Source organism: Oncorhynchus gorbuscha, linkage group LG04 (genome assembly GCF_021184085.1).
Source record: "Oncorhynchus gorbuscha isolate QuinsamMale2020 ecotype Even-year linkage group LG04, OgorEven_v1.0, whole genome shotgun sequence".
In the NCBI taxonomy this organism is placed as follows: domain Eukaryota; kingdom Metazoa; phylum Chordata; class Actinopteri; order Salmoniformes; family Salmonidae; genus Oncorhynchus; species Oncorhynchus gorbuscha.
In genome coordinates this window covers 24,148,368-24,220,456 of record NC_060176.1, presented here as the reverse complement: position 1 = coordinate 24,220,456, position 72,089 = coordinate 24,148,368, and the positions used below count along the sequence as shown (strand labels likewise).

General features: G+C 43.4%; 1 protein-coding gene across 1 annotated transcript; it reads right to left on the bottom strand.

Moving 5' to 3' along the window:
- Positions 1 to 32,904: 32,904 nt before the first annotated feature.
- On the bottom strand, positions 32,905 to 62,546 carry LOC124033159 (V-set and transmembrane domain-containing protein 2B-like). The gene is made up of 5 exons (XM_046345117.1): positions 61,803 to 62,546; positions 60,888 to 61,075; positions 60,043 to 60,072; positions 59,008 to 59,407; positions 32,905 to 34,016 (listed from the first exon to the last, which is right to left on the bottom strand). Exons 1-5 carry the CDS (start codon positions 61,873 to 61,875, stop codon positions 33,928 to 33,930), a joined length of 780 nt encoding a protein of 259 aa, XP_046201073.1. The 5' UTR covers positions 61,876 to 62,546; the 3' UTR covers positions 32,905 to 33,927.
- Positions 62,547 to 72,089: the final 9,543 nt, after the last annotated feature.

Genomic DNA, 72,089 nt, shown 5'->3' with positions numbered 1-72,089 from the left:
GCTTTCCTCTGACACCGCCTATTATATAGGTCATGGATGGCAGGAAGCTTGGCCCCAGTGATGTACTGGGCCGTTCGCACTACTTACTATGCATTGTTCCCACCATTGTTCCTGTTCCCAAGAAAGCTAAGGTAACTGAGCTAAATGACTACCGCCCTGTAGCACTCACTTCCATCATCATGAAGTGCTTTGAGAGACTAGTCAAGGACCATATCACCTCCACCCTTCCTGACACCCTAGACCCACTCCAATTTGCTTACCGCCCCAACCGGTCCACAGGCGACGCAATCTCAATTACACGGCACATTGCCCTAACCCATCTGGACAAGAAGAATACCTATGTGAGAATGCTGTTTATCGACTATAGCTCAGCATTTAACATCATAGTACCCTCCAAACTCGTCATCAAGCTCGAGACCCTGGGTCTCTACCCAGCCCTGTGCAACTGGGTCCTGGACTTCCTGACGGGCCGCCCCAGGTGGTGAGGGTAGGTAACAACATCTCCACCCCGCTGATCCTCAACACTGGGGCCCCACAAGGGTGCGTTCTCAGCCCTCTCTTGTACTCCCTGTTCACCCACGACTGCGTGGCCATGCACGCCTCCAACTCAATCATCAGGTTTGCAAACGACACTAGAGTGGTAGGCTTGATTACCAACAACGACAAGACGGCCTACAGGGAGGTGAGTGTTATGCAGGTGAATGAGGACCCAAAAGCGACTTGGCGAAAACAGAGTCTTTATTCCAGTAAAGGAAATAGGCAATACTCCTAGACAAATCGGAGCAGAAAACAAAACATAAAAAACTAATTCCACTCGTAGTGACGAGGACAGACTGGAGACTTGACCATAAACTGTAGGTTGCCTCGGGAAGGCCCCGACCGTAGCAGACTCAGACACCTGCTCACACGCAGCATCTGAGGGAAACAAGACACGACAGGGCGAGACAAAGACACAGCACGGTGAACAATATACAAGGATCCGACAGGACAGAAACGGAAGACAAGGGGAGAAATAGGGACTCTAATCAGAGGGCAAGATACGGAACAGGTGTGAAAAGATTAGATGATTGATTAGGGGAATAGGAACAGCTGGGAGCAGGAACGGAACGATAGAGAGAAGAGAGAGAGGGAGGGAGAGAGAAAAAAGGGAACGAACCTAATAAGACCAGCAGGGGGAAAACGAACAGAAGGGAAAGCAAAATGACAAGACAATATAAGACAAAACATGACAGTGAGGGCCTTCGGAGTGTGGTGTCAGGAAAATAACCTCACACTCAACGTCAACAAAACAAAGGAGATGATCATGGACTTCAGGAAACAGCAGAGGGAGCACCCCCCTATCCACATCGACGGGACAGTAGTGGAGAAGGTATAAAGTTTTAGGTTCCTCAGCGTACACATCACGGACAAACTGAAATGGTCCACCCACACAGCCAGCATGGTTGAGAGAACAAGTTCTCATTTACAATTGCGACCTAGCCAAGATAAAGCAAAGCAGTGCGACACAAACAACAACACAGAGTTACACATGGAATAAACAAACGTACAGTCAATAACACAATAAAAAAGTCTATATAGAGTGTGTGCAAATGGCATAAGGAGGTAAGGCAATATATAGGCCATAGTAGCAAAGTAATTACAATTTAGCAAATTATCACTGGAGTGATAGATGTATAGATGATGATGTGCAAGTAGAAATACTGGTGTGCAAAAGAGAAAAACGGTAATAAAAACAATATGGGGCTGAGGTAGGTTGATGGATGGGCTATTTACAGATGGGCTGTGTACAGCAGGAGCGATCGGTAAACTGCTCAGATAGCTGATGCTTAAATTTCGTGAGGGAGATACAAGTCTCCAACTTCAGCAATTTTTGCAATTCGTTCCAGTCATTGGCAGCAGAGAACTGGAAGGAAGGGCGGCCAAATGGGGTGTTGGCTTTGGGGATGACCAGTGAGATATACCTGCTGGAGCTCGTGCTACGGGTGGGTGTTGTTAAGGTGACCAGTGAGCTGAGATAAGGCTGGGCTTTACCTAGCAAAGAATTATAGATGACCTGGAGCCAGTGGGTCTGGCGAACAAATATGAAGCGAGGGCCAGCCGACAAGAGCATACAGGTCGCAGTGGTTGGTGGTATACGGGGCTTTGGTGACAAATCAGATGGCACTGTGATAGACTGCATCCAGTTTGATGAGTATAGTGTTGGAGTCTATTTTGTAAATGACATCGCCGAAGTCGAGGATCAGTAGGATAGTCAGTTTTATGAGGGTATGTTTGGCAGAGTGGGTGAAGGAGGCTTTGTTGCGAAATAGGAAGCCGATTCTAGATTGAATTTTGGATTGGAGATGTTTAATATGAGTCTGGATGGAAAGTTTACAGTCTAGCCAGACACATATGTATTTGTAGTTGTCCACATATTCTAAGTCAGAACCCTCCAGGGTAGTGATGCTAGTCCAGCGGGCGGGTGCAGGCAGAGATCGGTTAAATAGCATGCATTTAGTTTTACAAGTGTTTAAGAGCAGTTGGAGGTCACGGAAGGAGTGTTGTATGACATTGAAGCTCGTTTGGAGGTTTGTTAACACAGTGTCCAATGAAGGGCCAGATGTATACAGAATGGTGTCGTCTGCGTAGAGGTGGATCAGAGAATCACCAGCAGCAAGAGCAACATCATTGATGTATACAGAAAAGAGAGTCGGCCCGAGAATTGAACCCTGTGGTACACCCATGGAGACTGTCAGAGGTCCAGACAACAGGCCCTCCGATTTGACACACTGAACTCTATCAGAGACGTAGTTGGTAAACCAGGCGAGGCAATAATTTGAGAAACCAAGGCTGTCGAGTCTGCCAATAAGAATGTTGTGATTGACAGAGTCGAAAGCCTTGGCCAGGTCGATGAATATGGCTGCACAGTAATGTGTCTTATCGATGGCGGTTATGATGTCATTTAGAACCTTGAGCATAGCTGAGGTGCACCCATGACCAGCTCTGAAACCAGATTGCATAACGGAGAAGGTATGGTGTGATTCGAAATGGTCAGTAATCTGTTTGTTAACTTGGCGTTCGAAGACTTTAGAAAGGCATGGCAGGATGGATATAGGTCTGTAACAATTTGGGTCTAGAGTGTCACCCCCTTTGAAGAGGGGGATGACCGCAGCGGCTTTCCAATCTTTGGGAATCTTGGACGATAAGGAAGAGAGGTTGAACAGACTGGTAATAGGGTTTGCAACAATAATTTTAGAAAGAGAGGGTCCAGATTGTCTAGCCCAGCTTATTTGTACAGGTCCAGGTTTTGCAGCTCTTTCAGAACATCTGCTATCTTCATTTGGGTGAAGGAGAAGCTGGGGAGGCTTGGGCAAGTTGCTGTGGGGGTGCAGAGCTGTTGGCTGGTGATGAGGTAGCCAGGAGGAAAGCCAGCCATAGGGAAATGCTTCTTGAAATTCTCGATTATCGTGGATTTATCGGTGGTGACAGTGTTTCCTAGCCTCAGTGCAGTGGGCAGGTGGGAGGAGGTGCTCTAATTCTCCATGGACTTTACAGTGTCCCAAAACTTTTTGGAGTTAGAGCTACAGGATGCAAATTTCTGTTTGAAAAAGCTAGCCTTTGCTTTCCTAACTGACTGCATGTATTAGTTTCTGACTTCTCTGAAAAGTTGCATATCGAGGGGACTATTCGATGCTAGTGCAGCCAGCCACAATATGTTTTTGTGCTGGTCGAGGGCAGTCAGGTCTGGAGTGAATCAAGGACTATATCTGTTCTTAGTTCTTAGTTTTTTGAAAGGGGCATACTTATTTAAGATGGTGAGGAAATAACTTTTAAAGAACGACTAGGCATCCTCTACTGACGGGATGAGGTCAATAACCTTCCAGGATACCCAGGCCAGGTTGATTAGAATGGCCTGCTTGCAGAAGTGTTTTAGGGAGGAGGCTTCTGATGTTAACATGCATGAAACCAAGGCTTTTACAGTTACAGAAGTCAACAAATGAGAGTGCCTATGGACACACAGGGCCTGGATTAACCTCTACATCACATTTAAGTAATTTAGATTTAAGTCATTTAGCAGACACTCTTATCCAGAGCGACTTACAAATTGGTGCGTTCACCTTATGACATCCAGTGGAGCAGCCACTTTACAATAGTGCATCTAAATCTTTTAGGGGGGGGGTGAAAAGGATTACTTTATCCTATCCTAGGTATTCCTTAAAGAGGTGGGGTTTCAGGTGTCTCCGGAAGGTGGTGATTGACTCCGCTGAGGAACAAAGGAGGAGTAGGATGAGGGTACAGCTAAAGGCTATCAAAACTGGTCATCTAGTACATTGGGGACAAAGAATAAAATGAGCAGATTACTTGGTGTGGTAGGATTGATTCAGGGCCTAATGTACAGACTGGGGTATTGTAGGGTGCAGGTACAGTGGAGGTAAACCTAGGCATTGAGTGACGATAAGAGAGATTGCGTCTCTGGACGCACTAGTTATGCTGGGTGAGGTCACCGCTTGTGTCACGTTCTGACCTTAGTTCCTTTTTTATGTCTTTATTTTAGTTGGTCAGGGCGTGAGTTGGGGTGGGCATTCTATGTTGTTTTTCTATGTTTTGTTTTGTTGTTATATTTCTATGTGTTTGGCCTAGTATGGTTCTCAATCAGAGGCAGGTGTCAGTCGTTGTCTCTGATTGGGAGCCATATTCAGGTAGCATGTTTTCTATTGTGTTTTGTGGGTGGTTGTATCCTGTGTTAGTGTTTTCAGCATACGGGACTGTTTCGGTTGTTTGTTTGTACTTTTGTTCGGTGTTCTATTGATTTATTAAATATATCATTATGGACACTTACCACGCTGCACATTGGTCTGATCCTTGCTACTATTCCTCCTCTGAATAAGAGCAATTCCGTAACAGCATGTGTGGGAGGTGGGACAAAAGAGGTACCTGAGGTATGTTGAGTGGGACTATGGGCTCCGCGGCAAACTAACACAATGATAACTATCGTAAACAACGGTATACAAGGCATATTGACATTAGAGAGTGAGACATAAAGTGAGGCCTCGATGGTGGGAGGACGTCATTGATGCACTTATTGATGAAGCTGATGACTGAGGTGGTGTATTCCTCACTGCCACTGGGTGAATCCCGGAACATATTCCAGTCTGTGCTAGCAAAACAGTCCTGTAGTGTAGCTACCACGTCATCTGACCACTTCAGTATTGAGCAAGTCACAGGTACTTCCTGCTTTAGTTTTTGCTTGTAAGCAGGAATCAGGAGGATTTAAATATGGTCAGACTTGCCAAATGGAGGGTGGGGGAGAGCTTTGTATCCACCTCTGTGTGTGGAGTAAATGTGGTCTAGGATTTTCTTCCCCTGGTTGCACATGTGACATGCTGGTAAAAATGTGGTAAAACTGTTTTAAGTTTACCTGCATTAAAGTCCCCGGCCAGTAGGAGCGACACTTCTGGGTGAGCATTTTCCTCTTTGCTTATGGCCTTATAGAGTTGTTTGAGAGCAGTCTTAGTGCCAGCTTCACTTTGTGGTGGTAAATAGACGGCTACGAACAATACAGATAAACTCTCTTGGTAGATAGTGTGGTCTACAGATTATCATAAGGTTAATTTAATAACCCTTGATCTCCAAGAATAGGACTTGGAAATATTGGAAATATAGATTAACCAAATTGGTTTACCTGAGCATAACCCCAGAACTAAGGACTAATTAGCCTACTCTGTTGTTCATGATTTTGTTGTTCTGGAGGACTGGTTGGGCTCATTGCTTTGAGTTGAAAAATAAATGTTGCTCTCAAAATGGCATGATTTGAGCACTACCGAAAAGTACTATTGGTCATTTTCCATGAAGAAAATAAAAGCCTAACTCGTGGTCTTCTTAAATTAAACTAGTTTTGACAATATAGAGCACAATACCGCGGGGGTGTTTAGAAGGAACTCAACATTTTATCCCATAGGCTGGGATCTGTACTATACAGCTTTTGCAAGAGCACATTTTCATTGTTTGTCCACTGGAGCGTATACATTATGCCGATTCTGTTCCAAAATGTTTCTTAAATGGAACTAAACGAGGAGGGACCTAACTGTATTTGTCCAATAGAAACTCTTGTTTTGCTGTTTGCTTCCGTTTGGTTCATAAACGGTGAACGGTTTCTGTAATAAATACACCCCATGGTCGCAAAAAACTTGTTTCTGATTGGTTTTTAGAATAATGCAATTGTACCTGAGAGGGAGTGCTAAACCACTTTTTTTCAGCAAGGCTGTGCACTAGTCATACGTATGAGGCGGCGTCGAGTACCTTAGATCAGCATAACCATGTTAAAAAAGTTTTTTGCACAATTTTGAATGAACAAGAGCTTTTCTACATCCGGTTACCAATGAAATGAAAAACGTTATTTTGATGAATATACTTATAAGCTACTATTTCATGCCTCAACAAAAATTTGGCCGTTCAGTCTATCGGTTAGGTTGCCAGAGACGCGACCCAGTCGTGAAATCTTTTTGTTCTATACGCGACCCAATCATTCGTCTACGCTCTTATCTCTTGCTTGCTAGCTAGCCAACTATGGCTAACAAAGTCAGGTTGAAACGTGCATCTAGAATAACAGCAGATTTGCTCCATTTGCATTTGTTTAAGCTGTTTTAGATGCATCCATAATAATGATGCACGATTTTGCCTGGCATTAAAATTTTGCTCTGTCATCAGGACACTGTTCAGAGAAGCTAGCCAACTACACAGCAAACAGACAGCAATGTTTGTACAAACCTCTATTGTTGTAAAGAAAATGTTAGGCTAGAAGCAAGGGGAAATAATGTCTATACGCTTTTTACAGTGGAGATCAAGTTGAGGATCTGGCTGGCTGGGCTGACAGTGGATATGCAGGGTTTGCTCAGATGGAACACAAAACAAGATACCCATTTTTGCATCATAGGCTTACCTGTGCTAAATGTTTTTTTGTATGGCTTAGAACGCGTCTCAACCAATCACAATGCTTGTTTTGACCAACAGGATGTTGTGGACATTGGAAATTAAAACCAAATAACAGGACAATGGAAAAGATTTTGAGACAGTTGGAAAAGATATCGGTACACCTTGAAATCATGAAGCAATATGCGTGTAGACATGCAGACCGTACTTGTTACAGAAAGCTAAACCAACAACCACACAAACTGAAATTGTATACATTGTAAACACAGGTCCAACAAGGAAAAACATAGCTAATCTTCCCCCAACGTCGGCCACCCCTTCACTTCAGACACTCTCTAGCTGTTGGAGGACTAAATTGAGTTGGGGTGGACATCGAGCTCAACATTTAAATGGACTGGAAAATAACGAAAAGTTTCGCAACGAAAGACACAGTTCTAGCTAGCTGACCACCGATTTTTATTGCAATTTATGTAAGTTAGGTTTTGAGAGTTTTTTAAAAGGTAACATGTATACACATTTTGTAGGACACACTGTATATCATAAATTTCAACAGTGCGACAGACCACACACATCATTCAATATACAACTTTTTACCTCTGAAATAACGGATTTGCTAATGTTGCTAGCTTCATTATTAAATGTTGATATAACTACGAAGTAAGCAAAAAGGAAATAAATTGTAAGTGCTCGATAATACAGATCACGAAAACAACTGAATGTTGTCAAGCTTTACCTTCAATCAAAATTGTCCTCTGACGGGGCGTTTTGCACAATCTGCAAAAAAATATTATTTAACTTTGAACCATGAACTTTTTGACACATATCACCGTAGGCTATGTTTAGTCTTACAACAGCTACATAGAGGCAGTATTTAGTCAAATGTTACAATGTCTGCATCAATATTAAACTAATTGTGACACTAATTTTCATTACAAATAACATCAAACAAATAAGATGGGTACACTTTCAGTTATTGTGAACTTTTCATCATCACCTTTCATTGCCTTAGCTCTGAAATGTAAATGTATATACATATTCAGCTTGTACAGTTTTCTTTAATACAGTTTTCTTTTCTTATCTACCAAGGTGAATGGTGTACCTTGGCAGACCTTGGCGAACACTGAGCGGCCCGGGTGACCCATAGTTGTCGCAGTGGACCACCCACATTGCTAGCACCAGAGCATGAAAATTCTCTGGTGCAGTTGTGTATCTACTGCGCCAGCCATGGGTTGCCCTTCACCAGACAGAGGCTGATGAAATACGCTGGCAAAATACGCAGGTATTTGGCGTTGTTGTGTCTCTGACTGATTAAATTATATGACAGGCTATTTTATCAAATCGATTGCCTAACGTTTTATTGATTACCTGATTGAATTAAACCATGCAACAGTTAACTCGTTAATAACCTGGGGCACCACAGAAGAGTTGAAATTAGCCCTTTTAAACGTATGGACACCAGTCCTCAGATCGTCGGGAACTAAATGTTAATTTTGTTAGGTTGTATTTGAAATAAGCCCTTTTAAACATATGGACACCAGTCCTCGCGTCATTGGGAACTAAGGTTGACTTCCGTCAACAGGCTTTTGTATTGGGGGAGAGAACGGCGTTTTTCTCAACCAATGTCTGTTCACTTAGATGTGGCCACTGAGTGAGCATAGTTTACTTATGAAATCAATTCTCTCATTTAGAAGCTAAAATTGCATTTCATCTTTTCACAAATAGTTTAATATTTAAACATTTAAATTGCACAACAATTCCATCTGAATCTAATAACTAGAATGTGTAGACTTTCCAAGATACAGTTTATGTCGTCCTATCATCACATCTGATCTGTCGTTATATTCTTTAAGTACTGACGGATACTTTCAACTGGTTGGATTACATAAATATTGTTCCATTCCCAACCTTTTGATGTTACTGTATTGCAAAGTCTCTCTCTGTGGTAACAACAGATTTTCACAAGTCATTTTTTGTAGAGGTTTTATATTCTATTGTAGGTTTCGGCACCCAGGGGAAAATCCCACCACTGGGGAAGAGGTGGAGAGAAATGTTCAGGAGGAGGCACAAGAACCTGAGCATGAGGAGGCTGGACACCCTAGATGGGGAGAGCTGAGTGTGCCACACGTCCGACGATGGATACCTTGTTTACTTCTTATGAGAAGCACTTGGAGGAGAGTGGATTGAGGGAGAATCCCAGACAAATCTATAACATAGCGACCTGAGCAGGCACAAAGTGCTGGCTCCCCGGGGCGCAAAACATGTGTACCAGCAGGCTCTGGGGACTGAGGAGCACATCACAGTGCTGGCCTGCTTCAACACTGCTGGGGAGGTCCCACCGTTTATTATCTACCCCAAGTTTTGCCTGGTGGCCACTACACACTGGGAGGCCCAATATGTGCAAGTAATTTATTTTTTACCGGAAGGCTAGCCAACTAGTCAACTATCTAGTAAACACTTTGGATACAAGGTAGGTTTCTCATTTCTGAACAAAATGAAACAGATATACTGTATCTTATAATTGAAGAAAATATTAAGATGGCCGATAACTGGGAACCGTATGCCGATAATATGGGACGTATTTTTGTTGCTAAGCTGATAGTAGTAGTATTTTGACTGAAATGTCAAACATGCCAATTGCTAAACCGTTAGCTAACATTTTTAAGACACCAATAATCACAAAACATTGATGGCATGATCACAAGATAACACGGTTGAAGGTAATATATGTCTTAAACGCTGTTGAATATGCCGATAATATGGGGTTCCACGCTAGCTAGCTAACTAGCTGATTTGTTTTTGCAGATAAATATTTTTTGTAGCATCTGATGACCTTATGTGGTGAGTGATGAACACAAATTTCTCCTGTCACTATGTTGCAGTCATGAAGCAAGTGGCGCTATCCTGTCAAATCCTGTTATCGGTTATCATATTGGCAGGTTTGCTAGCAGCAAACTATTTAGCTAGCTTCTAGCCTATTGCATTTGAAATGGAATGCTATCCCCTCGTAATGAACAGTGTTGAGTGTTCCTCTTCTAGCTATGCCAGGCAAAATTGGGCGTCATCAGCTCATTGTTCCGGACATATCCCTATGAATGTCAATAGAAAACAACTTAAACAAACGCAAATGCAGCTTCTTTGCTGTTATTCTGGCTGCAGAGGTCGTGACTGGGTTAGCCGTAGCTAGCTAGCAAGCAAGCGACAAGAACGTTGCCAGCGAGCATGGCAATGGAATATATAGAACGAACACCTGGGTCCCGTCCATAAATATCGAACTAATCAAACAAACAACTGGGTTGCATCTCTTTTTACAAGCATTTCGCTACACGCACAATGACATCTGCTAAATATATGTATGTGACCAATACAATTTGATTTGAGCAAGTAGGAGTTCTCTTTTAACGATGAAAGGGGCCTGAGAAAAATCAAATCCGGAAGTGCCTCATGTTTTGAAAGCTCTGCGTTCCAATGCGTCCCTATTGAGCAGTGAATGGGCTATCAACCAGATTACCTTTTCTATGTATTCCCCAAGGTGTCTACAGCACTGTGACGTAGATTTACGCCTTTATGTTGAAGAATACCCGTAAGCGGCTACATTGTGCAAGTGGTCACCTAATGGCTCTCAGAGTGATTCTCGCGTAAAATACAGAGGTAGCCATTTTTCCAATCGTTCCTACTGAAAAAACAATTGTCCCGGTGGATATATTATCGAATATATATTTGAAAAACACCTTGAGGATTGATTATAAACCACGTTTGCCATGTTTCTGTCAATATTATGGAGCTAATTTTAAATATTTTTTCGGCGTTGTCGTGATACGGTCAATTTCTCAGCCAAACGTGAAGAACAAACAGACTTATTTAGCCTACAAAAATTATATTTTTTGGAAAAAAGGAACATTGGCTACCTAACTGGGAGTCTCGTGAGTGAAAACATCCGAAGCTCATCAAAGGTAAACGATTTAATTTGATTGCTTTTCTGATTTTCGTGACCAAGTTACCTGCTGCTAGCTGGACATAATGCTATGCTAGGCTATCGATAAACTTACACAAATGCTTGTCTTGCTTTGGCTGTAAAGCATATTTTTAAAATCTGAGATGACAGGGTGATTAAGAAAAGGCTAAGCTGTGTCTCAATATATTTCACTTGTGATTTTCATGAATAGGAATATTGTCTAGTAATATTTATGTCCGTTGCGTTATGCTAATTAGTGTCAGTCGATGATTACCCTTCCGGATTCGGGATGGGGTGTCACTAAAGTTTTTAAGAATGTGAAATGTCAAAATAATGTTAGTGAATTTTTTCAGCTTTCACTTTTTTTCATCACATTCCCAGTGGGTCAGAAATGTACATACAGTACACTCAATTCGTATTTGGTAGCATTTCCTTTAAATGTTTTAACTTGGGTCAAACGTTTCGGGTAGCCTTCCACAAGCTTCCCACAATAAGTTGGGTGAATGACAGAGCTGGAGTCAGGTTTGTAGGCCTCTTTGCTCACACATGCTTTTTCAGTTCTGCCCACACATTTTCTAGAGGATTGAGGTCAGGGCTTTGTGATGGCCACTCCAATACCTTGACTTTGTTGTCCTTAAGCCATTTTGCCACAACTTCGGAAGTATGCTTGGGGTCATTGTCCATTTGGAAGACCCATTTGCAACCAAGCTTTAACATCCTGACTGATGTCTTGAGATGTTGCTTCAATATATATACATAATTTTCATCCCTCATGATGCCATCTATTTAATGAAGTGCACCAGCCCCTCCTGCAGCTAAGCACCCCCACAACATGATGCTGCCACCCCCGGGCTTTATGGCTGGGATGGTGTTCTTCGGGCATGCAAACCTCCCCATTTTTCCTCCAAACACAACGAGGGTCATTATGGCCAAACAGCTCTATTTTTGTTTCATCAGACCAGAGGACATTTCTAAAAAAAAGTATAATCTTTGTCCCCATGCACAGTTGCAGACCTTAGTCTGGCTTTTTTATGGCGGTTTTGGAGCAGTGGCTTCTTCCTTCCTGAGCAGTCTTTCAGGTTATGTCAATATAGGACTTGTTTTACTGTGGATATAGATACTGTTGTACCTGTTTCCTCCAGCATCTCCTGGGATTGATTTGCGCTTTTCGCACCGAAGTACATTAATCTCTAGGAGACAGAACGCGTCTCCTTCCTGAGCGGTATGACAGCTGCATGGTCCCACGGTGATCATACTTGCGTACCGTAATTGCTGGACTATAAGCCGCTACTTTATTCCCACGCTTTGATCCTCGCGGTATATACAATGACACGACTAATTTATGGATTTTTTCCGCTTTCAAGATTCATGCTGCCAAAAAACTGAGCGCCGTCACATAATGTGACCGAAAATCGAGGGAGCTCAAACTTCCCATCATTCTGATTACGGTAGTAATTTTGTCACCCTCATCATGGCAAAGACACGGAGAAATGCATATGATGCAGCTTTCAAGTTGAAGGCGATCAATCTGGCTGTTGGAAAAGGAAAGAGAGCTGCTGCACGGGAGCTTGGCCTTAATGAGTCGATGATAAGACGTTGGAAACAGCAGCGTGAGGAACTGACTCAGTGCAAAAAGACAACAAAGGCTTTCAGAGGGAAGAAAAGCAGATGGCCCAAAGTATTTGCAGCCACTCGACATCAGTGTAAATCGTGCATTTAAGGTGGCGCTCCTTGTTCAGTGAGATTCTTGGATGACAAGTGGGGAGAAATCCTTCACTAAAATGGGCTGCATGCGAAGAGCAACTTATGGTCAAGTCTGCCAGTGGGTCCTGACAGCGTGGAGCATTGTCAAAAAATCCACTATCATCAACCGGTTTCGAAAGGCTGGACTGCTGCGTGTTGAAGGGGCAGCATGAGGTCAGCGGGGTATTTGCCTCCGGATGAAAGTGACGAGAGCGACAATGAAAACGATCCAACATCGGATGAAGCAATTCTGAGGCTATTCATCTCCGACACCGAAGGAGATGACTTCAGTGGTTTCAGTGCACAGGAGGAGGAAGATAGTGGCTAAGTTCATTTGTTTCAATGTACCATTAGGCACCTGCGGCTTATAGACATGTGCGGCGTATTTATGTACAAAATACATATTTTTTAATAATTCAGTGGGTGCGGTTTATATTCAGGTGCACTTAATAGTCCAGCAATTACGGTACTATTGTTTGTACAGATGAATGTGGTACCTTCAGGTGTTTGGAAATTGCTCCCAAGGATGAACCAGACTTGTGGAGGTCTACAATTTATATTCTGGGGTCTTGGCTGATTTCTTTTGATTTCACCATGATGTCAAGCAAAGAGGCACTGAGTTTGAAGGTAGGCCTTGAAATACATCCACAGGTACACTTCCCAATTGACTCAAATGATGTCAATTAGTTGATCAGAAGCATCTAACGCCATTACATCATGACTTGTGTCATGCACAAAGTAGATGTCCTAACCGACTTACCAAAACTATAGTTTGTTAACAAGGAATTTTTGGAGTGGTTTAAAAACGTTTTTTAGTGACTCCAACCTAAGTGTATGTTAACTTCCGACTTTAACTGTTTATAATGTACATATATATTTTTGCATGTTTTTTAGGCATTACTACATGTCACATCAGTTTGCAAACAATGTAAAAAAAAGTTTAAGGCTGCATACAAATATGGTCTCTTTTTTGCTTTCTTGACTAAGGCAGCTCAAAAATGTAGGTGTTTCAGCCTAGCTCAGTGCTTTCTGTGGTGGAGTGGCGGCCAGCGGAAAATAAAGAGTATAATGGTTGGTAGTCTTTTCTAGTTCTGCCGTGATTGGCTCAGTGTTCTGTCACTCATGGGTACACTACGTCACTGCAAAATCTACAGGGAGAGTTAGAAAGTTCAAGCCCATTTGGGTGCTACCATAGATTTGAATTAGAAGTGCTCATCCAAGAAGGCTCAAAGTCATTGGCCACAGATAAACTGACGTCAAATCACATTACATCTACCGTAGCTTTGATTGGACTGACAATGTCAACATCATACTTTCAGAATCGTAGTTAAAAATTGCTAGACAAGCAGTCGTCATCATGAATCACGTCGACAATCTACAGGCAAATCCTTTTCAGTTCTTATCGTATGAAGATAAATTGTAGATAAAATTCCATTGGACATACACTTTACACAACATGTTGGAAATCGCAAATTCAGTGGCTAACTGCAAGCGTTGCAAAACAATCACTATTTCACTTCCCCTGCTATTCGGTGGACAGAGTATGTGGTCTAAGTCTGGGTTTAAGGGTCTCTTTTCGAAGCTTAAAAAGATCAACTTTCACATGCAACACCATGGGCCAGAAAACGTTGAATACTTTGGCCATGCTGACTTCTGCAGCATTCAAAACAACTGGAAACTCAGAACTGGGAAATCTCAGACTTCATTGAGTTCAAGACAACTGGGAAGTCTAAAAAACTAGCTCTGACTTGAAAAATACGTTTTGAAAGGTCATCCAACTCAGAGTTCCAAGTCGGCCTCTTTCTAGAGCTCCGACCTGAACGTCACTGACGTCATGATTCAGCCTTGTTTTTTTCAGAGCTCTCAAATCCAGAGAATGCCAGACTTGGAAGACAAAGTTTGATAACAATATTTGCTCACAAGAAGGACCACCCCGCCACCTTCCTGTTCAAGTGAGCACAGCACAATGGTGAGTCCAAAAGTGTCTTGTATGCTGCTGAGTAAATTACTGTATGTAATATGCCAGGGAGATATGTATACTGTAGTTAAGAAATGAATACTAGGTATATGTTTTGTATTAATCTGTTAGTAGCCCATGTGCCCCACCCTATTAATTTGCTACTTTTCCCCTCATAACTTAGCATACTGTTCTGACTTGTTGGTGCACATGTAGCCTATAGCCTGATTTAGAGAAATGTCATCATTGAATATTGTAAGAGCTTTCACTCTCTGCTTATATACCCCCTTTATTTATCCTACGGTTCTGACTTGGTGTACAGTGAGAATACTGTAAAAACAACCCATGTTCTGAATTCTGTCACTGTACATTTCAAAAGTGTTGAACAAATAGTTATATTGACTTGTCCATCTTAGCTCGTTCATTAATGTCTTAATTGAAATGGTAGATTGCTTCTTATCCGCACATCGTTCCCTCATGCCATAGTTTGTATATCTCAATTGTCAGCAGAAACCATATTTGTTTAAGCAAGTCAGCCATATCAGCAATGTTTTTTTAAATGCAGTAAATGAGGCTGAATGAACTGTGTCGCTGCCAGACAGGTGTAGCGTTGTAAGGATTCACTCCATGGTGCTGAAAAGAAAGCTCTGCTGTTGGGACAGCTTTATGTAGGCCCTAACAGTTTGTGGGCACCGTATGTCACCGTTATTGCGCAATTAATGTATTGTTTAGTGTTGTTTAGTGGCTTTGCCCCACCAGGATTTGCATGCTAAAGTCGGCACTAATCTGATTACAATATTTTTGCTTGTAACGGGTTACAGTTTTTTTGTAATCCATAACATGTAATCCATTACTCCCCAACGCTGCATGCATGTATACACTCACAGACACATTAACACAGACACATGCATGTCTAGACTCCGACACATGTACACAGGCATATGCATGTCTACTTAGACATACAGTACACTGTGCTGTCCCCAGTCCACCTGACTGTGCTGCTGCTCCAGTTTCAACTGTTCTGCCTTATTATTATTGGACCATGCTGGTCATTTATGAACATTTGAACATCTTGGCCATGTTCTGTTATAATCTCCACCCGGCACAGCCAGAAGAGGACTGGCCACCCCACATAGCCTGGTTCCTCTCTAGGTTTCTTCCTAGGTTTTGGCCTTTCTAGGGAGTTTTTCCTAGCCACCGTGCTTCTACACCTGCATTGCTTGCTGTTTGGGGTTTTAGGCTGGGTTTCTGTACAGCACTTTGAGATATCAGCTGATGTACGAAGGGCTATATAAATACATTTGATTTGATTTGATTTGAGTACACAGACACTGTCACGCCCTGACTGTAGAGATCCTTTTATTATCTATGTTTGTTTGGTCAGGGTGTGGCTCGGGTGGGAATATCTATGCTTTCTGGTTCTTTGTTTTTGTTCGGGTATGATTCTCAATCCGGGACAGTCTATCGTTGTCTCTGATTGGGAATCATACTTAGGCAGCCTTCTTTCCTTTTCTCATTTGTGGGTTGTCTTTGTTGGTGGCATGTATAGCCTTACAGAGCTTCACGTTCGTTTTTTGTTTATTGTTTTGTTGGCAACATTTAAAATCAAAGAATGTACGCTTACCACACTGCACCTTGGTCCGGTCATTTCCTTGACGACGATTGTGACAGAACAACCCACCACAAACGGACCAAGCGGCGTGGCCGGGAGGAGTGGATATGGGAAGACATTCTGGAAGGTAGGGGATCCTGGACGTGGGAGGAGATCCTGGCTGGAAAGGACCGCCTGCAGTGGAAGCAGCGAGGAAGGTGGAAGCAGCTAGTAAAGGGGCCCAGTGTTACACAGGGTCACGGCTGGTAAGGAAGACTGGGAGGCCACTCCCCCCCAAAATGTAGCTCCGCCAACCTCGCCGTGCTCACGGTAGGGAGCGTGGTACTGGTCAGGCACCGTGTTATGCTGTGAAGCGCATGGTGACTCCAGTGCGCGTTCACAGCCCGGTGCGCTCTGAGCCAGCTCTCCGCATGTGTCGTGCTAGAGTGGGCATCCAGCCAGGACGGATTGTGCCAGCACGGATTGTGCCAGCACAGCGCTCCTGGTCTCCGGTGCACCTCTTCGGCCCAGGTTATCCTTTTATTCTCTATGTTTGTTTGGTCAGGGTGTGACTCGGGTGGGAAAGTCTATGGTTTCTGGTTCTTTGTTTTTGGCCGGGTATGATTCTCAATCAGGGACAGCTGTCTATCGTTGTCTCTGATTGGGAATCATACTTAGGCATATTTTTTCCTTTTCTCATTTGTGGGTTGTTGTCTTTGTTGGTGGCATGTATAGCCTTACAGAGCTTCACGTTCGTTTAGTTGTTTATTGTTTTGTTGGCAACATTTTAAAATCAAAGAATGTACGCTTACCACACTGCACCTTGGTCCGGTCATGTCCTTGACGACGATTGTGACAGACACAATAATTGACAATAATGCATTATATTCCATTATTCCCCATGGATCCTTACAGTTCCACATGCCTACCTAACGCAGTGATGTGAATGCAGTTTGATCTTACCTGGAGAGAAGGGATGAATGCAGTAGCATCTACAGATCCCTTCTGTTGTGAGAAATGACGTGTTCCTGTTTGCTATGAAAATCTGGAGCACAGTAAGGTTAGGTTTGTTTTGTTCAAACAAATGTGGAAATTGTCAATTGTGAATGTCAAAGTGAGTGGACACTTTTATACAAAAAGTTGAGGGCAGAAACAAAGATTGATTATCAGATTAAAAACCTCTACAGGATCGGTGTCCCCCCCTCCACCACCCCCAGTTGAGCTAACGTAGGCTAATGTGATTAGCATGAGGTTTAAGGAACAATAAAACATTTCCCAGGACATAGACATATGTAATATGGCCAGAAAGTTTTAATTATTCTTAATCTAACTGCACTGTCCAATTTACAGTAGCTATTACAGGGAAATAATACCATGCTATTGTTTGAGGAGAGTGCACAATTATGAACTTGAAAATGTATTAATAAACCAATTAGGCACATTTGAGAAGTCTTAATACAACATTTTGAAGAGATATGCACTGGTTCATTGGATCAGTCTAAAACATTGCACTTGCACTGCTAGTGGCCAAAATCTAAATTGCGCCTGGGATGGAATAATACATTATACATAAACAAACACCACGTTTTTTTCTTTGTATTATCTTTTACCAAATCAAATATGTTATATTCTCCTACATTAATTTCACATTTCCACAAACTTCAATGTGTTTCCTTTCAAATATTATCAAGAATATGCATATCCTTACTTCAAGTCCTGAGCTACAGGCAGTTAGATTTGGGTATGTCATTATAGGCGAAAATTAAAAGAAAGTGGTTGGATCCTCATGAGATTGTTCGTTTTTTTTTACACAAAATGTCTTCCACTGTTGGTTGGATTTGAGAGCATGGTTTAAGGTTTTCCTAACAACATAAATGGATTTGTTACGTAGCTGTCATTGATTTGGTCTCCGTGTCAGTGGACCACTGAAAGATGATATTACCTTACCCTAGTGTGAATGTAGATAATAATATTTCTGTCACGCTAGGCATGGCCCGGTGACCACTCAATACCACAATAATGTTGCTGCTTCAGGGAAAATGATGTTCAGATCTGAGGAGTTCAGATCAATTACTTTTGTCCTGCGGGGCCTATTTGCTGATACAGTGCTCTGTATTGTTCAAGTAATGACGGTGACAATATTTTCCAATACACTGAGCGTACAAAACATAAGGAGCACCTTCCTAATATTGAGTACATAATGTCTCCACCATCATTTCCTATGACTGAAAACAGCTTCCGGACATCAGAACAGCCATCGCTAGCCTCGATTTGGATGAAAACGTCTACTTCAACAAGTCGGCAGCTCTGGATGTTCTGCTTACTCCGGACCAGGGAGTAATCCCTCGGACTCGAAAAAGAGAAAGTGTCGTCAAAACAGAGGCGGCATCCTGACGAGACCACGTCAGCGAACAAATTGACCCCATTGCCCTCTGTTCTGTTGGTGAGCGTGCAGTCATTGGATGAGCCCCGTTCGAGACTGTCCTGTCAACGGGACCTGGGAAACTGGAATATCCTGAGTTTCTCAGAGTCGTTGCTGAACGAAGACATGAATATACACTGAGTGTACAAAACATGAACAATTTCCTGAAATTGAGTTTACATGCCCTCAGAACGGTCTCAATTCAATGGGGCGTGGACTCTACAGGGTGTCGAAAGCATTCCACAGGGATGCTGGCCCATGTTGACTCCAATGTGTCCCACAGTTGTGTCAAGTTGGTTGGATGTCCTTTGGGTGGTGCAGCATTCTTGATACACATGTGAATCAGTTGCAGTTCTTGACACAAACTGGTGAGCCTGGCACCTACCACCATACCCCGTTCGAAGGCACATATATTTTTTGTCTTGCCCGTTCACCCCCTGAATGGCACACAATCCATGTCTCAATTTTCTCAAGGGTTAAAAATCATTCTTTAACCTGTCCCTTCATCTATACTGATTTGAGGTGGATTTAACAATTGACATCAATAAGGGGTCATAGCTTTTACCTGGATTCACCTGGTCAGTATGCCATGGGAAGAAAAGATGTTCCTAATGTTTTATGCACTCAGTGTAGATGGTACATTGGAACGAAGTATAATTTTACTTTGAGACAATGTTTTATTTCACTCTCCTTTGTTGAGTGATGTATCTACGGAATATGTCAGCTATTTAGGGCTTGATCTGATAATCTAATTGACCAATTAGAGATTTCCGTTTTTCTATTTCTCCCGGCCCAATGGAATTTCAAATGGCCATCATGCATTGCTCATTTGATTGAGATCCATTTTTATAACCTTAATTAATTCAGCGTTTTCCATGAGAGAAGGGAAAGGTTAGCTCACAGACAGTAAGGAAGAATGATATCTCCAAACAAAAGTTCTTAATGTTTGGTATACTCAGTGTATGTTAACAATGGCAACAGAACTGAACCAAAAGTTGACATTGTTGAAAACGTGTGTCAAGTGGCTGTTGAAAACGTGTGTCAAGGAAGTGAAGGAGAAATGTTGTTCAACACAAAATAGTGAAGGTTTCTGGGTTGTTGACAAACAATACATTATCCGAGACAGGCTGCTGAACAATCTTCAATGGCAAAAACCCCCTGCAACTCCTGGAGAGGGTGAATTGACTCTGTGTATGTTGAGGTCTCCGTTCAGCCTTGACTCTTATGTTAAACAATAGGCCGTTCCAATAGGCCTATACCGTTCCATTGAGTTAGAACGGAAATGACATGGAGAAAGGAGGTTAGTTCGACAGCCTACAGTATCCATACAGACTGAACCATATCAGCTCATATTACATTCTCTAGCACATGGAAAGACACAAATGACAGAGCAAAACAGGTCCCGCAGTCTTTACGCATGGGCACACACTCACTCACAATGCAGACTACCCGTGCTTCATTTCACTTCACTCTGTGTAGTCGGTCCGTATAACATTGATTAAATCACACAGCGCAGTGGGCACCCGTCACACACTCTTAACTCAACACTGGCTTCTGAACACTCCAGCTGGGCTTCTGAGCGCCTGATGTAGTCACGGATAAGTCTACGGATTATCATATTTCAGACAAACTAATGGCTTTGTAGAGTGAGCTTAGAGCTTAAGCTCCTCCGTAGAGCACTACAAAGCCATCACAAAGAGGGCCTATCTAAAAGTGTAAGAATACAAACCAGAGGTATTTATAATTTTCAGGGTTGCCGGGATCTCTGCATTTTTGCTTCGAGACCCTGTCTAAATCGTGGTGGTGGAAGCAAGAACAGAGGAGAAGGAAAGGCCTGCCATTAGGAATGACCTGCTCTCAATTACCCCCAGGCAAAAGGCTTGGATCTCAACCATTGCTCTTCTTAACAGGTATCAAAAATAATTGAGGTTTATTGAATCAACCCATTACTTTGTTCCAAATTCACTTTTCTAAATGCACTTTGGGGAGGAAATGAAAATGGTAGAGCACAAAGGCGAGGCTAAAACAAAATTGAAAGGCTCTTGTCTGCTCATTTGTTATGGAAGCCTCGCTGTGTCAAAATGAAATTAATACTTTTTACAGCACTTTTCTCTCCGCCTCTTCAGTCTCCCCTGAGTCGTGGACTCGTGGTCTCTCTAATTCCTGTGTCTGAGCGGGAGGTGTATGGCCAACCATAATGCTTTTGTTGTGCATCTCCACTCGCGTTGCTCCCAACCTAATTATCTAGATATGATTATACACATACAAACAGACCACAGAGAGACAGAAAGAGGTGTGTGTGTGTGGGTTATGATTCCTACAAACCATAATGGCTGTGTTAAATAATGCGAGAGGCGTTGTTGGGATGCTAAACACTAGGCAATAAATACGATCAAAAAAGCAATGCAATATGCCAAACACGGTAATGTCATTTTGAGTGCGCAGGCATTTGAAATAGACAGGAGAGAGGGGACGTTGTGATTGGTAGCTAGTGGGTGGGTGTGTTTGTGTATACATCGTATGGGCATACATTTAAAACTGGAGAAAGATCTTTAGTGAAAGACAGGGATTCTTATTGTGACATTGTAGCAGCGTAGACCATAACATTCCCAAAACCTTGAGTTTCAGCTCAAATAGAATAGTGTAATTACACTAATAATGCTTCCTCTGTCATTGTTATTATTTTATCACACGTCCTCTAGCCATCCATCAAACCTCCCACCTCTCACTCAGCCAAACCTTTTAAAATAAAAATGATGAGCTCTCAGATTAAATCTGGTGAGCTTCTTTGGTCACGGGCCACTTCTGGGTACACTGACAATGGGATTTGTTCTCCCTCGAGAGCTACAGGTGGAAATACCCAGCTCGTCTTCATGTTGCACCAATGCTACAATAGAGAGGGCTGCTTACAGGGCCTGCTAGTGAAAGGCTCAGATAAAGAGGGTTGATAATGAGAGCTAAAGGGATTATATTCCTGCAGAGGCCAGAGACTCCAGGCAGGCACAACAGGGTAATGACAGGAAATGGGATTACTATCTGAATAGCTACTCCCTCTCATCTCTCTCCTGATTCACAACTGCCCTGTGGTCATGACTAGGATTCAGTCACCACCACCAGCCTCCTTAGGCAGAATGCAGTACCTTCCCAAAACAATATGACAGAAGAGCATGAAGAGAAAAACAATACCTGAACATAAACTAGTTTCTTCATGTAAATGTGTCTTGTATTATCTAATGCGGTGAGGACCTACACTGAGGTCATGAACATCCCAAAAGCAAAGCGCCACCTATATTTTCTTGACCTTTAAGTGATGTAGGCAGGCCAATTTCAAATAGTGTCCACCTGTCAAGTTGGTCTCCTCTTGGTCCGTTGTCTCAGTAGGGTCCTTTTCTCAGAAGCAGTTTCCAGGTTGTACTTTATGTAAAGTGGACAGAAATTCAACTGGAAATAAGTGAAACGGGACCTCTGAATGGCTTCAGCAGAAAATAGCTGTAGGGGACAGTTTGGCGCAGGGATTTTTGGTGTTTTAGTTATGCAAATCGCCAGCTAATTTACTGCATCCTTTCTCCCATCAATCAGAGAGTGTGAGAGTGTGTGAGTGCATGTGTGTGAGTTTGTGTACATGTGTAGGTCTATTCATTGGAGTTAATGACATTTTTTATGGTGCATTTATGCAATACATTTTCTACTCTTGTATGTTGGTGTTGTGGATACATCTGTGTGTAGCTGTGATTGTGTGTCTTCTCAGTCCTATCCTTTTGGCAGTAACACTATCATATTGTGAAGGTCCACTTGAGTGTATGGATCCAGACAATGATATGGCTCTGTGAGGGAAGGGCATCTTTAACGATTGGACATTTCAGTCATCATAAAATCAATGAGTGTTATGGAGTACTCAGAGAGTTTCTTCCAGCAGTTCTGACAGTCTTGTGATTGGTGACCACTGCAAGGACTTAATTTGCACGTGTGATTGTATGGTTCATCCGCTGGCCCTCTCACTGTCATAATCACAGTAATGGGCAAGCTGATAGCTAATCGAAAAGGCTGTGGGCGACACCAGGCAGCACTGAATGCCTTTGTTGTTCCACTGGCAAGGCTCTAACAAGAAGAAAAAACAGAAGGAATTATCACTTAGCGTGACTCTTAGAGGCATCCCAATGACACAGCTCTGTTAGTGGAGCTAAAACGCCTCCATCATTAGAACTGTGGATGTAATGGACGAGGCAATCTCGCCAAATGGGCTTTTAAATTTCTCGCTGGTAGCATCAGGGAAACCGAGGTTAGCCAGTTTTCTCTCTCTCTCTCTCTCTCTCTCTCTCTCTCTCTCTCTCTCTCTCTCTCTCTCTCTCTCTCTCTCTCTGGGAGTAAAGGGGCTGGCCCAATTACACTGACTGTAGTGAGTGACACATGCCAGTGCTGCCCAGCATTGGCATTATTCTAAACTTTATGGCTGCCATGTGGGGGAAACAAATGGAGCATGAGTTGATGCCCGGGTAAATGGCCCTTTTGCATGACATGGTGCATCAAGTAAGAACAGATCGGGTCTGTTGTCCTTTTGAGTTCACTGTCCATTGATATCAGAGTAAGTCCGGGGAGGTCCCATTGTTTCTGACGTTCAGGTATTTGGTTCATGTATCCCCTGACATTGTCTGATCTGCTCGTTCATGAGATGAGAGTAGTAGAACATTGGGTTTACTCAGCACTACTTCTGTCTGAGAGATGAAACAAACTCAGTTTAGAGTCTAAACAGAATTAAAACATGATTTGTTGTAAGCCTTCAGCCAGCTTACGATTTTAATGAATGCATAAAAATGGAAATAAGTGAATGGCCTCTTAATTAAATACCTCATTAAAAGCTTAGGTGGTTTGGCATCAGGTTCCTTAGATAAGCAGCACTATTAGACTGGATGAAGAGGAGGAGACGGTGTGACGACTTTCTGAGATGAGGTGGAGGCAGGGCGTAAGGGCAAATGGGAGACGGTGAGGCTAACAGGCATAGTTAGAGTGAGACAGGGGGTTTAGCCAGTTGATAGGGGAGGAGCAGAGGGAAAGAAACAAGACGTAAGTGAGCTCTAATGAACCTTTAACAGGTCTGAGATTGGATTGCGCTCCACAATCCCAGTAGGATCTGGTTCTGTTGGGCTGTGTGGCTGAGTGCCGCCGGAAGCCAGTCTGCCATGCACATGCACACCCGGGCCAGTTAGTATGCAGAGCGACCTGTTGAAGTCATAAACGTGTGCTGCATGGTCCACAGCCCTCACACAGGCTCTCTGAAATTGACTGCTTCAATTGTTTTCTGTAATTAATATTATCCTCCCCAATCACATGACAAGGCATATAAGCAGTCTGGTGTGTGTTAGAATGGTTCCTCTCTTCTCCATCCCGAGCATTTCCAAACCATTTCACAGAATAGTGAGCTGAAACCAATGAAACGTGGAAAATGTTGATCAACTAGTTAAATTAAATGCAAATATTTTATTCAAACGTTATGATGGTTACATAAAACCAAAGAAGAGAAATAAACCAAAACTAGAACTCAGAGATATTTTCAGAAAGAAAAAAAAAACATTTTCATCTGTAAACTACTGTAAGAGAAAAGATTAACTACACAAGTTTACATTCAACAGGGAAAAGAAGGAGGAGAGCATCTTGACAGGATTGGACAAAGAAAACTTTGCTACCAGACATCCTTGTCCCCACGGACAGGGAGAGTGGGACTGTTAAGGATTCATGGTGGAACCTGTCCCATTTGTCTGATAATAATGACTCCAATGTCCTTCCGTGGCATGTCTTCCTCCTCCTTCTCCTCCTACTGCTCCTCCACCACCACCTCTTATCCTCCTCTTCTGCCTCTCGTCATCTTCCTCCTCATCCTTCTCCTCATCATTCTCTAAGCTTTCACCTAACCCTGACTATTTACATTGACCCTCCCCCCCATTTGCTGCTACTCACTATAATTATCTTTACATAGTCACGTTACCCTCACCTACATGTACAAATCACCTCGACTAACCTGTACCCCCGCACATTGACACGTTATTATTTTACTTTAGTTTATTTGATAAATATTTTCTTAACTCTTTCTTGAACTATGTTGTTGGTTAAGAGCTAATAAGTAAGCCTTTCACGGTAAGGTCTACAGCTGCTGTATTCAGCGCATGTGACAAATAATGTTTTATTTAATTTGAACCTGCTTGATGTGGCAATCACAATGGTTGTGTTTAGGAGAGGTTATTTTATAGCATTGGAGATAAAAATGACCCTCTTGATCATGTCTCCATTTTCAATGTCTTCGATAATGTGAATGGCAAACAGAATAGAACTGGCTGAAAAGCCTCTAGTCATCTTAGGATGTTTGCAAAACAACACTTAAAACCCAGTCAGACCATACGTCTCTCCAGAGAACTTGGACATGCAATCATTTTCATATAAACAGACAGCCTTCTTTATTATCTTGGACTGACTCAAAAGTTTTCATTTACTCATGTAATGCAGGTCTTCCAAGGTCTTCTAATAGCCCACTCTCAGAAAACCTATTGTTTCCTCAATAGACAGTTTACGGAAATTTGTGACTTTACCATCCCATCCTGTACTTTTATCCCACCACACAATAAAAATGGCTGTTATGTTTAGGAGCTGAGGAGTGTAAAGTATATCTGTAGCTATGCTGCGTCTGTCACTATCAATCACTCCACTGAGCTCCTTCATAGTGTTCCCTCTCTCGCCACTGTTCCGTAGCTCCGCAGGGATTTGCCTCATAAATCACCAATGTACTTTAGGTAAAACATCACTCAGCGAGAGATGGGAAGCTCTAAAAGCCCTCTAACGATTGGGTAATAACAGTAGATCCTCAACAACCAATTAAAGGTTTCATGTCGATCGTCATTAATATGTATCTATATTTTATTATCACTTAGCAAAATATGGCTTGAGGGTAAAATGGACAGCAAGCCAGGCAGTCTCTTTTTCTTCATAAAAGTGCTACTTTGTTTCATTCACAGCCGCTTCACTTTCGCCTTGAACTTGGGATCTGGGAGACAAGTGTTGTATTTGAAATAATTTAACACTCTACAGACCTGCCAGAACTGATGTGCTCGACTACATAAAGACAAAGCATTGCATAAACATAAATGCAGGGAAAGATATTGGTGCTGGAGATTGAGATTCGTGACCTCGCCTTCTTCAGTGGTGAGATTTGTCTTGGTTCGGTCATTTAATGTGGCAGGCATTTGGGCGGTGTGTATGTGTACCTGACGGTGTGCACATATTTGTGTGCTATTAAATGTGTTCTGGCATCCAGGGCTAGTGTGGGGGTTGAAATTGACATTTCATACAGAATGTACCTATCAACACTGGCAATCTCTAACAGCTAGGAATGCGTAGCGCAAAACAATTGTATTACGAATATTGCTGGCAAATCTACACATCTCTCAGAAAAAAGTTGAACGCATGCAAATCAACTAAAATAAATCTGTGTCAACTGTTGGGTTACAGCAATCTATAAATAGACCAACCCTTATGGCTCAGCCACCATTGTGAATCTGAGGTAGTGGCAGGAGAAATAGGGCTGCATGCACATTCGAGTTTAGCAGGAACATTTCTTGTGGTTTTCCCTCACAGGTTCAGGACCACGGACAGCTGCGGTGAGAATCCAGCGCTGCAGCAGCTCTCTCTCAACATATTCAGCACCACGGACAGTGATCATTGACACGCACTCCTGCAGCAGTTTCCAGAACACGTGAAGGACCATGGACAGTTCCTAATCACCCTCCTCAATCCACTCAGCAATCAAGAGGCTGCACAGTGGAGTCATCATTTTGGCAGGGATATAAGACTTTCCTAGGTTTTTTTAGTTCTGTTTTTCAAAATCTGAATTAGAGTACACATATGGTGTACCGAGTATATTTATAGTATGTATGTAATGCCCCATGCTTGCCTTCTAATGGAATTACAATTACTTTCAAAATGATTTTTTCTAAATTATAGCTATTGTTCAGGGATTTATTGTAGTTGGTTCTGGTTTAGATATTTCCACAGTAAAATCCAGCACAGATGTATGTAATTTGGGCAGTGAGCTGCAGAAGGTAAATCATCAAATAATGAAAATAATTCCACTGAGCAACTCATGATAAATAAAAGCCTACACACCATGCATCAGGCGTAAGCCCCCTGTCTCTTCCTAAGAAGGGCGTTTATAATCTCCACCAGCCCAATGCCATGTGTAATAACAAGTGCAAATGAGTTTTCCAGAAACCCTGCAGGTTTGGAATTAATTATACAATGTAGCTACCATGGTCCCAGTGTACTGCTGGTATGATTTATAAAGGTCTGGGGGCGGAGGAGGAGGAACTAAGAGATGGAGTTTTTTAGTAAAGAGAAAGCAATTTCCATGGCTTGCATTCAATAAGACAATTGCGTTAGATTTGTCTCAATAAATACCCACCTACACATAATCCACACAATCCACACATCCTACTCAATGTATGCATGTGAGTTTGGAGAGGGGGGAGGGTGGCACCATTGGACGATTAGTCACTTGTATAGTTCTTTTTCAGTGCAATATAATTGATGTTAAGGATATGAAAGTTATGACTAAATACACGATGTGCTAGCGTTTCAAATACATTTACATTTACATTTAAGTCATTTAGCAGACGCTCTTATCCAGAGCGACTTACAAATACAGCAGGCACAAGCTGAACAGACATTTTTTTTCCGAATGTAAACTATAAGCCGAATGATCTGGCCTATACTGTTCTTTTTTTTTCAGAGAGAACTGTTTCTGAACCATTTTGCTTTCTGTCCGTCTGTCCCTGTTTAACCTGCTGCAATCCAATCAGCTTGTGGAGATTTAGTCAAGGATCTGTCTTTCAATGTCACCAGCTCCCTGTTGGGCTGAGCTGCCAGATGTTCAGTGATATCAGTCTCTGTGCTTAAAAAAAAAAAACTTCCCTCCACCACCTCCTCTCAATCACTGCAAAACGTGTCTGTTTATCTGTCGTCCTCTATGTCCTCATGCAGCCTGGTCTAGACGTAACATATTAAATGTAAATCTGAGACATTCAAATTAGTATGATATGTTACGTTTGGTATGGTTACATAAGACAGATGGTTACATGAGGCAAAAACGAAAGTAGGGTGATTGGTCAGGTTGGATGGTTGAGCATGTAAAGTGAACGTCTAGCAACCTGAAGGTTGCGAGTTTGAATCTCATCACGAACAACTTTAGCATTTTAGCTACTTTGCAACTAAAGTATTTAGCATGTTAGATAACCCTTCCCCTAAACCGAAACTTTAATCTAACTCCTAAACTTAACTCCTAACCCTAACCCCTAGCCTAGCTAATGTTAGCCAGCTAGCTAACATTAGCCACCTAGATAAAATTCCTAACATATTGTTCATTTCGCAAATTCGTAACATTGAATATGAATTGTAATTCGCAACATATCATACAAAATGGGTGATGGATATCCACAACTTCGTACATACCATACAAAACGTAACATATCACACTAAATGAAGTGTCTCAGATTTACATACAGAATAATAGGAAATGTTCTGAGACTAGGTTGCCTCATGAGGTCACCCTGTCAGTAGCGTTTTCACAACAATAACCTCCCATTAAATTTGTGGTCAGTAATTCTACACAACAATATAGCCAGCCCTACTGATAGTGGATAAACAAATATTTGCCAGGTTTACAGGATAGCCTAAAGCATTGTAAATGAGAATAGTCTATCTAAGTGAAGGGCAGCACCTGCTGTCCACCAGTCTTCTCTGCTGTCTATTTCCCTGGCCTGCTAGCAGGAGACACAGTGTTGTGGGCTGAGGTGCAGACAATCCTCAGAGAGTGTCAGGTAGCATCAGTGTCTGTTCAGGCATGGGTTCTGCTGTAGCATGGCTGGGCCTGATATGGCTGTGTAAGTTTGACCATGGTTTAGACACTGTCACTGGGGAGGTTGTCTGCCATACATTAAGGCTGAAATGTTTTGTTTATGCCCTACTGCCACTGTGTTTCTTCCACTGTTGACCATGCTGTTTAATTGGCTCCCTGCTTTATCAGAGAGGGACAGATTGGAGCAAGAATATTTCATCTCAACATTGAATGTTTCAGGTGAAGGATTATTATGTACATACACATACACACACACACACACACACACACACACACACACACACACACACACACACACACACACACACACACACACACACACACACACACACACACACACACACACACACACACACACACACACACACACACACACACACACACACACACACACTGCCTTGTACAGGTTTGACAGTTATCAGTAGCCCTTGATTTCAGGATGACTGAAAATATGATCATGATTCTGCTGTTCTCTCTTTGCCAGTCTGCTGCAGTATGCTCTGGTTGATGATAAATCTAAGAACTGGCTAAGGGGAGAAATAAACATTCTGAGGTCTTTATCTAGCTCATCCCTGTTGCATTTAAATAATAGACTTCTGACATGTCTCAGTCCTCTGCATCACCGTGCTCATCCTGCACGGCGTAGTCAGGGAATTCTCCAGATGTGTACATTTCTAGAACAGCTTGTGACCACATCAGAATCAGAATCACCTTTATTCACCAAGTACCTTTACACATACCTAGAATTTTCCTTGGTGAGAAGGTGCTGCCGGCAATAGACAATATACAAACAGAATACAAGTCCACATAGACATCATACAGAATATAGAGTATCGGAACAGTAACCATAAAACATAGAACTCTGGAGTATAGACTGACTACAGTGCGAATACAGAGGGGTATATTACAGAGGGGTATATCTATTTATAAACTGGGTGGTTCAAGCCCTGAATGCTGATTGGCTGACAGCCATGGTATATCAGACTGTATACCACGGGTATGAAAAAAACATTTATTTTTACTGCTCTAATTACGTTGGTAACCAGTTTATTATAGCAATAAGGCACCTTGGGCGTTTGTGGTATATGACCAATACCCCGGCTAGGGGTGAATCCAGGCACTCCGATTTTTGTCCTGCCTCATTTTTGAGGCAGTCACTTAATTCCTATGAGCCTGATGGTGGGTTGATGAGGGCCACCGCATGGGGGAAGAAACTGTTCAGGTGGTTTTGGTCAGATTGACCTAAACCGTATGCCAGAGGGGAGTCTTTGAAAGATGGGGTGTCTGGGGTGGGCAGAGTCGGCGATGATCTTTCCTGCAAGTTTCCTTGTCCTGTTGATGTGCAGGTCCTTGATGGAGGCAGGTGACAGCCGATGACCTTCTCTGCAGACCAGACGATGCACTGCAGTTTGCCCTTAGAGCGGGCAGACGCAGACCCAAACCACACGGTGGTAGAAGAGGTGAGGATCAACTGGCTCTGTAGAACCGAACCAGAATTGATGGAGAGAGTTTGAGTTTCTTCAGCAGGCGCAGATAGTACATCCTCTGTCGAGCATTCTTGGTGACCACTGTGATATTGTCCTTACACTTGAGGTTGTGGGAGATGATGGTCTCCAGGAATTTGAATGACTTGGCCGTGCTGATGGCTGAGCCATTAATCTTAAGGGGGAGAGATGGTGGGAATCATTTCCTGTAGTCAACCACCTTCTCCATGGTTTTGACTGTGACCTCTCAACAGTACTTGGTGAGACGATACAGCGTCACAGATGAGACCGACCGTCCGGTGTGTGTGTGTGTGTGTGTGTGGGGGGGGGTATCGTCAGAAAACTTGAGTAGTTTGACATTTCGTCGTTGGAGGTGCAGTCATTGGTGTAGAGTGAGTAGAGGAGGGAGGAGGGAGGAGAGCACGCAACCCTGCGGAATCTGAAATATGTTTCCCCAGCTCTATGTGCTGTGTCCTGTCGGTGATCCACCTGCCTGTAGCCAGATACGTTCAGCTGGGTACGTTTGTGCAGTAGCAGGTCCTGAATGATTGTGTTGAAGGCCGAGCTAAAGTCCACAAACAATATCCTCACGTATGTCCTTGGGTTGTCGAGGTGTTGGTGGATGTAGAGAAGGCCCATGTTGACGGCACCGTCCACAGACCTAGGGGTGAGGGAGGAGGGGGGGTGTAAGGGAGGAGGGGGTTAAAAGGGGAGAGGGAGTGAAGGCGGTGGGAGTGAGGCAAGGAAGGGGGGGTGGCAGGGGAGAGTGTAGTCAGGAGGGGATAGGGGTAGGAAGTAGATGGTTTTAAGATTCATGTTGTATTAGTCGTATGTGCGGGATACATATGGTATTCACCATCCAATGAAATGCTGACTTGCAGGTTCCTTCTCGACAATGCAACAACAATAAGAAATAATAAAAGATGAGAATAGGAACATAAAGTAAATGGCTGAGCAGAATATAATACATATTTTAGCATTTGGACAATACAAGATGGGATGGGGGCAGGGTGGGTGGGGGACGTGGGGGGGGGTGAGGGGCTAGATGGCCCTATTGTGTTTCAAAACGATAGTAGAACTAGTTCAGCAGGTTTGGTAGTAGAGGGTCGCCTGGTGCTTGGGGGGGGGGGTCTTTTATTTGTAGTTGTTGATCTGCTGGATATCTTCCGGACAGACAAACAGTTGTTGGTGGTGAATTGTTGTTCTAGCCACTCCTTGTAACGGCTTTTGAATTTGAATTTGACCTGACTCTCACACCACAGGATATGAATGATGTGTTCTCACCCTGACCTTAAATGTTCTGCCATGTCCCAATGCTGTAAATGGAAAGACATGTTCATAATGCATTTCTTTTTCTATTTTTTGGCTGATTTTTTTTGTTGTTGTCGTAAAGTCTGGATTATGGTGAAGGTAATACGTCTACTTCTTGGTGAGCCAGTAAACGCAGCAAATTATATATTTATAGGTCTTATATAAACCAAACTGATGTTGTGCTCCAACAGTACAAAAGAGAGAACGTCTAATGGCCCCATTATTGATTCAAGTGTATTCTTAGTCCGGCCTAACTAAGGCAGAAGCAGCTTGTTAGTAGGCACATGAGGTTCCTCAATTAGTATCTTCAGAGTTAAAACAAAGAGGCTAACTATTCTTTATTTAAGATATTCTCATGCGTATTGGTCATGTGCTTTTCTCTGTGCAGCACGAAGCCAACGTTTTTATTTCCATATGCACAATCCACAGAGCAGGAGAGTGTCAGCTTTTCTCTCACTTTGCTTTGTCACTTCAATGCAGTCCATCTATAACGGCAGGGGAGAGTTGTGTGCCAGAATGAATCAGACGCCGACGAGGAGTAATCATTGGGCTCCTTGTTGACTGCCTGCCTCGCCATACAGAACGCCGTCATGTATTACGCAAACGAGATGTGGCGAAACTTCCTAATACGCATCCAATACCCTGGATGTCATTGTCCACCTCGGTCATTGGTTAGAAGAATGGCTTTAGAGGGCGAGAAGGAGACACAAAATGTATTCTTGTCGGATGTTGTGTAACACATTTAAATGCCCTTGTCAAACACTCATTCATTTGGTGGGCAAACAGCCTCTAAAAAAAAGGCACTGAAACATAACCGAACATGTTTTAATGTTTCTGCCGTTTCTGCCACTTTGCTGCTGTTAGCCGTGATCAAAACGATAGTTTTAGGGAAAGATAATAAACTACCCAATGTCCAAAGACGTTGACATTCAACACTTGCAATGGGAGCTCTGTTTGTGTTTGTATCATGTCTGCTAGGCATCTATTGAGACCAAAGGACTGTCTGGAGCCAAACTAAAGTTCCCATTTTCCACCAATATTAATGTGATAAACTGATAAACGATGAAAGATCGTGAAACAGACAACAAGAGGAGACTAGGTAGGGAGTTGCCGTTGCTCTTCCCTGGGATGCACATTCGACTAATGAAATGAACTGTAGTGGCGTATCGTGGTCCTTTTTTTGGTTAGTTAGTTAGACATGCTTACACGAGCAAGAATTCTTCCGCTGAATGTGTGCCTATCCTGCCGGAAAGACTACATCACAGCTCACTACTCCCAGGGGACTGCGTTGCGACCCTCAGTCTACAACGTGGGCGCTCAAGTGGTACCTTTTGCGTCTGCTTTGCCAGTATCAACAGCTGCTCAGCTGTCACATATCTCCCATGGATTCAATAGAGCTCAGACACTGGTTCTGCAACTGACTTTGGAGATAGACTTGGACAGGGATGCAAGCAGGCGCTTCATTCGACATTAGTGCTTGTGGCGCTGGCATGAAAGATCTGTCTGGACAGTGACCTACATGCCTAATTCACCTCCAGTTCATGGAATGATTTATCTCATGATATGGGTCAACCATATACTTTAGAGAGCACTAAGGCATGGCTTCCTGTATGGTCAAAGAAAGCGTCATAGATTTAATGTTCACATATAACGCCTTGGATGTCAATTTTTATTTTAAAAAAAACAACAACTTTTATTTCAACTGGTGTTGGCAACATACCAATACGTTTTTTTGTTTGTTTTTATAAATGAATGTCTTACCTTTTGACCACCAAATCTTTAATAAAAATAAACATTATTGAAGGTGACTAACAACAACTATGGTAATGTGTGCCTTATTTGAACAAAATATATAAGGTCTTATTTGTATACATCATGAAACAAAGCTTGAGAAATCATAGAGAGAGAGAGAGAGAGAGAGAGAGAGAGAGAGAGAGAGAGAGAGAGAGAGAGAGAGAGAGAGAGAGAGAGAGAGAGAGAGAGAGAGAGAGAGAGAGGCAACAGAACTACATAAACTCACAGTCTCCATGAATGAACCAAACATAAAAAAGCCCCATCTTTGATGTTTGTGAAAAAACATGATGTGTTTATGTTCAACAGCTCATGCAAATCAACTTAAACAAACATGAGTGGATCTCTTTTAGAAAAAAAATAGAAAAAAATCTACCAAAAGCAGATATGATCAAAATTATTTCAAAATCCTGAAAAATGACTTCCAAATAAAATCCATAGAACTGAAAATATAATAGAAAATAAAACATAAAAACATATCCACCCGAAAATAAATAAGAACAGCCATGCATGAAGCACGGCAGATACTATTTGGAAACTGGATGCAGCGTTTAGTGGATGTTGGTTGTGTGTATGACACAGAGGTGAAGTTCCTATTCACATAGATTCCTTGTTTCATGCTTCTCATACAATCCATATGATTCCAGTTCTTAGACGTGTCCTCTATTAGTCCTAGTCAGAAGACCACCGTCTCCTCCTTCCCCTTTTCTTTCATTCAGTCCTTATATCATCAGTCCTTTCTTCTCCTCTCTTTGCCATTAGTTTCCTCATCCTCAGTGATGTGCCATAACGGTTTACATCTATATATATTTCCCTTTCGTTGTTTGGTACATAAAGTAAACACTTTCGGGTCGTCGTTTGGTTGAAGTCTCTTACTGGGCAAACAGGAAGGGGAGGAGCTTATGCAGGATCAGGAGAGTGATGAAGAGGAATGGGTCAGTGGTGGTAATGGCTCCAGAACCTGGCCAGACAGAGAAAACCAGAGGGGGTAGAAAGGTCAGTGGAAATGTGCTTCAAATCAAACCTGCACACAGAAACTGAGGAGAGATACAGTGTTAAGACAGTACCATGGATGCCTGGCTGTGGTGAATGGGAATAATGGGGGATCCTCCAGAATAAAGGAAGCTCACAGTAGCTCATGATGGCTATTAACTCCCTGCGAGGAGTAGAATTCTGTATTACCTGGGCCATATTTCACACAATTATGGCTGACAAAATGGCAGTCGCAGAAAATCTCAAATCGACTTTTGTTCACGCTTCTGCTGCCACTTGCAGATAAAGGTGAGATAGAGGTGAGAGTTTCATCCACATTGCCTGGCTACCTTTGAGTAGATGAAATGGCAGCATTTACTTATGCTGATGGTTTTGTATAGGAAAGGTGGGAGACATCCCGGGGTAGAACCTGGCTATGAGGAATAGTGGCCCTTGGATATAGCTCCTAATCCCTGTTTGACATGTTTCATTTCCTGTTTGAGCAGTAGAGCAACTGCTGGCTAAAAGCTGTTTCATTACGACACACGCACACTCTTTCACACATGCTCGTTTACACACGCACGCACGCACGCACGCACGCACGCACGCACGCACGCACGCACGCACGCACGCACGCACGCACGCACGCACACACACACACACACACACACACACACACACACACACACACACACACACACACACACACACACACACACACACACACACACACACACACACACACACACACACACACACACAGACAGACAGACAGACAGAGAGAGAGAGAAACAAGCGTAATGAGTCAATGTTTAACTAGGCTGGAGTTTCTGTGACAGCTACAGTGTGAAACAGCAGTCTGTTTTTTCATTCTCGTGCCTTCCCCGGGCCATGCCCCACTACACGTCCAGACACCAACGTTTCCATCATCCCCCAGCCCAAAGACACAGCATCAACTCAAAGACATGAACTCTACCACATGCAAGCAGGGCAATACACGTGCTTAACCATGACTTACAAGACTCACCCGGAGCCAGGCCAGCTGTCTTAATCCCAAACAGAACTGCAGTGAATTCAGGACAAAATGGCGTGAGTGAGAAAGCGTTAGACCAAATGTCTTTCTCCGTACTTTGCTGATTTGTTGATTTGGTGATTGGCTCTAATCTTCGCATCAATTCCCCTTGTTTCTCCTTCATTCCACTTCTATTGTTTCAATCTCTCCTGTCCCTCCAGCCGCTCTCTGTTTATGTCTCTGGCTCTGTACCTCTTTGTAAACTGTATCTGTTCTTTTGTGTCCCACCCCCCATTTTATTCTTTGCCACATTTCTCTTTCTTTGCCCTTTAAAATCTCTCTCTAGCTAACAATTGGATACCATGAAAAGGGGGTAAAAAAATAATAATTAAAAAATAAATAAATCTCTCTCTATCCGATCTGCACTCTCTCTGTCTTCCATGGTCATTGAGTAGATTGGTTGTAGAGTGATGGACAGCATCTGGACAGGGCAGCTTATCGGACCCTCCTCACCAAGGATACAAGTGACAGGTGTTTATTTGAGGCTATCTGGAGACAGCCGGCTCTGACGATCCCTGTCAGTCACCCTGCCCCTCGTGATGCACCCCACCTCAGCCCCAATCAGACCCTTACAATCACCCCTTATGGCAGGTGCTTACACAGACGTCTTTAAAATGTCTAATCCAATCTAAATTTGTTGAACAAATTATTTCCTGAGAGAAATCGTGATAACATATAACCACCTTAGTATTAGAAAAGCACTTTGGGATTGAAATGTGGAAACAGAGCAGGATTATCAGTTGTGATATTGGTAAGGACCAGAGGACTGCGTCTGATCACCTTTTGAAATGGGTTAATCACGCAATGTGTGAATGATCCACATATGTTAAAAAGGTATTATCTGGTGTTGATAGATATTAATTTAGCACTGGGAAAACCCACCCACACTTTTCAGGTACACCGTTTGAGAAACCAGAACTTCTTCTCACACACTGATGCCTGTAACATGTATATAACATCTTTGGCACAAAACTCTATTATATGTTCTATTCTACTCGATTTTATACAATATTCTACAACTTCATCAGACTCAAGGAAACGTTATTATTTACATTAAATCAATTGGTTCACCCTGTGTCATCTGTGGCAATGTTTATCAGACACTCTCCTACTCAGACAATTAAAATATGTGTTCATTGTAGATGGAATTCAGGTAAAGGTCTGTTAAACACAAAGGTCAAACAAAAGCCATGAAAATAACAAAATTAATAAACCCACACGAATCAGCTAAAACCTGAGAACTTCTCCCAGGAACATTGTAGCCAGAATCACTCCGCACGTTAACACAGCAGTCACCAAACGTGTAACACCAAGGCATTACTCCATCCACACTCATCCCCCTACTGGAAGCACTACATAAGAGAATAGAAAACATCAGGGATTGTAACATACTCTCTTTCACGGAAACATGGCTCTCTCGCGATATGCTGTCGGAGTCAGTACAGCCACCTGGACTCTCAGTGCATCGCACCGACAGGAATAAACATCTCTCTGGGAAGAAGAATGGCGGGGATATAGGTTTCATGATTAACGACTCATGGTGTAATTGTAACAACATACAGGAACTCAAGTCCTTTTGTTCACCTGACCTATTTACATTTCCTCCTCCCAATATCTGCGAAATAGTATGTAAATGCCATATCTTGCATATTCCTTGAGACAAATTTATTAACTGATAAGGGCTATTTTTCACATTTGAAAGACAGTTAATAAATTGGGTTGTAGTGTTCTTACTGTGCTATGAGGTTTGCACACACTGCATTTAATGCTTTAGTATATCCGGCCCAAACACTCCCTCCAAATGCTCCTGGCCCGGCCCCTCTGTCAAATTTTAGAACCCATTGTGGCCCGCGAGTCAAAAAGTTTGCCCACCTCTGGTATAGGAGATGTTGTACCCACTGTGACTATTAAAACCTAACCTAACCAGAAACCGTGGATAGATGGCAGCATTCGAGCATAACTGAGAGCGCGTACCACTGCATTTACCCATGGCAAGGCGGCTGGGAATATGGAAGAATACAAACAGAGTATGCAATCCCTCCACAAGGCAATGAAACAAGCAACATTTCACTATAGAGACAAAGTGGAGTCGCAATTCAACGGTTCAGACACGAGACGTATGTGGAGACATGAGACGTATGTGGCAGGGTCTACAGATAATCACCGACTACAGAAGGAAAACTAGCCACATCGCGGACACCGAATTCTTGCTTCCAGGCAAACTAAACACCTTCTTTGCCCACTTTGAGGATAATACAGTGCCACCGTTGCGGCCCGCTACCAAGGACTGTGAGCTCTCCTTCTCCGTGGCCGACGTGAGTAAACGTGTTATCCCTCGCAAGGCTGCCGGCCCAGACGGCATCCCTAGATGCGTCCTCAGAGCATGCGCAGACAAGCTCGCTGGTGTGTTTACGGACATATTGAATCTCTCCTTATCCCAGTCTGGGGTCTACACATGCTTCAAGATGGCTACCATTGTTCCTGTACCCAAGAATGCAAAGATTACTGAACTAAATGATGCCCCATAGCACTCACTTCTGTCATCATGTAGTGCTTTGAGAGAATAGTCAAGGATCATATCACCTTCACCTTACCTGTCACCCTAGACCCACTTCAATTTGCTTACCGCCCCAATAGGTCCACATACTATGCAATCGCCACCACACAGCACACTGCCCTATCCCATCTGGACAACAGGAATACCTACATATGTTAGAACGCTGTTCATTGATTATAGCTCAGCATTCAACTCCAAATTCACATGACACTCTGTCGGGATCTGTCTTGTTTATCTTTGCACCATGTTTTAGTACCAGTGGATATCTCTCTGTAGGAATGACATTGCTTTGCCTTGAGGTTCAGATGATTCTCCCCTGAGTTTTCAATCAATCAAAGCATACACTTAACCTCAGAACACCTCAGTGTCTGTAAGAGCATCTGTCTACTGCAGATAAATCATTTAGCCATTATTTTACATCCAATGGAAATGCAGGTTTGTGAGAGTATTTAAAAATACAATTAATTCAATAGTCTATTTAACTGCTGACAATCTGCTATACTTCATATAACCCACCACATTCATATATTCGTAAAACTAAAACCTGGACATTGGGTTAAAAAAGTCATCTGTGGTGTACGAAGTGGGGGTGTTGAAATATGGCAAATGAATGGGCCCAACACATTATTTGGAGATCGCATTCCAGCTCATTGGGGCCAAAGGGAAGCAGAAACAATATACCTTTCATACAGTGTACAACACTAGCTATGACTCAGCTACATGCCCTGTTCGCACAATAATTACTGTCATTAGTACACCAGCGCTGTGAGGTTGGAAGGTTCCACACTTGATTTCTCTTCTCTCTCCCTCTCTCATTTTCTCCCTCAAACATTAGCAGACATTGAGAATTTACCTAGAACAGAACCCCGTGGTTAGATACAAGTGTTTCTGTAGAGTAACAGCTATGCACTGTGTAGACCTGTAACTAATGGCCATTAGGATGACATCACTATTCTCAAAGGTTACGGTTGGCATCTACTAGAAGGGGGATGATTAGGAATCGTATATGGGGGAGAACAAACAAAGAGAGACAGAGAAAAAAAGAGGGAACTATTGACAGGTGGTTGGACTTTGTTCTATTCGTTTAATTGGACTGAACATACATAGAAGGATTTTGTATGATATTTTCTCTGGTGTGTGCCTAGGTTTGTCATCATGGATACATACAGGTCAAAATTCAACGTTCTCTTTCGTTAGGGGGAGGTTGAACTCCAACAGGCTTCCTCACCACAAGGAAACAAAAAGCCTTGGAAGTTCAATAATACAAGCTGAGAGCGAGGCAAACAAGGCCTCCTCCACCACTTCACCCTCAGCTTGCAGTGCGCCATCGTTTTTTTAAACTCTGACTGCTTGGGGTAGCTGCAACAGAGAGAACTGCTACAGAGATCTACCGTTATGGATAGCCAGCTACCATTGTTCTCTATGTGTCATGTAGTGTCTTTCGTTATCGGTGAAAGTGACCACTCATTTAAGTGAGAACTCTCCACCTCTCTACCACTTATCCCCCTGTCTCGTGGTATTGGATGAGCTATAGGCAGCAACACAAAGGCCAATAATAATAGAGTAATGTAAGGTTCCCATAACCATCCAGCCATCATCTATCACAGAGATGACAAAACCATCACAGTATCTTTTTGCCAGGCGAAAAAAATGAACGGAAGTCAAGCAACACCACATTGGGAGAAGTAAAGTACCTTCCCGCACAGTGTGACAGTTACCTAACACTTGTCATAATTATCCTTGGAGAGGAGACTGACATCTGAAAAAAAAACACATCAGCCTGTTTAACATGCAGACACACACAGTGGCCATTACCTCAGACGAATGTACTCTCTCACAGTGCTACTTCCCTCGCCAAGTCTTCACAAACGGACAGGCAAAACAACCATGTCCAATATACAGTTTATAGTATTTCAATTAATTTGAACCACATTTGATAGTACTGCAACTAACAGGCATACCTGGCATAAACACACACACAAACACACATAGGATGAGATAGACTGGGTGTTTAATGAGGGATTGAGACAGCTGTCCAGACAGAGACAAGTACTCTTGGGTAGGTGTATTTGAGTGAGCTCTTGCATCACTACTGTCTGGCTGTCCTATTGCTCTATGCCATCCTCCTCCCCTCCTACCAAACAAGCTCACCTGCCAAGTCATTGCTCCCGAACTGCTGAGTGAACACAGTCAGTTTTTAATATTTTTTCATATCCTATTGCATAGTCAACTGCTCCTACTGCTCTCTCTCTCACACCTCACTTTCATTGTGAATAATACAAACAGCAACATTATTGAACTAACTCCCACAGTTACAGTTACAGTCGGAAGTTTACATGCACTTAGGTTGGAGTTATTAAAACTAGTTTTTCAACCACTCCACAAATTTCTTGTTAACAAACTGTAGTTTTGGCAAGTCGTTTAGGACATCTAATTTGTACATGATACAAGTAATTTTTCCAACAATTGTTTACAGAAAGACTATTTCACTTATAACTCACTGTATCACAATTCCAGTGGGTCAGAAGTTTACATACACTAAGTTGACTGTGCCTTTAAACAGATTGGAAAATTCCAGAAAATGATGTCATGGCTTTAGAAGCTTCTGATTATTGACATCATTTGAGTCAATTGGAGGTGTACCTGTGGATGTATTTCAGGCTTACCTTCAAACTCAGTGCCTCTTTGCTTGACATCATGGGAAAATCAAAAGAAATCAGCCAAGACCTCAGAAAAATAATTGTAGACCTCCACATGTCTGGTTCAACCATGGGAGCAATTTCCAAACGCCTGAAGGTATCATGTTCATCTGTACAAACAATAGTACGCAAGTATAAACACCATGGGACCACGTAGCTGTCATACCGCTCAGGAAGGAGACGCGTTCTGTCTCCTAGAGATGAACGTACTTTGGTGAGAAAAGTGCAAATCAATCCCAGAACAACAGCAAAGGACCTTGTGAAGATGCTGGAGGAAACAGGTACAAAAGTATCTAGGTCCACAGTAAAACAAGTCCGATATCGACATAACCTGAAAGGCTGCTCAGGAAGGAAGAAGCCAATGCTCCAAAACCGCCATAATAAAAGCCAGACTACGGTTTGCAATTGCACATGTGGACAAAGATCGTACTTTTTGGAGTAATGTCCTCTGGTCTGATGAAACAAAAATAGAACTGTTTGGCCATAATGACCATCATTATGTTTGAGGGACAAAGGCGGAGGCTTGCAAGCTGAAGAACACCATCCCAACCGTGAAGCACGGGGGTGGCAGCATCATGTTGTGGGGGTGCTTTGCTGCAGGAGGGACTGGTGTACCTCATTAAATAGATGGCATCATGAGGGATGAAAATTGTGTGGATATATTGAAGCAACGTCTTAAGACATCAGTCAGGAAGTTGAAGCTTGGTCGCAAATGGGTCTTCCAAATGGACTATGACCCCAAGCATACTTCCTAAGTTGTGGCAAAATGGCTTAAGGACAACAACGTCAAGGTATTGGAGTGGCCATCACAAAGCCCTGACGTCAATCCTCTAGAAATTTGTGGGCAGAACTGAAAAAGTGTGTGCGAGCAAGGAGGCCTACAAACCTGACTCGGTTACACCAGCTCTGTCAGGAGGAATGGGCCAAAATTCACCCAACTTATTGTTGGAATCTTGTGGAAGGCCACCCTAAACGTTTGACCCAAGTTAAACAATTTAAAGGCAATGCTACCAAATACTAATTGAGTGTATGTCACGTCCTGACCTTAGTTCCTTTTTTATGTCTCTATTTGAGTTTGGTTGGGGTGGGCATTCTATGTTTTGTGTTCTATGTTTTCTATCTCTATGTGTTTGGCCTGGTATGGTTCCCAATCAGAGGCAGCTGGCAATCAATGTCCCTGATTGAGAACCATACTTAGGTAGCCTGTTTTCCCATTTTGAGTTGTGGGTGATTATTTTCTGTTTAGTGTGTGAGTACCTGACAGAACTGGTGTGTTTGGTTCTATTTTTGTCTTGCTTCAGTGTTCCGGTTTTAATAAACAGCATGGACACTTACCACGCTGTGCATTGGTCCAATATTTCCTACTCCTCCTCAGAAGTGGAGGGGAATCGTTACAGTGTATGTAACGATTCTAGGAATAAATCTCAGGAATTGTGACAAACTGAGTTGAAATGTATTTTGCTAAGGTGATGTAAACTTCCAACTTCAACTGTGCATCCACAATGTGGAATATTTCCACAAACCAAATGTTCCTTTTAATCACGCAGTCCGTAATCAATATAGATAGTCAATAAAATTCTAATTAGAATATTCCAGTGAATGAATTATTTTGATGATTATTCAATTAATGATCAAAGTATTAGCGGTTCACATTGTAATTGGCTTTCAGATTGGCCTATATACAGGTTGATGTTGTGAAACAAGTGAGCCGAATTACTGAGATATGTAAAAAATAATAATATTTCAGATTAATTTAAAGTAAGGGAAAACAGTTTGTATATTATGCTTGGGAGGTGCCACAAACAAAGAGATGTGATGAGATTAAAATCTTTACAATAATATTATGTTTCTAATGTTGAAAAATTCTGGAATTAGTCATTGTGATTCCATGGAGGGTTGTTTTCACAGTTCAAAGTTTCAACAAGGTTCCGTTTCACCGCTATGTAGTAGATTTTCTGTCCGTGAACTGAGAACCTAGAGGAACATTCACAGCTGTGCAGTCGCCACACATTCCACTCTGAATTCATGATAGACAACCTCCATCTCCAAAGTGTTAGTTAGCCACTGATCTTCCATGGGACTATCTATCTGGTTCCCTGTGAAGCACTGGAGAATGGTGCACTGCAAGTTTGTGTTATCACAGCAAGGCCGCCAAACCCCCGGATGAAAAATGAAAATGTGAGAGGCAATTTGAGACACCTGACAGTGTGCTGAGGGCCCGGCTTATCTGCCCCATGCCCGTGGCATTTCCCCTTTAATATTAATTGTTTCTGCCACTCAGCCAGATGACATTGCAGAAAAGTGACAGATGCACGCATTTCCGAGAGTCGGGCAGATCGCATTTTTCCCCCCCCTCAGCTGTCGTTATTGTGGTAAGACAGGAGAGGGCCAATCTTTCAAATATGCCAGGGTGCTTTTTAACCTTCACAATCTGTTGACAAATATGTTGAGGGGTTCACTTAAAAAAAGAAAAAAAAGCCAAGACAAAATTCTGTGTCCCTCCGTCAATGTAAAAGTGTCAGGGAGGCACTTTCACGTGGATTAATTGGCTGTATTTCATTTAGTCTGACAGAGATACATGACGAGAGACAAAGAAGCAAATATTGACCAGCCAATTTGAAGTAATATAGCAGCCATGAGCAAACAGTAAAATATGAAAAATATTATCCCTCAGATTCTCCTAAATAAACAGGTGAGCTTGCCCTGCTCTGTCATGTACAATCATGTTAAACAACAAGCCCAGAGGTCAGTCTGTAATACCTCTAAACCTTAGAGGATGTTGTTTTTCGATACTAAATCAGAATTTAGAACAGAAGCACACAAGTTTTACTACTCAGTATGAGGCATATATGAAAGTTGGTCAGTCAATTCAATTTCCCCGACAATGCCTGACCTTAGCTCATTGTGTAAGCAAAGCAGAGCACAATTGTATTCAAGTCTACCAATCAAACAGTGAAAAGGATTCTGATTTTAGAATTTAAAATGAGAGCCTAGTGGTAATATTGAAAAATCGATGACATTAGACTATTTGGACATTTAGGTTAATGAGAGAAAGAGAGAGAGAGAGAGAGAGAGAGAGAGAGAGAGAGAGAGAGAGAGAGAGAGAGAGAGAGAGAGAGAGAGAGAGAGAGAGAGAGAGAGAGAGAGAGAGAGAGAGAGAGAGAGAGAGAGAGAGAGAGAGAGAGAGAGAGAGAGAGAAAGAGAGAGAGAGAGAGAGTCCGTGAACTGGCAGTGGTATTGTTTGATTTTCTTGCCAAATGGCCGCCTCTGTCTCGCTTCGCTAAGGACAGGGCTGGCCGAGCATGCTGATTCCACAGTGCCAGTTCCTGGGAGAGGGCATTTAAGGTGCTCCAGGCTATGCTCACGTCCACAGTACATGTCCAGGATGGCAGCATCAGTGTTATGAACAGTCCAACACGAGGAGGACTAACAGCATGGTGCCATTCTATTAGCTTGGTGTTTTTTGCATGATTACCCCTCGGTTGGCAGTTAGCTTCATTCAGAAAGTAAGGGATTCGACTCAAATAGAGAAGACCAAATGGATCCCTGGCCTCTGGATGAGAGAGTCTGCTAAATGACTAACATGTAGAAGTAAATGTATGCTCCGATTACTAAATTGCACAACTCTGTTGGTTACATTTTTAATAGAACTCAAGGCTCTGTAAATGGCATTGGCTTCAAGCATACATTTAGATATACGTGTTGTTGGGTGACATTACTGAATCAGAAGTCTGGACTAGTTGTGAAAGCAGAGGTGAAGCACTGCACTCAAGGCCACAGGTAGAGTTGTAAAACTGTAGAAATGTTTCCCCTGGAGTCCTCTCCTCCAGTCATGGCCCACCAGCTTTCCTCCTCTGCCCTGAGGACAAAGCCCCAGCGAGGAGAGAACAGCCATCCCGACTAGCCACAACATACGTTGAGCAGGCACAACACTGAGTAAGATAGACACAATAGGGAAGGGACAGAGAATGGAACTCCCCACCAAGTCTCCTCCAAGGGCCTCTAAGGTCTTTCTAAAACCCTTGAGGACCCCCAAGTAAAGAGGTCACAACCCTGGCAACAGCCTATCATTAGAGGAGGGGACTTTTCTACATTACCCTGCAAACCACCAACGCACTGACAGCAATAGCCAGGAAAGAGGAGGAGAAGTCTGGACACATGCTTCCAGCCAGAGAAATGAACACGGTCTCCCTGGCTGCTTTCACATCATGTCTGTACACACGCACAGGCACAATCAAAACATACATCAGCACACATGCTAATGCACATAAACAGACAAGTGTGATCCCACATACTGAGAAATAAAAGTATCCACCTTCCCTATCCCCAGCCAGACCACCACTGCGCCAGCAGCTGTAAGTCTGATATGGCAGAACGGAGAATGAAACTCTCCTGCGGAGTCTGTGAAATTTAATTATTCAGCAGTGCGCTTCATCGATCAGTAGCGAGTCTGGCGTGTGAGATAACCCCATGCTCGCTCTCTCCAAAGGCTACATTAAGGCACTCTCACGTTATAATGTGGAGATCATGAGGAGACATATCCATTGTGAATCATATCTTCATCATTTCTTTCTCGGTATGGTGGACACTATAAAGGCAAGAACATGTCACTCTCCTCAGTGGGTAATTGTAAGTATTCACCCCCTGTTGGATTTTCCACATTTTGTTGCATTACATAGTGTGTATGAAAATGATTAAATTGTGATATTTCTTTGGGGGGGCATCGAGCAAGACAAAAATATTCCAATATCAATGTGAAAGAAAAATTCCCCCAATTTAAAAAATAAATAAAAAGAAAACACAAATTTACCTTGATTAGATAAGTATTCACCACTGAGTCTGATAAAACCAATACATACATGTTAGAAACAGCTTCTGCAGTGGTTACAGCTGTGAATCTTTCTGGGTAAGTCTCTAAGAGCTTTCCAGATGGTTTGTGAAAAACTGTAATTTGACGACTCAGGAACATTCACTGTCTCTGTCTTCTTGGTAAGCAACTCCAGTGTAGATTTGGCCTTGTGCTGTAAACTCAGCAAAAAAAGAAACGTCCCTTTTCAGGACCCTGTCTTTCAAAGATAATTAGTAAAAATCCAAATAACTTCACAGATCTTCATTGTAAAGGGTTTAAACACTGTTTCCCATGCTTGTTCAATGAACCATAAACAATTAATGAACATGCACCTGCGGAACGGTCGTTAAGACACTAACAGCTTACAGGCGGTAGGCAATTAAAGTCACAGTTATGAACACTTAGGACACTGAAGAGGCCTTTCTACTGACTCTGAAAATTACCAAAGGAAAGATGCCCAGGGTCCCTGCTCATCTGTGTGAATGTGCCTTAGGCATGCTGCAAGCAGGCATGAGGACTGCAGATGTGGCCAGGACAATAAAGTGCAATGCCCGTACTGCGAGACGCCTAAGACAGCGCTACAGGGAGACAGGACGGACAGCTGATCGTCCTTGCAGTGGCAGACCACGTGTAACAACACCTGCACAGGATCGGTACATCCGAACATCACACCTGCGGGACAGGTACAGGATGGCAACAATAACTGCCCGAGTTACACCAGGAATGCACAATCCTTCCATCAGTGCTCAGACGCAATAGGCTAAGAGAGGCTGGATGGACTGAGGGCTTGTAGGTCTGTTGTAAGGCAGGTCGTCACCAGACATCACCGGCAACAACATCGCCTATGGGCACAAACTCATCGTCGCTGGACCAGAAAGAACTGGCAAAAAGTGCTCTTCACTGACGAGTCGCGGTTTTGTCTCACCAGAGGTGATGGTCGTATTCGCATTTATCGTCGAAGGAATGAGCGTTATACCGAGGCCTGTACTCTGGAGCGGGATCAATTTGGAGGTGGAGGGTCCATCATGGTCTGGGGGGTGTGTCACAGCATCATCGGACTGAGCTCGTTGTCATTGCAGGCAATCTCAATGATGTGCATTATAGGGAAGACATCATCCTCCCTCATGTGGTACCCTTCCTGCAGGCTCATCCTGACATGACCCTCCAGCATGACAATGCCACCAGCCATGCTGATCGTTCTGTGCATGATTTCCTGCAAGACAGGAATGTCAGTGTACTGCCATGGCCAGCGAAAAGCCTGGATCTCAATCCCATTGAGCACATCTGGGACCTGTTGGATCGGAGGATGAGGGCTAGGGCCATTCCCCCCTGAAATGTACGGGAACTTGCAGGTGCCTTGGTGGAAGAGTGGGGTAACATCTCACAGAAAATCTGGTGCAGTCCATGAGGAGGAGATGCACTGCAGTACTTAATGCAGCTGGTGGCCACACCAGATACTGTTACTTTTGATTTTGACCCTCCTTTGTTCAGGGACACATTATTTCATTTCTGTTAGTCACATGTCTGTGGAACTTGCTCAGTTTATGTAATATGCCATTTAGCAGACGCTTTTATCCAAAGCGACTTACAGTCATGTGTGCATACATTCTACGTATGGGTGGTCCCGGGGATCGAACCCACTACCCTGGCGTTACAAGCGCCATGCTCTACCAACTGAGCTACAGAACCACACCATATGTCTCAGTTGATGGATCTTGTTATGTTCATACAAATATTTACACATGTTACGTTTGCTGAAAATAAACACAGTTGACAGTGAGAGGACATTTCTTTTTTGCTGAGTTTATGTTATTGTCCTGCTGAAACATGAGTTTTACTCCCAGTGTATGGTGTAAAGCAGACTGAAGCAGGGTTTCCTCTAGTATTGTGCCTGTGCCTAGCTCCTTCCTGTTTCTTTTTATCCTGAAAAACTCCCCAATCTTTGCCGATTTCAAGCATGCCCATACCATGATGCAGCCACCACCATGCTTGAAAATAATGAGGCAGTTACTCAATGATGTGTTGTGAAGGATTTGCCCCAAACATAAGTCTTTGCATTTATGCCAAAAAGTATTTTTGCTGTGTTTTGTTTCTCCCAGTATTACTTTAGTGTACAGTATATATATATATATATATATATATATATATATATATATATATATATATATATATATATATATATATATATATATATATATACAGTGCCAGTCAAAAGTTTGGACACACCTACTCATTCAAGGGTTGTTCTTTATTTTTACAATATTTACATTGTAAAATAACAGTGAAGACATCAACACTATGAAATAATACATATGGAATAATGTATTAACCAAAAAGTGTTCAACGAATCAAATTATATTTGATCTTTTAGCTTATTCAAAGTAGCCACCCTTTACCTGGGGCGGCAGGTAGCCGAGTGTTTAGAGCATTGGGCCAGTAACCAAAAGGTTGCTGGATTGAATCCCTGAGCTGACTAGGTAAAAATCCTTCGCTCTGCCCCCAAACAAGGCAGTTAACCTACTGCTCCCCGTTAGGCCGTCATTGTAAATAAGAACTTGTTCTAAACTGGCTTACCTAGTTAAACATTTTTTTTTACATATCTTGATGACAGTTTTGCACACTCTTTCCCTCAACCAGCTTCATGAGGTAGTCACCCGGAATGCATTTCAATAACAGGTGTGCATTGTTAAAAGTTAGTTTGTGGAATTTCTTTCCTTCTTAATGCGTTTGAGCCAATCAGTTGTGTTGTGACAAGGGGTGGTATACATAAAATAGCCCTATTTGGTAAAAGACCAAGTCCATATTATGGAAAGAACAGCTCAAATAAGCAAAGAGACAGTCCATCATTACTTTAAGACATGAAGGTCAGTTAATTTGGAAAATGTCAAGAAGACTTCTCCAAGTGCAGTCGCAAAAACCATGAAGCACTATGATGAAACTGCCTCTCATGAGGACCACCACATGAAAGGAAGACCCAGAGTTACCACTACTGCAGAGGATACGTTCATTAGAGTTAATTGCACCTCAAATAAATTCTACAATTGAATTTAACCTTTATTTTACTAGGCAAGTCAGTTAAGAACAAATTCTTATTTTCAATGACAGTGTCATGTTTTGTCTTATATTGTCTTGTCATTTTGCTTTTCCTTCTGTTCGTTTTCCCCCTGCTGGTCTTTTTAGGTTCGTTCCCCTTTTTCTCTCTCCCTCCCTCTCTCTCTTCTCTCTATCGTTCCGTTCCTGCTCCCAGCTGTTCCTATTCCCCTAATCAATCATTTAGTCTTCCCACACCTGTTCCCTATCTTTTCCCCTGATTAGAGTCCCTATTTCTCCCCTTGTTTTCCGTTTCTGCCCTGTCGGATCCTTGTATATTGTTCACCGTGCTGTGTCTTTGTATCGCCCTGTCGTGTCGTGTTTCCCTCAGATGCTGCGTGGTGAGCAGGTGTCTGAGTCTGCTACGGTCAAGTGCCTTCCCGAGGCAACCTGCAGTTTATTATCGAGTCTCCAGTCAGTTCTCGTGATTACGAGTGGAATTGTTTTTTATGCTTTATTTACCGCTCCGATTTGTCTAGGAGTATTGCTATTTCCTTTAACTGGAATAAAGACTCTGTTTTCGCCAAGTCGCTTTTGGGTCCTCATTCACCTGCATAACAGAAGGATCCGACCAAAGAATGGACCCAGCGACTACAGACGCTCGTAACACTGCCGTCGAGATCCAAGGAGCCATGCTCGGCAGACACGAGCAGGAATTGTCTGCTGCTCGTCATGCCATGGAGAACCTGGCCGCTCAGGTTTCCGACCTCTCTGGACAGTTCCAGAGTCTTCGTCTCGTGCCACCTGTTACTTCCTGGTCTGCCGAGCCTCCGGAACCTAGGGTTAATAACCCACCTTGCTACTCCGGGCAGCCCAAGGAGTGCCGCTCCTTTCTCACCCAGTGTGATATTGTGTTCTCTCTCCAACCCAACACATACTCTAGAGAGAGAGCTCGGGTTGCTTACGTCATTTCACTCCTTACTGGCTGGGCTCGAGAGTGGGGCACAGCTATCTGGGAGGCAAGGGCTGATTGTTCAAACAATTACCAGAACTTTAAAGAGGAGATGATTCGGGTTTTTGACCGTTCAGTTTTTGGTAGGGAGGCTTCTAGGGCCCTGGCTTCCCTATGCCAAGGTGATCGATCCATAACGGATTACTCTATAGAGTTTCGCACTCTTGCTGCCTCTAGTGACTGGAACGAGCCGGCGCTGCTCGCTCGTTTTCTGGAGGGACTCCACGCAGTGGTTAAAGATGAGATTCTCTCCCGGGAGGTTCCTTCCAGTGTGGACTCTTTGATTGCTCTCGCCATCCGCATAGAACGACGGGTAGATCTTCGTCACCAAGCTCGTGGAAGAGAGCTCGCGTCAACGGTGTTTCCCTGCTCCGCATCGCAACCATCTCCCTCCTCTGGCTCAGAGACTGAGCTCATGCAGCTGGGAGGTATTCGCATCTCGACTAAGGAGAGGGAACGGAGGATCACCAACCGCCTGTGCCTCTATTGCGGATTTGATGGACATTTTGTCAATTCATGTCCAGTAAAGCCAGAGCTCATCAGTAAGCGGAGGGCTACTGGTGAGCGCTACTACTCAGGTCTCTCCATCTAGATCCTGTACTACTATGTCGGTCCATCTACGCTGGACCGGTTCGGGTGCTACATGCAGTGCCTTGATAGACTCTGGGGCTGAGGGTTGTTTCATGGACGAAGCATGGGCTCGGAAACATGACATTCCTTTCAGACAGTTAGACAAGCCTACGCCCATGTTCGCCTTAGATGGTAGTCATCTTCCCTGTATCAGATTTGAGACACTACCTTTAACCCTCACAGTATCTGGTAACCACAGTGAGACTATTTCTTTTTTGATTTTTCATTCACCTTTTACACCTGTTGTTTTGGGTCATCCCTGGCTAGTATGTCATAATCCTTCTATTAATTGGTCTAGTAATTCTATCCTATCCTGGAACGTTTCTTGTCATGTGAAGTGTTTAATGTCTGCCATCCCTCCCATTTCTTCTGTCCCCACTTCTCAGGAGGAACCTGGCGATTTGACAGGAGTGCCGGAGGAATATCATGATCTGCGCACGGTCTTCAGTCGGTCCCGAGCCAACTCCCTTCCTCCTCACCGGTCGTATGATTGTAGTATTGATCTCCTTCCGGGGACCACTCCTCCTCGGGGTAGACTATACTCTCTGTCGGCTCCCGAACGTAAGGCTCTCGAGGATTATTTGTCTGTGTCTCTTGACGCCGGTACCATAGTGCCTTCTTCCTCTCCGGCCGGGGCGGGGTTTTTTTTTTGTTAAGAAAAAGGACGGTACTCTGCGCCCCTGCGTGGATTATCGAGGGCTGAATGACATAACGGTTAAGAATCGTTATCCGCTTCCCCTTATGTCATCAGCCTTCGAGATTCTGCAGGGAGCCAGGTGCTTTACTAAGTTGGACCTTCGTAACGCTTACCATCTCGTGCGCATCAGAGAGGGGGACGAGTGGAAAACGGCGTTTAACACTCCGTTAGGGCATTTTGAGTACCGGGTTCTGCCGTTTGGTCTCGCCAATGCGCCAGCTGTTTTTCAGGCATTAGTTAATGATGTTCTGAGAGACATGCTGAACATCTTTGTTTTTGTCTACCTTGACGATATCCTGATTTTTTCACCGTCACTCGAGATTCATGTTCAGCACGTTCGACGTGTTCTCCAGCGCCTTTTAGAGAATTGTCTCTACGTGAAGGCTGAGAAGTGCTCTTTTCATGTCTCCTCCGTTACTTTTCTCGGTTCCGTTATTTCCGCTGAAGGCATTCAGATGGATTCCGCTAAGGTCCAAGCTGTCAGTGAGTGGCCCGTTCCAAGGTCACGTGTAGAGTTGCAGCGCTTTCTAGGTTTCGCTAATTTCTATCGGCGTTTCATTCGTAATTTCGGTCAAGTTGCTGCCCCTCTCACAGCTCTTACTTCTGTCAAGACGTGTTTTAAGTGGTCCGGTTCCGCCCAGGGAGCTTTTGATCTTCTAAAAGAACGTTTTACGTCCGCTCCTATCCTCGTTACTCCTGACGTCACTAGACAATTCATTGTCGAGGTTGACGCTTCAGAGGTAGGCGTGGGAGCCATTCTATCCCAGCGCTTCCAGTCTGACGATAAGGTTCATCCTTGCGCTTATTTTTCTCATCGCCTGTCGCCATCTGAACGCAACTATGATGTGGGTAACCGCGAACTGCTCGCCATCCGCTTAGCCCTAGGTGAATGGCGACAGTGGTTGGAGGGGGCGACCGTTCCTTTTGTCGTTTGGACAGACCATAAGAACCTTGAGTACATCCGTTCTGCCAAACGACTTCATGCTCGTCAAGCTCGTTGGGCGTTATTTTTCGCTCGTTTCGAGTTTGTGATTTCTTACCGTCCGGGTAGCAAGAACACCAAGCCTGATGCCTTATCCCGTCTTTTTAGTTCTTCTGTGGCTTCTACTGATCCCGAGGGGATTCTTCCTTATGGGCGTGTTGTCGGGTAGACAGTCTGGGGAATTGAAAGACAGGTTAAGCAAGCACTCACGCACACTGCGTCGCCGCGCGCTTGTCCTAGTAACCTTCTTTTCGTTCCTGTTTCCACTCGTCTGGCTGTTCTTCAGTGGGCTCACTCTGCCAAGTTAGCTGGTCATCCCGGTGTTCGAGGCACTCTTGCTTCTATTCGCCAGCGCTTTTGGTGGCCGACTCAGGAGCGTGACACTCGCCGTTTCGTGGCTGCTTGTTCGGACTGCGCGCAGACTAAGTCAGGTAACTCTCCTCCTGCCGGTCGTCTCAGACCGCTCCCCATTCCTTCTCGACCATGGTCTCACATCGCCCTAGACTTCATTACCGGTCTGCCTTTGTCTGCGGGGAAGACTGTGATTCTTACGGTTGTCGATAGGTTCTCTAAGGCGGCACATTTCATTCCTCTCGCTAAACTTCCTTCCGCTAAGGAGACGGCACAAATCATCATCGAGAATGTGTTCAGAATTCATGGCCTCCCGTTAGACGCCGTTTCAGACAGAGGTCCGCAATTCACGTCACAGTTTTGGAGGGAGTTCTGTCGTTTGATTGGTGCGTCCGTCAGTCTCTCTTCCGGGTTTCATCCCCAGTCTAACGGTCAAGCAGAGAGGGCCAATCAGACGATTGGTCGCATACTACGCAGCCTTTCTTTCAGAAACCCTGCGTCTTGGGCAGAACAGCTCCCTGGGCAGAATACGCTCACAACTCGCTTCCTTCGTCTGCTACCGGGTTATCTCCGTTTCAGAGTAGTCTGGGTTACCAGCCTCCTCTGTTCTCATCCCAGCTTGCCGAGTCCAGCGTTCCCTCCGCTCAAGCGTTTGTCCAATGTTGTGAGCGCACCTGGAGGAGGGTGAGGTCTGCACTTTGCCGTTACAGGGCACAGACTGTGAGAGCCGCCAATAAACGTAGGATTAAGAGTCCAAGGTATTGTTGCGGCCAGAGAGTGTGGCTTTCCACTCGCAACCTTCCTCTTACGACAGCTTCTCGTAAGTTGACTCCGCGGTTCATTGGTCCGTTCCGTGTCTCCCAGGTCGTCAATCCTGTCGCTGTGCGACTGCTTCTTCCGCGACATCTTCGTCGCGTCCATCCTGTCTTCCATGTCTCCTGTGTCAAGCCCTTTCTTCGCACCCCCGTTCGTCTTCCCTCCCCCCCTCCCGTCCTTGTCGAGAGCGCACCTATTTACAAGGTACGTAGGATCATGGACATGCATTCTCGGGGACGGGGTCACCAATACTTAGTGGATTGGGAGGGTTACGGTCCTGAGGAGAGGAGTTGGGTTCCGTCTCGGGACGTGCTGGACCGTTCACTGATTGATGATTTCCTCTGTTGCCGCCAGGATTCCTCCTCGAGTGCGCCAGGAGGCGCTCGGTGAGTGGGGGGGTACTGTCATGTTTTGTCTTATATTGTCTTGTCATTTTGCTTTTCCTTCTGTTCGTTTTCCCCCTGCTGGTCTTTTTAGGTTCGTTCCCCTTTTTCTCTCTCCCTCCCTCTCTCTCGTTCTGTTCCTGCTCCCAGCTGTTCCTATTCCCCTAATCAATCATTTAGTCTTCCCACACCTGTTCCCTATCTTTTCCCCTGATTAGAGTCCCTATTTCTCCCCTTGTTTTCCGTTTCTGCCCTGTCGGATCCTTGTATATTGTTCACCGTGCTGTGTCTTTGTATCGCCCTGTCGTGTCGTGTTTCCCTCAGATGCTGCGTGGTGAGCAGGTGTCTGAGTCTGCTACGGTCAAGTGCCTTCCCGAGGCAACCTGCAGTTTATTATCGAGTCTCCAGTCAGTTCTCGTGATTACGAGTGGAATTGTTTTTTATGCTTTATTTACCGCTCCGATTTGTCTAGGAGTATTGCTATTTCCTTTAACTGGAATAAAGACTCTGTTTTCGCCAAGTCGCTTTTGGGTCCTCATTCACCTGCATAACAGACAGCCTAGGAACAGTGGGTTAACTGCCTGTTCAGGGGCAGAATGACAGATTTGTACCTTGTCAGCTCTGGGATTTGAACTTGCAACCTTCCGGTTACTAGTCCAACGCTCTAACCACTAGGCTACCCTGCCACCCCAGGTAACAAGCACATATCAACATCAACTGTTCAGAGGGGACTGCGTGAATCAGGTCTTTATGGGTGAATTACTGCAAAGAAACCACTACTAAACACCAACAAGAAGAAGAGTCATACTTGGGCCAAGAAACATGAACAATTGACATTAGACTGTTCTTTGGTCTGATGAGTCCAAATGTTAGATTTTTGGTTCGAACCGCCATGTCTTTGTGAGACACAGAGTAGGTGAACGGATTATCTCTAAATGTGTGGTTCCCACCGTGAAGCATAGAGGATTAGGTGTGATGGTGTGGGAGTGCTTTGCTGGTGACACTGTCAGTGATTTATCTTGAATTCAAGGTAATCTTAACCAGCATGGCCACCACAGCATTTTGCAGCAAATAACCATCCCATCTGGTTTGCGCTAATTGGGACTATCATTTGTTTTTCAACAGGACAATGACCCAACACACCTCCAGGCTGTGTAAGGGCTATTTGACCAAGAAGGAGACTGATGGAGGGCTGCATCAGATGACCTGGCCTCCACAAAGAAACCACTACTAAACACCAACAAGAAGAAGAGTCATACTTGGGCCAAGAAACATGAACAATTGACATTAGACTGTTCTTTGGTCTAATGAGTCCAAATGTTAGATTTTTGGTTCGAACCGCCATGTCTTTGTGAGACACAGAGTAGGTGAACGGATTATCTCTAAATGTGTGGTTCCCACCGTGAAGCATAGAGGATTAGGTGTGATGGTGTGGGAGTGCTTTGCTGGTGACACTGTCAGTGATTTATCTTGAATTCAAGGTAATCTTAACCAGCATGGCCACCACAGCATTTTGCAGCAAATAACCATCCCATCTGGTTTGCGCTAATTGGGACTATCATTTGTTTTTCAACAGGACAATGACCCAACACACCTCCAGGCTGTGTAAGGGCTATTTGACCAAGAAGGAGACTGATGGAGGGCTGCATCAGATGACCTGGCCTCCACAATCACTCAACCTCAACCCAATTGAGATGGTTTGGGATGAGTTGGACAGCAGAGTGAAGAAAAAGCAGCCAACAAGCGCTCCGCACATGTGGTAACTAATTCAAGACGGTTTGAAAAGTATTCCAGGTGAAGCTGGTTGAGAGAATGTCAAGAGTGTTCAAAGCTGTCATCAAGGCAAAGGGTGGCTACTTTGAAGAATCTCAAATGTAGCATATATTTTGATTTGTTCAACACTTACTACATGATTCCATGTGTTATTTAATCGTTTTGATGTCTTCACTATTATTCTACAACGTCAGTTTTCAGTTAGGTCAGTTAGGATCACCACTTTATTTTAAGAATGTGAAATGTCAGAATAATAGTAGAGAGAATTATTTATTTCAGCTTTTATTTCTTTCATCATATTCCCAGTGGGTCAGAAGTTTACATATACTCAATTCGTGTTTGGTATCATTGCCTTTAAACTGTTTAACTTAGGTCAAACGTTTTGGGTAACCTTCCACAAGCTTCCCACAATATGTTGGGTGCATTTTGGCACATTCCTCCTGACAGATTTGGTGTAACCGAGTCAGGTTTGTAGGCCTCCTTGCTCGCACATGCTTTTTCAGTTCTGCCCACAAATGTTCTATAGGTTTGAGGTCAGGGCTTTGTGATGGCCACTCCAATACCTTGACTTTATTGTCCTTGAGCCATTTTACCACAACATTGGAAGTATGCTTGCAGTCCTAGTCCATTTGGAAGACCCATTTGCAACCAAGCTTTAACGCCCTGACTGATGTATTGAGATGTTGCTTCAATATATCCACATAATTTTCATCCCTCATGATGCCATCTGTTTTGTGAATTGCACCAGTCCCTCCTGCAGCAAAGCACCCCCACGACATGATGCTGCCACCCCCGTGCTTCACAGTTGGGATGGTGTTCTTCAGCTTGCAAGCTTCCCCATTTTACCTCCAAACATAACAATGGTCATTATGGCCAAACAGTTCTATTTTTGTTTCATCAGACCAGAAGACCTTTCTCCAAAAAGTACGATATTTGTCCCCATGTGCAGTTGCAAACCGTAGTCTGGCTTTTTTATGGCGGTTTTGGAGCGGTGGCATCTTCTTTGCTGAGAAGCCTTTCAGGTTATGTCGATGTAGGACTCATTTTACTGTGGATATAGATCATTTTGTACCTGTTTCCTCCAGCATCTTCACAAGGTCCTTTGCTGTTGTTCTGGGATTGATTTGCACTTTTCGCACCAAAGTACGTTCATCTCTAGGAGACAGAACGTGTCTCCTTCCTGAGCGGTTTGACGGCTGCGTGGTCCAATGGTGTTTATACTTGCGTACTATTGTTTGTACAGATGAACGTGGTACCTTCAGGTGTTTGGAAATTGCTCCCATGGATGAACCAGACATGTGGAGGTCTGCACTTTTTTAGGAGCTTTGCTGATTTATTTAGATTTTCCCATGATGTCAAGCAAAGAGGCACTGAGTTTGAAGATAGGCCTTGAAATACATCCACAGGTACACCTCCAATTGACTAAAATTATGTTAGTAAGCCTATCAGAAGCTTCTTAAGTCATGACATCATTTCCTGGAATTTTTCAAGCTGTTTAAAGGCACAGTCAACTTAGTTTATGTAAACTTCTGACCCATTGGAATTGTGATACTGTGAATACCTCGTGTAATAATCTGTCTGTAAACAACTGTTAGAAAATGACTTGTGTCATGCACAAAGTAGATGTCCTAACCGAATTGCCAAAACTATAGCTTGTTAACAAGAAACAAGATATATATAATTATATACTACATGATCAGAAGTATGTGGACACCTGCTCTTCGAACATCTTATTCCAGAATCATAGGCATGAATTTGGAGTTGGTTCACCCTTTACTGCTGTAACAGCCTCCACTCTTCTGGGAAGCCTTTCCACTAGATGTTGGAAAATTGCTTTGGGTACTTGCTTCCATTCAGCCACAAGAGCATTAGTGTGGTCGGGCACTGATGTTGGGCGATTAGGCCTGGCTCGCAGTCGGCATTCCAATTCATCCCAAAGGTGTTTGATGGGGTTGAGGTCAGGGCTCTGTGCAGGCCAGTCAAGTTCTTCCATGCCGATCTCGACAAACTATTTCTTTATGGACCTTCCTTAGTGCACAGGGGCATTGTCATGCTGAAAGAGGAAAGGATCTTACCCAAACTGTTGCCACAAAGTTGGGAGCACAGAATCATCTAGAATGTCTTTGTATGCTGTAGCATTAAGACTTCCCTTCACTGGAACAAAGGAGCCTAGCCCAAATCTGCTAGGCCATGGAAACCCATTTAATGAAGTTCCCAACGAACAGTTATTGTGCTAAAGTTGCTTCCAGAGGCAGTTTGGAACTTGGTAGTAATTGTTGCAGACGAGGACAGACCATTTTTACTCACTAGTGGCTTCAGCACTCTGCAGTCCAGTTCTGTTAGCTTGTGTGGCCTACCACTTCACATCTGAACCATTGTTGCTCCTAGACATTTCCACTTCACAATAACAGCTCCAGCAGGGCCGAAATTTGACGAACTGACTTGTTGGAATGGTGCCACGTTGAAAATCACTGAGATCTTCTGCCATGCCATTCTACTGCCAATGTTTGTCTATGGCGATTGCATGGCCGTGTGCTTAATTTTATGCACCTGTCATCAACAGTTGTGGCTGAAATAAACGAATCCACTCATTTGAAGGGGTTTCCACATACCTTTATATATATACAGTATATGTAGTGCATCCTGAAATTATTCAGACCCCTTCACTTTTTCCACATTTTATTACGTTCCAGCCTTATTCTCGAATTGATTAAATTGTTTTTTTTCACCCTCACCAGTCTACACACAATACCCCATAATGACAAAGAAAAAACTGTTTCTTAGAAATGTTGCTAATTTATAATATGTAAAATGTAATATCACATTTACTTAATTATTCAGACCCTTTGTTCAGTACTTTGTTGAAGCACATTTGGCAGCGATTACAGCCTCGAGTCTTCTTGGGTATGACGCTACAAGCTTGGCACATTTGTATTTGGGGAGTTTCTCACATTCTTCTTTGCAAATCCTCTCAAGCTCTGTCAGGTTGGATGGGGAGCGTCGCTCCACGGCTATTTTCAGGTCTCTCCACAGATGTTCGCCTGAGTTCAAGTCCGGCCTCTGGCTGGGCTGCTCAAGGAAATTCAAAGACTTGTCCCGAAGCCACTCCTGTGTTGTTTTAGCTGTGTGCTTAGGGTCATTGTCATGTTGGGAGGTGAACCTTTGTCCCAGTCTGAGGTCCTGAGCACTCTGGAGCAGATCAAAGATCTCTCTGTACTTTTCTCCGTCCATCTTTCCCTCGATCCTGACAAGTCTCCCGTCACAGCCATTGAACTCTGTAGCTGTTTGAAAAACACCAATGGCCTCATGGTGACATCACTGAACAGTTTCCATCTTGTCCTGCAGCGTACTTCAGAAGGACAACTGTGTCTTTGTTGTGTTTGGGTGGTTTAATACGTCATCCACAGCATCATTATTAACTTGACCATGCTTAAAGTGATATTCAATGTCTGATTTGTCATGGTCAACAATCTACCAATCACTGCCCAGTCTTTCAAAAGCTCCCCGGTCTTTGTAATTTAATCTGTGGTTGAAATTCAATACTGAGGGACAATTGCAGATAATTTATGTTTGGGGGTCAGAGGAAGGGATAGTCATTCAAAAATCATGTCAAACCATATTATTTCACACAGAGTGAGTCCATGTAATTTATTATGTGATTTTGCCAAAACAAAAGAGGTGAATACTTTTGAAACAACTGTATTTTAGTTATTTCATTTGTAGGCCTATTCATTTGTTAACCTTTGTAGAATATTATTTTCACTTTGACATTATGGAGTAGGCATAGGCATATATATCCCAGCATGTATCATTTGTATTTATTTATTAAGGTAAGATGAACGAATCAATACCTCCCCTTAAGAAACACTGCCCTGTAAGCAATATAATTCCATGTAACTGGTGTTGTACTCTACAAGCATCATCAAATGTATTATTTGTAAAAAAAAAAATTATATTATTCAATGACATTGAAACTGTCAGTGTAATTTATCATTCACTTTAAAAAGGACAAATCACTGGTCAGAATTACATGCTACTGAGGGTCTGACTGGAGATTGAAGAGAAACACACACACACTCCCGTATTCTCGCCCTATATCAATAGGTGTCACTGTTGCACTTTAACTTACCTGCTCCATGCTGCTGTCGGAGGATGGCCGCATTGCCGGGCCTCGGAGAAGCTGAGGACTTTGCTGCGGAGGCAGTGGTCGTCGTGCTGGCGGGGAGGGGGCCATGTCCTGCTGGAGGAGGCACGCGAGGCTTTCCCTGACCCGGCTCAGAGGTAGCCCGCCCCCCTGCCACCGCGTCCTTGCTGTTCCTCAGTGGCCATCTATTCTGGATGTGGGACACGGCCTCCTCGGCCACCATGCCATCACGCGGAATCACCCGGAGGGTGGCTTGAACCTTGTATTCCTGAGTCTCGTCGGAGTACAAGTCGGAAACTCGGCACTCGTACACCCCCTCGTCCTCCTTCCGCACCTTGGACAGACTCAGCCTGTGAGATATGGCGCTGCCCTGCACCCTCACAGTCTGCAAAGAGAAACAGAAAAGGAGAAATTGCTCCATATACAATATAACCTGTTGGTTTCAACAAGAAATATGTCTATATCAAAGTAGACTAGGCCGGCCACTCATTAGATTACTGCCACATATGTATCACGCGCAGAGGGCATATGTGTTTGATAGCCTAAAGCCCTATTATCCCAAAATTCAAAACCGTTTGGAGATTTAACGCTGCCTTTTGTGTGGCAAGTGTCTGAATACATTTCAAAACAAGATGAGGCTATATTTATATTCTAAAGACGACATGATACTGGTGAGCCAGCCAGGTTGGAGACAACTGTATAAAATGGAGTCCTAAGTCTAGAAAAAAAATGCTTGGAAAAATTCCCACCAGAGGCCTGGCCAGTTACCTCCATAACTTGTGCTAAATTATTGGCCTTCGGCCTTCATAGTGCCACTTGGCCATATCATGTGGCTAGCCTTGAATAACAAAATACACATTTTATTGCTCAAATGCATTATGGCACTTAACTGTGCAGCCATATCCAAATACTAAAAAAAGCGAACATTTGAAGAAATCAGATAGATAATCTCCACTATGATAAAGTTTTAACGTGAATGCTTCAGATGCACGTGGTCTGTGACAAAAAGGAAACACTTACGCTTATTTTTGTGGCATCCTTTTGAGTGACCTGAAATCAGAAATGTGTCGAAGTGTTATGGTCAGCCAGAGACACGAGACTGCATAATATTCTCTTGTATAGCAATTACACGTTTGGATATGAGCCTCACCACAATGGAATTTCCTCTGTGCAGTTTTGAATCGTTTTCGACGGTGTAAAATAGTTTCTACAACTGCGCGCTTTAGAATCAGCAGCATGGACAGCAACAGTTGCGCTGTTACCAAACTCGTCCCAAACAGCGTGCATTGACGTCAGCACCTTGGACAGGGACTGCTGGATTAGCTCTCAGCTGTCATAAATAGTCGGTTGTGTTTTCTAGTGCATGTTTAATGTGGTTAAATAACAGAGCAGAAACTACAGATGGGGTTGTTCAATGTCCACGAGTCGATTGCAACAGAGGCGCAGAGGGCGTAATCACATCACAGTTATCCAACAGCATTATGGAATATTCCAACACGGGCATTTCCGCCGCATGCATGAGAACTCTCCCTGGACTGATTTTAAAAGCCAACACATGCCATTTGTATCATTAGTTGTGTCGTCCCCCCCTCCCGCCCACCCCAATACACCCCCCCACCCCAACCCTTCTTAATATAAATGGCCACACAGTGTTAATAATCTCCAGTATTTCCACTCACATGCATTTAGTTGGCAACATGTTGTAACAAAGTCCATAAAATAAATAGCGACATATGTCGTACATATAGCGATGCCATCATGAAAAGACAGATTGCACACAGCCGTAGCTGCCAGTGTCAATCACTTTTGGTGCAACTTCGAACATTTAAACAGACCTGCCTTCCCTGTCATGGGGACAGCATTACCTTGGCTCTGTTCGCAGGAGCGCTTATTTGCAGTTCGTGTGCAAGTTCTTTAGGTGTCGTCTCCTTTAGGTACCACCACTGGATCTCAAGCGAGAAGGGCGATGATCCGATGGCCCGAAAGGCGCACGGCATCTCAACGTCTTCTCCCTCACTGACACTCGCATCTTTGGGCACTTCAGTAAATGTAGCTACCATTGGGAAAAGACAACATATGTAATAGATTAAATGGCGGAATAACAAATTAAACAAAGGTCTGAGATTTCGTAGCCTCATGACAGACAACTGAAATGCGCTTTAGTGATATCCGTAACCAAATTGATCTTTATTCCGCAATACAATCATATTCAGGTTGCCATTCAATCTAAAATATCAGTTTATAATAGTTGCAGACTTAAAATAGACAATGAAGCAATGACGCAGAGGTAGCCTACACAACTAGGCATATTAGCGTTATGTGACCCGTGCACTGTGAATTGAAATGACCATGGCTTTTGATATAACCTGTAACACAATAAATACAAGTATTTGGTCACGATGAGATTACTAATTAGTGTTGCTTTACGTGTTTTGAGAGATCATGTTCATCTAGCATTAGGCTTAGCATAACTGAGGAGATGTGGACATTATGTATAACTACCGAAGCACAGTCTTGACATGTGTTCGTCTAATACCTTATTCCTATCAATCTATTCTCTCACCCATGTATCATTTAATCGACAACGTCATTTGATTTTTTTTCTTATAACGATCAAGTTGCTGCAGCAGAATAATGCGCTTGACTTCAAATAATGACCGGGTCCGGTCCATATCACAACAGCTTGAAATAAAAAATCTAACGACAGGGGCTGTTCGTTTGACAGCATTTGTGTTGACCATCAATAGAACGGCATGCCACGACTGACAAAGTTGACTTACCATTTACACAGAAGAACAAGGGTGCGTTAAGAATTAAATAATAAAGGACGCCGTTGAGTCCTCGTTTTTCCATCTCATAGATAGGCTAGGGCAGTTAGATTAGAGAGCGCGTAAAGACGGTCATTTGACCACAAATGTATCTTTATAACATCAGCATTCCCATTTCCATGATGAGCAAGCGTTGGTCTCTGATCTGTTGGGTTATTCGTCTGCTTTTCCAAAGATTTAGGATATTTCACAAGATCCAAATAACGTACTCCAATATGTTTTCCTGCCAGCCAGGCGAAAAACGTACAATCCAAAGGTGCGAACCAGAATACCCTCTCTTAATTAGTGAGAATGTTCTGCAGCTACTCTATATTCTGTTATTATCCCTTTATAACTGCGATTCCTTATTTCCTGATGTGCTTCAGGTCGAACCCAAACTTCTTCTCGGCTGAAAGAAACCTGCTCATTCTGCTTTCCACATGAAGGGAAGGTTTCCCGGGCACTTCTCCAAGACCCATTACATAACCATCCTTGTGTCCGCTCCCATAAAGAGGACCTGCCGAGGACGAGATTCCCGTGTTTTGTACTAATACCTGGAGGATCAGTAGCTAGTTCCCAGCTTCGCGAGCGGATCCCTTTGCTTTGTGTGCGAGTGCATATCAGCGAGGAGGCGCTTTAGCATTTCCAAACCCACTAACTTGGTGTGGCATGCGCGCGACGCCACCGATAGCCTGACTCGCGTTGAAGCCTAATCAACCCTTCCCTCAAATCAACGCGCGGCTCAACCTATGAGGACAATTCTCACAACATGACGTCCAAACGAAATGTCAAGCCTTAAAACATATAGAATCCAGATGATTCATGCTGTTTTCTCTCCAAAATCAACAAGCCACCCTAAAATTAGCCATACAGTAAAAACAGCAGTGCTTTAGACAGCCTCCGGTATTATATCCACCAGGATAATCCGTATTTCCCAAAACAGACAATGTGGTAATTCGGATTAAAATCAATCTCACTATGATATTGAACCATTCAACACAGTATTGCTCCTATTTAATCATTGTGTGCTATTTGCTTGGAAAATAAATACATAATTATGTCAATGTCACCTAATACATGTCAAAACGGTTTATGGTTTGATGCTTGTGATGACTGGTGTGACCAGCCTGCTGTGACACACGCACGCACGCACGCACGCACGCTAGCGCACGCACGCACGCACACACACACACACACACACACACACACACACACACACACACACACACACACACACACACACACACACACACACACACACACACACACACACACACACACACACACACACACACCTATATGGAGTATGGATCATGGTGGATTGCCACCATTATTGCTTTAATCTAGGGTCTTTCTGAGATGCTTGGATGGTGCAGCAGACTGATCCTCTGGCTGAATCCTAAAACGGCTCTCACAGCTGCCAAGCTGCCAATAATGCATTGCTTGTTCACTGAATTCTTCCCATTAGCACTTCATCCAAAGCTAGTATAAAGTGCTAGAGTCAGAGAGAATTGGGAGAAGAGGACGTGAGAGCTAGAGAAAGGGTTGACTGTGGGAAATCATGACTTCCACTAGTTTTAACAGTAGCGCTCAATTCATTTTGAATAAAGAGTTATGCTGGAAGGTTATGCTGGAAGGTCCATTTCAGTTCTGATGGCCTCATTGTTTCCAGGAGCAGCATTGGGGCTGTCCCTTGACAATGAGTTCATGTCAGGAGACTGACATTCTCATTCCTGAAACCAGAACCCCTCTACATGCACTTAGGGGCTCATAATATAATTTGCAGCAAGCCTTGTACACACACTTGTACATGCACACAGATACTGTAGGTCAGGGGTATTAAACTCTTACCCTATGGACAGTTACAGATGGTTTTCTGTTCTACCTGATCTTTAATTGCACCTACCTGGTGTGCCAGGTCTAAATCAGTCCCAGATTAGAACAATAAAAACACACAGTGGTCCTGGCTTCGAGGTCCCGAGTTGAGTTTGAAGGCTGTAGAGCATACTGCAGTTTGTGAGCGTGCTCATACTGTAAACTGCACCACGTTCAAACTATAAAGTAAAAACATGTACTAGATGAATCAGGAAAAATATCTCTATTTAAAGCGCATGAATGCTATCCAATCAAGGTGCATTTTCAAACTGTGCTATTGATTACCTTCTTGTAAAACCTCTTTACATGGAACAGCAAGTCCCTGGTCTTATTTGACAGTGGAGAAATATCAATAGAAGAACAGCCTGAGCTGAATAACAACGGGCAGCTTGAGTCGAGCAACTGATTCCACAAGATGGATCATGATCTTCAACATTTCGAGCCCCCAGACTCCGAGAGATCCACACCATCAAAACCAGCCATTATGTACCACTGACCTCGAGTAAGACCTATTGATTGCTTCATCGACACCCATCATGGGCCGGAGGAGGAAGGAAGGCATTGCTCATGTGTTATGGGCATTGACCTCTCTGCATTTTCCCAAGTGGTATTTTCCCAACACCCAATTGGTTCATTTTCACAAATGAAACAAAACACTAAATTCTATACTAATTCTCTATTTCTGTAAATGAGTAACGCTGACTGAGATGGCTGACTGAGATGTCATGTTCCCTCAAATGTGTTTGAAGAGACATAGCTGGTGACGTAGGCCTTAGCTCTGCCCGCATGCAGCCGTAAAAGGCAGTGAAGGTGCTATATGAGGAGCCTGCTTGTGTCAGGCAATCCTCCTCAGATGTGCAGTCTCTTACATTTAGCCGAAAGATCATGTTTAGTAATTCATGACCTTACTGCATGGCTGGCTGTTGGTACTACAGTATGACGGGGAACGGTGTCTCGGTGTGACATGGAGGCTGCTTTCTGTCTTATTCATGATTTAAAAAAAAACATATGATATTAATGTTACGCAGAAAATCCAGTCGTGCAGCTTCAGGCAACATGGGTGCATTCTCAATCTTGTTATTTGTGCATTTTACAGAAGATAGACCCTTTCATGTTTTTTTTTACCTGAGTTAACCCTACATTTGAATACCCTTGATTGAGGTATTGTTTTTGTCATTTGTTCCATCTCCATGCATTTCCAGATCGGATTGTTTTATTTATTTATCATCGTTATTATCTTCATCATCATCATCATCATCGTCATCATCCTCTTGTGACATGCATTTGAAGGTTTTTTCATTTACTTACAAATATGAATATGATCTTGGACTTCTATTCGAAGACTCAACCAAAGGTTCTGGTAGGACGATCATTACAATACTATTGCGCTGGCAATGTCCTCCAAGGTCAAGACCCTATATACGTACTTGCAAACAGTGATACGATTATGATACTGACTGACCTTGGGACAACTCAGTACTGACCATTAGCCAGATTAGTAGAAAAATAAATTACATTCTCTGTTCTCCTGTGCAAATCTGCACATCTTAATCACTCCTATTAAAACAGCCATGGAATAAAAAAGGACGGCTTTATGGTTAAGAAAATCCATTATATATCAAATATGATTTTAAAATGTATTGTCCGCTGTATGTAGTGGGTGTCATAAAACTGAACAAGTCGTGGCCTTGTATCTCTCTCGTGAATAGGCCTGTGTATCGTACTGGTTGTTTGGCGTTATATATTCTATCCCTGACCTCACCAAATTCAATTTCTTTACTTCATATTGGACAACACAATTCCCAGACAGAATCTGTCTCTCTTAGATTTCTTTGGAGTATGCTAGATTTGAGGACGAGTGTGTGTGAGAGAGAAAGAGATAGAGAGGAGGGGGGAGGGAGAGAGACAGATTCTGTCTGGGAATTGTGTTGTCCAATATGAAGTAAAGAAATTGAATTTATCTGCTTGTGTATATGTCTTCATAACACAAGATTTTTGTATACAGCTTTAAGGATTAGAAAGATAATAATCTTGGAGGATAACACATCACACCCCGACTGTTGACACACTATCAGTGGAAGGTTTCCTGTTCTCTTTGTTATGCAGAATTGAACAACCGTATTGCTTGTTTTAAATTGAGAGTACTTGTCACACCTTGACCATAGAGAGCCCTTGGTTCTCTTAACCTCAGAGGAGCGCGTCATCAGTCCAGTGCAACCTGCGCCGGTTCTCAGTCCAGTCACGGCGTCCAGTCCCACTCCAAGGCCGGAGCCTTGCTCTGCGCCGGTGCCCAGTCCAGGCACGGCGTCCAGTCCCGGTCCAAGGCCGGAGCCTTGATCTGCGCCGGTGCCCAGTCCAGGCACGGCGTCCAGTCCCGGTCCAAGGCCGGAGCCTTGCTCTGCGCCGGAGCCCAGTCCAGGCACGGCGTCCAGTCCCGGTCATTGGCAGGAGCCTTCCTCTGCGCCGGTGCCCAGTTCAGGCACGGCGTCCAGTCCCGCTCCATGGCAGGAGCCTTCCTCTGCGCCGGTGCCCAGTTCAAGCACGGCGTCCAGTCCCGCTCCATGGCAGGAGCCTTCCTCTGCGCCGGTGCCCAGTTCAGGCACGGCGTCCAGTCCTGCTCCATGGCAGGAGCCTTCCTCTGCTCCGTTCCCCAGTCCAGCCACGGCGGCCAACCCAGCTCCATGGCCGGAGCCTTCCTCTGCGCCGGTGCCCAGTCCAGGCACGGTGTCCAGTCCCGCTCCATGGCAGGAGCCTTCCTCTGCTCCGGTCCCCAGTCCAGCCACGGCGGCCAACCCAGCTCCATGGCCGGAGCCTTCCTCTGCGCCGGTGCCAAGTCCAGGGGGGGGGGTTTGTGTAGTTTTTGTATTGTCTAGGGGTTTTTGTATGTCTAGGGTTTTTGTAAATCTAGGCGTTTATACGTCTATGGTTTCCTAGATTGGTTCCCAATCAGAGGCAGCTGTTTATTGTTGTCTCTGATTGGGGACCATATTAAGGTAGCCATATTCCTTGGGTATTTTGTCGGTTATGGGGGGGGTTACTGTCACGCCCTGCCCTTAGTTATCTTTGTTTTCTTTATTATTTTGATTAGGTCAGGGTGTGACAAGGGTGGTTTGTTTAGGGTTTTTGTATGTCTAGGGGTTGTTGTATATCTAGGTGTTTATATGACAATCGTTGGCAGCTGATTATCGTTGTTCCTAATTGGGGATCATACTTAAGGTGTCTCTGTTCCCACTTGCTTTTGTGGGATATTGTTTGTGTAAGTGCTTGTTGCACTACGTTACTTCACGTTTCGTTGCTTGTTTATTGTTTTTGTTGAGAAGTTTCACTTTTAATAACGATGTGGAACTCGGATCACGTTGCGCCTTGCTCTGTCTCTCATAACAACCGTGACAGTACTCCTCTTCTTTATTGAAATAAAAAAACACATTCACACACAAAACAGCAAAGGCATTTCACTTTCTCAAACCGCCAGCTTCATTGAGACAAAGAGACCGGTGGATGTCAGTCGAGAGGAGAGATTGATTTATACCTGCAAGATACAGCGACTGTCATGATTCATCTGCATGTTTACAACTGAAGCATTTTTACAGCACTATCACAGTGGCTGGTTTCCATGTATTCACTGTACATGGCTCCACAGTCTGGATTTTGCCGAGATAAGACTAAATGATGAAGTCCATTCCTTGTAGTGCAAATATTTTGATAGGGGGATGACTTTGAGTTGCAACAAACTCAATATACTCCAAATACCAGCACAGTCAAGTCGACAGTGAATGCTTTTGAAATGGGAAAGAATGGAGACTCATTATTCGAATGAAGCCTTGTTACTAAACATAGGCCATTTTGAAATAGTGAGGAAAAAACATGTAATTAAACATTTTATGAAATTAACTCTCCCTTTCTCTTCCTCGTTTATTCTGTTCCCTGGAATATGCCACAGGCTCCAGGAAAAAGATAACCCACCGAAGCCCCTTCGATTAGGTGGAAAGGAACAGGTGACAGTTTTAATGCACAGGAAGCCGTGGACTCGGGATAATGAAAGGTTTAGGTAGCGGGCAGTGCGGGTAAGGCACCCTTTTTCCCGGTGCACTCAGCAGGCCTCTTCACAGGCAGTAAATGACAGTGGTTAAGCATGGGGAGAGGCTCTGCCAGCACCCCACTGTGCATCCCCTAATCACAGCAAACTACTGGAGGAAGGGGAACAAAAGCCCGCTGACATAACGACAGACTGAGGCGAGCGGAGGGAAAAAATTGTCCAGACTCTCATAAGTTTTAGAAATGAGTCATGAAGACATTGATCAAGTAGATAATGGAAGTTATTTTCATCATGACTGGGTAGGAGGGATGCTGGTATAGAATATTCAGTGTTTATGTGCTCTGACATAATCATGAGACTAAATATGGTATTCAAACACTTGCAGATAGTGGCTTTCTGTAGCACTTTCAGAAGTGTGGTTGATAATGTGTTATTTGGAAGCCGCTTTCTGCAATTGATGGAATACAACACTAAGATTCAATGTTTTCCAAAGCCTTCATAATACAACGTTTTTTTTTTTACCTCTTCGTTTGGGTCAATATACTAAATACAGGCATGAAAATCTTGAATGAGTTGTATGCATTCTCTTTAATGTGTTTGGCATTCAATTTGCTAGCGATTAAGCTAAAATCTGTAAATGTTGGTTTGGTAGTCGCAATCAAAAAAGGGTCTTGTCACGTTACAGCACCATTTTTAAGAAATATTGACAACAGAAGTACAAACCGTCGCCACTGCTTTTTCTCTTTATAGCTTGATATGGTATTTTAAAACATTATGTCGCACACCAGTTTCTGAAATTGCATCTTAAGTGGCTTTTAGTGCATCTCTTTTCAGAGAAGTAAGGCAAGCTTTTTGTCTAATGTCTTTATGTTCTCCTCCGCCTCTGTTTTCTGAGCCAGGGAACACATCCTGATATTTATTGTCAGTTGGAGAGTCCCTGATTACTACCATTTGTTCTCGGCATGGGGAAACAAAAACAGCAGGCTCCTCGCCACTGCATTATACAAGGAGTTGTCACTCTGTTTAGCAGACTGTCTTTTCTTCCCTCTTCTTTTATCCCTTTCTCATTCACACTATCCCACTTTTAACTATTTATCTCTGTCTTTGCACTCTTTTACCCCATCCATCTTTGCCTCGCTTTATCTTCCGGTTCTAGTCAATCTCCTCACATACCCACGCATTCTTCTGTGGAAACTAGCACTCTCTCCCACCACTTTCTCCCTCAAACTATAGTTCTCTGCAAGTTCAAAGTATCCACATAACTAACTGTATTCAAAGTGTTATGCCCATACTTAAATTGTTGTTGTTGTTCTAAGCGTGTTCTCAGCATACGATTTGTGTAGAGAGCACTGTGTTGTGCCACTAAGTTGGATTTTGAAGACTCCTGAGTCCCCAGTACTTCTTTGATCTGAGTCTGACAAGCCTTTTTGAGATCCAATATGTGAAATAGATTTGATTTGGTGCTTTATGTGATAGCTATGCAACCAGGAATTGAAACATGACCCGACCCACTGTGCCCTCTGCCTTCAATTGATAAATCACACCTTACGGAGATAGTCTAACACTGTTGTGATAGTTATGTGAAATGAGACACCCAAATGTACATATCATCTCTCGAGTGACATTGTTGTCCATGTCCTGTCTACTTTTCAGGTGGAACAAGATCTGAGAGGAAACTGCTGAGGAAATGTAAGGTCTTGAATTACATTCTCACAGATAAGGTCATCACTAGTTTGAACGGAAAGATGAAACTGCACTTTGAAGATGTTATCATAATGGCTAACTTAGTTGAGGTAGAAGGTAGAATACCTGTATGCATAGATTGACAGGCGTTTTAGGTTTGCCCTTCTATGCTGGTGTAATTACATTACATCATTTACATTTAAGTCATTTAGCAGACGCTCTTATCCAGAGCGACTTACAAATTGGTGCATTCACCTTATGACATCCAGTGGAACAGTCACTTTACAATAGTGCATCTAAATCTTAAAGGGGGGGTGAGAGGGATTACTTATCCTATCCTATCCTAATTGATCAGTGATTTTGGGTTCTGCTAAGTGTTGAGGATCGGAACCGCTCAACGCTATAAAATCCTAAGTGACCAAACGAATGCTTTGTACCCTTCCACAAGGTTGTTTGCCAAAACCGCCTGAATCGGCAAAAATAACCCACCGACTCTGGCTAACAATAGATCACGGCTAGGCCTCAATCTAGGATGTGTCCAATTTGGATCTTCGACTACTGTGCTAATATATATATATAAAAAAAGATATCCTGAGATTGTCCATGACAAGTCGTGGGAGAGGGAGGCGTGTGAGAGAGCAGTAACAGGTTTGACTTGTAATAAGCAATGAATGCATATAGCTTTCCATGCATTACATCTCAATCTACACATCATGGCACATGACTCTTTGACTGTTATGACTCCATAGCCCCCAGTTGATGTGCAAAATAAACACAGGCACCAAAGACACTACTATTTACAATACTATACAAAGCTGACCCTCCTCTGCACTGTTTACTTGATATCTCATTGTTTTTGGCACCCTCCCAGTCTTGGTGAATCAAAAATGAGTCTTTCAGGCCTTATGATCTTCCCGCTAAAGAATCATTACCTTTTCATGTGTTTCCACTTGGGATAATGTCTTAGAACTTCAAAGCCTGGCCCTCATCTGCAGCTCAATACATAGACTTGAACCTTCCTCTAAGGCAAACCTATAATATTATCATGACAAAACCACACCACGGCCTCTCGGTGCCCCACGGTTTATTTGCATTTATATTGATGGCGGCAGGCCCCTGTATAGCTTAACTTGGCACAAAGTATGATTCTAAAACCTGATCGGGGCAGCAGAGTAAGGATAAGACAAAATGTATGTATATGAAGCTCAGTTATTAGCTCTCAAATAATGGGAATGGCTATCAATGCAAATAAATACATAACGTCAATAATTACTACAGTGCCTTGCAAAAGTATTCACCCCCTTGGCGTTTTTCCTATTTTGTTGCATTACAACCTGTAATTTAAATATATTTGGATTTGGATTTCATGTAACGGACACACACAAAATAGTCCAAATTGGTGAAGTGAAATGAAAACAATAACTTATTTTTAAAAATAGTGGAGCGTGCATGTGTATTCACCCCCTTTGCTATGAAGCCCCTAAATAAGATCTGGTGCAACCAATTACCTTCAGAAGTCACATAATTAGTTAAATAAAGTCCACCTGTGTGCAATGTAAGTGTCACATGATCTGTCACATGATCTCCGTATATATACACCTGTTCTGAAAGGCCCCAGAGTCTGCAACACCACTAAGCAAAGGGCACCACCAAGCACGCAATACTATGAAGACCAATGAGCTCTCCAAACAGGTCAGGGAAAAAGTTGTGGAGAAGTACAGATCAGGGTTGGGTTATAAAAAAATATGCAAAACTTTGAACATCCCACAGCGCATCATTAAATCCATTATTTACATAATGTAAAGAATATGGCACCACAACAAACCTGCCAAGAGAGGGCCACCCACCAAAACTCACGGAGCAGGTAAGGAGGGCATTAATCAGAGAGGCAACAAAGAGACCGAAGATAACCTTGAAGGAGATTGTTGTATCTGTCCATAGGACCACTTTAAGCCGTACACTCCACAGAGCTGGGCTTTATGGAAGAGTGGCCAGAAAAAAATAAGCAGACATGTTTGGTGTTCGCCAAAAGGCATGTGGGAGACTCCCCAAACATATGGAAGAATGTACTCTGATCAGACGGGACTAAAATTGAGCTTTTTGGCCATCAAGAAAAACTCTGTCTGGTGCAAACTCAACACCTCTCATCACCCCAAGAATAACATATCCACAGTGAAGCATGGTGGTGGCAGAATCGTGCTGTGGGGATGTTGTTCATCGGCAGGGACTGGGAAGCTGGTCAGAATTGAAGGAATGATGGAGGGCACTAAATACAGGGACATTATTGAGGGAAACCTGTTTCAGTTTACCAGAGATTTGAGACTGGGACTGAGGTTCACCTTCCAGCAAGACAATGACCCTTAGCATACTGCTAAAGCAATACTCGAGTGATTTAAGGGGAAACATTTAAATGTCTTGGAATGGCCTAGTCAAAGCCCAGACCTCAATCCAATTGAGAATCTGTGGTATGACTTAAAGATTGTTGTACACCAGCGGAACCCATCCAACTTGAAGGAGCTGGAGCAGTTTTGCCTTGAAGAATGGGCAGAAATGCCAGTGGCTAGATGTGCCAAGCTTATAGAGACATACCCCAAGAGACTTGCAGCTGTAATTGCTGCAAAAGGTGGCTCTACAAAGTATTTACTTTTTTTTTTTGGGGGGGGTGA

Coding starts and splice junctions, on each gene's coding strand:
- LOC124033159 (XM_046345117.1), bottom strand. CDS start 61,875: ATGGAAAAACGAGGACTCAACGGCGTCCTTTATTATTTAATTCTTAAC. Junction 61,076..61,802: donor CTTGTTCTTCTGTGTAAATG/GTAAGTCAACTT, acceptor TCCCAATGGTAG/CTACATTTACTGAAGTGCCC. Junction 34,017..59,007: donor CCGACAGCAGCATGGAGCAG/GTAAGTTAAAGT, acceptor CTGTCTGGCCAG/GTTCTGGAGCCATTACCACC.